The 72,089-nt window shown below is 30.4% G+C and overlaps 3 protein-coding genes and 1 long non-coding RNA gene across 5 annotated transcripts in view; 1 reads left to right on the forward strand and 3 right to left on the reverse strand.

The window, feature by feature from the left end:
- Window positions 1-2,253: 2,253 nt before the first annotated feature.
- On the reverse strand, window positions 2,254-7,632 carry LOC100804749 (LAG1 longevity assurance homolog 2). The gene is made up of 7 exons (XM_006583816.3): window positions 7,478-7,632; window positions 7,206-7,340; window positions 5,618-5,826; window positions 4,796-4,951; window positions 3,455-3,640; window positions 3,181-3,359; window positions 2,254-2,689 (listed from the first exon to the last, which is right to left on the reverse strand). Exons 2-7 carry the CDS (start codon window positions 7,323-7,325, stop codon window positions 2,673-2,675), a joined length of 867 nt encoding a protein of 288 aa, XP_006583879.1. The 5' UTR covers window positions 7,326-7,340; window positions 7,478-7,632; the 3' UTR covers window positions 2,254-2,672.
- A 5,105-nt stretch (window positions 7,633-12,737) lies between these two features.
- On the reverse strand, window positions 12,738-18,325 carry LOC100805285 (uncharacterized). 2 transcript variants are annotated; one of them, XR_003267738.2, is made up of 4 exons: window positions 18,004-18,325; window positions 17,558-17,774; window positions 16,830-17,180; window positions 12,738-16,101 (listed from the first exon to the last, which is right to left on the reverse strand). It is a non-coding gene; the product is annotated as an uncharacterized lncRNA (long non-coding RNA). The 2 variants fall into 2 exon arrangements; XR_001389254.3 differs by lacking the exon at window positions 12,738-16,101 and having other exon boundaries at window positions 16,501-17,180.
- Window positions 18,326-36,030: 17,705 nt separating this feature from the next.
- Window positions 36,031-39,926, reverse strand: LOC100806350 (abscisic acid 8'-hydroxylase 4). Its single transcript, XM_014778150.3, has 9 exons — window positions 39,480-39,926; window positions 38,682-39,009; window positions 38,280-38,429; window positions 37,622-37,870; window positions 37,428-37,517; window positions 37,230-37,308; window positions 37,001-37,107; window positions 36,751-36,869; window positions 36,031-36,430 (listed from the first exon to the last, which is right to left on the reverse strand). Exons 1-9 carry the CDS (start codon window positions 39,686-39,688, stop codon window positions 36,337-36,339), a joined length of 1,425 nt encoding a protein of 474 aa, XP_014633636.1. The 5' UTR covers window positions 39,689-39,926; the 3' UTR covers window positions 36,031-36,336.
- Window positions 39,927-71,717: 31,791 nt separating this feature from the next.
- LOC121175203 (uncharacterized) overlaps window positions 71,718-72,089 on the forward strand; it is a 902-nt gene continuing 530 nt past the window's right edge. Inside the window, exon 1 of the mRNA XM_041017541.1 lies at window positions 71,718-72,089. This exon is cut by the window's right edge and continues 143 nt beyond it. Coding sequence (XP_040873475.1) covers window positions 71,718-72,089 — 372 coding nt within the window.

Consider the following 72,089-nt stretch of genomic DNA (forward strand, 5'->3'; position numbering starts at 1 on the left):
AATTTTGTGATAATTAATTTTAATTTAATTAATTTGTTTACATATATAAATTGTAAACAAAAATCATATGTTTATTAACATAAATCTACTAATGTATTTTTTGATTTTATTACAATTTATTTTGATCTAATAATACATTTTTTTACATATATAAATTTTAAATAAAAATCATATGATTCATAAAAATTGAGAATTGTGTAAATTATGAAGCTTACAAATTACCTAATTCAGTTTTATGGATGAACAAAATGAGAATTATACAAATTACGTTGAATGTACCAGCATTGTTTGGTGCGAGTAGCAACACCCATGACATAAGGGTCACGGCTACTAAAAGAGGCCCAACAAAATTATAGTCATGTAATAATTTTTCATATTATTTGTTATTTTTATACCTAAATTAAAATTATTATTTTATTTCATATCTGTTTTTGTTTAAATTAAAATATGGCATGTGGTTAAAAAATATTACTATTATATTAATTGTTAGTTTCTTTTTGATGTATTTATCTTCATAAGTTTATAATGAGTAAATTTTTAGCTCATTGTAGTATATCAACACTAATATATGATAATAGAATTAAAAAATATATTTTTAACAAAATAAGAAACATAAACAAAAACTCAAATTATAAGTCAGTAAAACTAACTATTAATATATTAATAAAAAACAAAAATATATATAATATTTATATGAAGTTATATTTTGTTAGAAATAGACAATAACGATTAAACTAAAATATTTTATTCAAGAGATAAAATATAAAATTAAATTAAATTATAAATATAAAAATAAATTAAAGTTATAAAAATGTAACAGGTTTTTCAAAAGTTTATCCAAATTTTCAAGTCTCAACCGGCATGTAGATGAATTAATATATATATATATATATATATATATATATATATATATATATATATATATATATATATATATATATAAGTTTATCTTTTTAAATCTGAATCTATCCAGCACTTTGTAAGGATAAGGTTAACGAGAATTAAATCTATCACTTGTTTTATTATGATGCTTTTATTAGGTATAAATATTTATATTATGTAGTTGTTTTAAAAATAAATTAAATAATAAATAATAATATTAGAATAAATTTAATAAAATAATATTATTTAGTTAAGGTAATCAAACATGTTATATTACTTTCTTTCATATTTAGAAGTATATCAAAGAAAGTAGAGTGCAAACTAGAAAGGAAAAAGAGATGGAGATGGAGGAAGAAAGGAACTGAACCTGTTATGTTACTTTCTAGTTCTAGTGTATAGAATGCTTCCTCCATTTCAAAATGAGTGATGTTTTAACGCTAAAAAAATTATATATTTAGTCTCGTTGTAGGTTTTCACCAAAACATTAAATATTCTATTCCAATTTTCCTCCAAACGAAAACTTAGTGTGATGGAATAAGTTCTTGAATAGAGAATAAATAACAAAAATAATTCAATAAAATTGTTCCACTCATCAAACAATTAATAATGTCACTTATTTCCACACAAAAAATGTCACTTATTTTAAATAAAGGGGAGATATTAGATTGATTTAATGGCAAATGAAGTGCAACAAGGAAAGCTGGGAAAAGAACCATGCAAACTTTTTCCCTCGAGAAAATCGGTGGAGACGTTTCAGGGAGGAAACTCGGGTGGAATAATAATGGCAACAAGTGATTGGGAAAAATCTAAAGCATTCCCTTGAGGGAATAGGAATAGACGAGTGAATGCATCCTCAGGAGATCACTTTCATGAAGTAGTATAATACAGTGAAGCTGTTTTAATAGAATATTCTAAAATAAATGAAATAGCGATTATGAATATGAATACATGAGAACATAAAACATCAGAGAAATGAAAGCAATAGGAGCTTTCTTTCATGGTATTAAATTCCTAGTTGCTTTTAGAATTGCTTGTTTATTTGGTACATTCCACTCTAAAGTAAATAAACACAGATTCAATACAAAAGATTCTCTTGCTAGCAGAACACTTTGGGTGGGAAAATCTTATTTAGTACAAAAAAAAAATGATTTTAAGAAAAAATAATCTGAACATTCTGGATTAAGAGACATTTTTTCAGATCAAAATAATTAACCGTTGTTATTTCCAATAATGCCGCATCTTCACAATTTTACATAAATTGGCATCCACAAGCAAGGCATGTGAATTTATTCGACTTAAAAGAAAAAATAGTTTTTTTTCAAAAACTCTAAAAAAGACAGCAAAAAAAAAAAAAAGAAGTTAAACCAAAGATTCACAGTCAATAACAGTACAATGCACCAGTCTGCGGCTTATTCCTCAAAAGCGCAACTACAAAAGTAGAATGACTGTAAGTTTTTCTTTCTCCTTCATATTTGTTATAAGCCACTTGTCATTCAACCCCTAGTTAACCTAAACGGGTTCGTTTGGAAAAACAATTATACAGGAATGCCTATCATTTATACAGCAAAAATATAAGAATCAAAATATGCTTTGGACGGTTTCCTACTCCCTTTTTACTTGGTAATCAATGAAAATTTTGAAACTAACGAAAATTCAGATCTCCTCCACTGGTTGTATTAACCAACTGAACTCCTAGAAATCTATAGACAAGTCAAAAACAGTATCCATCAGAGCTACCACCACCAACTAGCGGGAGCAAAGAAAACTCAACAAAACCCTTCTTCGTCTATTCAGTCATCATCTGAATCTGCAAAAAGATACACTCCTTCAGCTAAAATAAATTACATATATACCCAAGACGATGACAAAAGTAATCATAGCTATTAACATATCATGATTTAACTAATCCAATATGTTGATTCAGACTAGAGTGATAAGCATAGCTTAAACTGGGAGGGATATAACATAGGAATATTCAACAACTAGCAATTCAACTCTGTACCCCTAGCATTATTGATCCATGAACACAAATTATAATATCTAAGACAAGCCAATAATATCTCTCGGTTATATTTTCTTCTGGGCAGAGAGCTATAAAGATACAGGAATTGCAAAACATTCTACAATGAAGTAACATTTTTAGATTGTGTTCTCCTGACAAAAGAATATGGAATACTATTCAGTGCAAGATAGTATGAATAAACTCAGTGGAACATATCCTAACAGCGGTGGTTCCTAAACAAAAGAATAATAGATTAATAATAATACACTCAATCTGTATTCATGAAATCTGCTTACCTGATCTTATATCCTCGCCAACTTTTCCCCTATTTTTCAGCTGCCTCAAGATCATCGCACAAATGAGCTTCCACCAATATATATGGAAGATGAGCAGCATTATGAGCATTGTATTAAAAACATAGTAAAGAAACATATGAAAACCCTCTGACAGGCTTAAGACTTGCTGAAGATCAATGCTGAAAAGTGGAAAACATAGTTATGATAAAATATGATTAATAAGTGCCTTTCAAAACAATGTCAAATGAATATGATACAATTAAAAAAGACAAACCTCGTTGCTTTAATAACCCAAAATGGAAAGAAAATTAGCCGCAGTATGAGCCACGAAACAGCAAAGAATCCAAAACACACACTTGCACCAAACTCCCTTCCAGAATACTTGAAAACCTTGGCAGCTTCCATGAATACGTCACTTGCATCATGAAGGGCGAGGATTATGGAGCCAACCCTAAAAAAACTGTAAATGCAGCATGTGTAAGTTATCTCTTCATAATTTCTATCTAAGATGTTACTGTCAGCTTTGCAATTTCAATTATCTAAATCAATCAACCTGATATAGCAAAACCTGAAAAAAGTTGTAGTCAAAAGAAGAAAGCAGACATGAAAGAACATTCTAATAGAAAGGGAAGATTTGTCAAGCATTTCTCAGTTCTATTAGAGATTCCAAGCATTTACAGAGACTCAGATCTAAGACGTAAATCTATTAAGTATTGACATCAGATAGTTTTATTGCATACACAGAGAGGTTACAAATGCAATTATGTAATACATGCCAGTATGCCATTGACATAAAAATATGGCAAACATTTCTGACTTCTGAGCAACTTGTATTAATGCTCTAAAAAGGTATCTAGGACTAGAAGTTTCAAGCTATATTCAGATTGATGGAAAGGAGTGGAATGGAGCCCAATGGAATGAATTCCATTCCATCCAATCCCTCTTTTCTCCCCCTTCAAGTTGGGGATTATGGGATAAAATCAATCTTTTTTTATCCATCCACTGCATTTTGTACCACCCCATTCCTCTCCAATCAACAGTAGATATCCAAACATTGCCTCAAGAAATAATACTGGCTCTTTAATAATATTTATAATAATGGGAGATTTATCATATGGCATAAATATAAGAAGGCCATGTGATACAATTACCTTTTTCCTTATACAACCAAAAGTAAGCATCATTAAAAATGACCTCCATCTCCATCCAGTTAAATTAAAAAAAAATAAAAAATAAGGAATTAAATTTAAGGAAACTACACAAGTTAAAGATAGAAAGTAGAAACATATGATAAATCCCCAAAAATATTTCCAAACTGAGACTAAAAATTTATTGGTTTTAAGAACACTACCTACAGTTATGAATATTATTTGGGTAACATAAAACATTAATGTCCAAATTCTGTAGTAGATCTAAAACTTTAAAAACACTCTAGGGCTGTTTGAGTTTTGTTATCAATAATGAGCATCAAATATGAGCCACCAAGTGAGAATTTTCATGCTTATGTAAAACAATAACAATAAATAACTAAGTTCCAAATTTATAGTTTATGTAGAATAGGCATAGTATATTCTTCAACTAAAATAAAGGATTGTTGAAACCACCAAGATATTACCTTGTTAGATATGAAATCCCAATCAGTAAAACAGTAATTACATGGTGAGTAAACATCACTGAAAAATCCTTCCTTCGAGTCTCCCATGTGAGAATAGCAGCAATGCTATATATGTAGAACCCACACTGGCACATGTAGTACAACACTAGGGGACTCCTGAGATAAGACATAAAACAGGGTGCAATATAAATTTTAATACGCCAACTTCTATTTACCATGAAACACATATGAGTACAATAGCCTTATAAACAACTTCCTAAGGACAATTACAAGTTCTCCCCATTTGAGTTAGACTTGACTGTCTAGAACCAAATGGCAAGTTGCAACCAATGGCATGAAGTCAGAAGAAGCAAGGAGCTAGATTAGTCATAGCCTATATAAATATAAAACATAAAAAGTAGTTATATGCATTGTCTGTTAACAAAGGGAGGAATATATCTGTATATTGCTTTGGAAACTCTTGAAATTTGTTGTCATATACCTAGTTGTCAATCAAAAATAAAAAACTAAATTTAGGTCTCTTGAAGTTTTCAAACCAAAAAAGCCCAAGGACCAATTGTTGGTTTCCAAAAACCTCTTACTCAAATTAAATGTGAACTCAGGTCTGTAAATTATGAATTGAGTTGAGATCATAAGCATATGACAAAATTTAAGATGTAAGTATAGAAAATCGATGATGAAAATAAGGGTCAATGTGGAGGTTTTCCTATGAAACACAAATAGATCAGGTCAACAAGATAAATGGAAGCCACTCAATATCTGGGAAAAACATTTATTACTGACTAGACTGATTTTGTTCATCATGCTACATAAAATACTTACTTCAACTCATGATTTGGCCAGTCATTGAAGTATAACTTCGTATTAGTGAACCAGGGTTCATGGTAGGTAATTTTAAGAACAAATGCTTCAACTGCAGCATAATATGTTAGCTTCCACATTGACTCTGAGCATTTTCCAATCTTTACTTGCATTTCCTTAGTAATACGTGAAGGAGCTCTGCCCTTTGTCAACATCCTAATGGCCAAACTCTGTAAACAACAACAATGCTTTAAAATATGAAGGAAGGAAAATGTAAATGAATTTAATATCTTGAAAACATAAAAAACACTAAATACTTTTTTAGTTTAGTAAATAGGAGAATTAGTAAGAATATGATACAAGAGGATTTAGAATTATTTTTAAATGAAACAAGATAAGATTGGTCATAGTTGCTTCCAAAAAATGCTTTTTCCCCAGGTCACTAAAATGATCCACACACACTTCATGGAACAAGTAAGAATTTAGAAAATTATCAAGCTTAGGCATTAAAAATCTTGGATCATTATTACTGATGTGCTTTGCTAGAAAACATTTTTAACCTATCATCGTGAAAAGCCAGTATGAGATTGCACTACACTATAGTACTTTCGTCACAAGACAACAGGTGAAAGAAACCAAAATTATATTTGACGAAGTGCTTTCTTTTCATATTTTCTAACATGCATCTCGTCTAGACACAGCAAAATATCAAGGTTTTACAGCACCTTTTTTCTAAATATTTTGAGAATTGGGATAAAAGAACAGCAACAATGACCAATCCATTTCCCACATATTTTGAGAATAGGGATATTCTTCTAAAATCCTTCACAAACAACAGTGCTTCTCTTTTTGCTACCCCTTGTTCCATTGGTAAGATTAGAAAGTAATGTCTACCAACAAACCAAATTGTATGGTGGCTACTAAAGGCAACAGAAAACGAAACCATAAATCATCTGTCTAATAATCATTCATCAGAAGAAATAAATAAATACAATGGACAAAAGGCACAATACATTCACAAATTGGCAATATAGGAAACCTCCCATGACCATCTGCATCCCAACACGATAGGAAGTATAAATCATATATTTTTGTCATATATAAGCTATGAACAACACTTAAATGTAAAAAATAATGGCCAATAACATAAATAAGAAGGATCAATGCATATCAATATACAGATTTAACAGAACATAAATGAGCAGCATTGCATTCAAATACTTCCCTAAATAGAGACATTTATGCCTTAACTTTCAATTGCGCAATTAACTCCAACTGAAATGTCCACTTATAAAGATCCTTTAACCAATTTGAACAATTTCCAGGAAACTAAACAAACACAGCGTAAACGCAGCCAAAAACAGAAGAAAAAAAAAATCCACCAAAGAATTTGTGCTGAATTACTAATAAAACCGACAGTTTCTGCAGTATCTTTCAACGAACCCTAAAATGGAGAATCAATAAAACAAGCACAATCCAGAACTAAGCTGTTCCTTTTCTTCTTTTCTTTAATTATTAAACTATTAAATCTCTAACATAACAGAAGCCAGCTATCCAATGCGACAGGGAAGAAGAATTTCCGCAACGCAAACAAACAAAGGGATCTTACGCGAAAGACGAATCTGTCAAGGAAGAACCTGGCCGCGAAACTGGCGAAGGCGAAGCAGATCGCGACGGAGAAATGCGAGGCGCGCGGCGTCGTCGCATTCTCGCTCCAGAGGAAATCCATGCCAGATTGCAACACCTGCAGCAGTTTCAGAAACAAAGCCTGAACAGAATCAGCAGTTGCGAGGACTGCACGGAGATCATTCAAGGCATTGAAGAAACTCCAAGAACTTTTCATGCAATATTATAGGTTTCACGATAAGATCAGGTTCGTACCTGATTTCGAGGATGCTGAGCTGGCGGCTTTGGAGTTGCTGCAGCGGAAAATGCGTGCAGAGGAAGAAGACGGAGGAGGGAAAGTGTGAAGAGGGAGGTTGCAATTGCAACGGAAAAATACACAGATGCTGAGAGGGTTTGTTTTTATTTTTATTTCTTATTTATAGCTCCTGTTCCTCGTGAGATCTTTTAATTTAATTTAATCTAAATTTTCATTTTTGGGTGGGCCCGTCTGTGGGACCTGTAAAAAGTCCATGTGGCAATGTGTTGTTCGTCACTGTACATTTTTTAGCGATTTTTTTGTTTGCTATAACTTTGTTCTTTTCGAGACTACCTTTATTTTATTTTATAATAAGAATAAGAATTTCAACCCGGATGAAATTACAAATATAATTCCTTTTGAAAAATGGACAGCTGTTTTATTTTTTGGTTAGAATGGAATTTAGAAACTTTTGTTATTTAGCACCATTAGATCTTAAAAATGATAATAGAAAAATAGATAGTCTTCTTAGACTCTCCCTTCACCAATCCATAAAAAAAATGAAAGAAAGAGGAATTGAGTGTAAATTTAGAATAACAAAATGTGTTTGAGTGACCCATTTTTGAAACTACATAAACTTCTTTTTCTCTTCTCTTTCTTTCTAAAAAAATATGGTTTCTCAGTTCGGGAAAAAGATTGAGGAGAGATATGAGACTGAAGGAACATGATCGGAAGTTATTTTTGGTGATTTTCTCTGACAATTTTTTTGTTGTGCTTCTCTTTTTTAGGGTTTAGGGGATTTAAGATGCAATTTTTTGTTTTTGGTTGGGGTTTTGGGTTAGGTATTTGATATTTTTTTTGTTTTCGTTCTTTTTCCTGTGAAACTAGAAAATTTGTTGCTTTTGGTTGAGGTTTTTGTTGTGATTTTGTTGGGGTTTCTATTGTTTTTTTTTTATTATTATTGTTGGTTTGGGTTATTTTATCTACTAATTGTGTTTCTTTAATTTGTTCTTAGGGTTCATTTGGTTTAAGGACCTAAAATAGGAGGACGTCAAGGTAACCCCATTATCTAATATCCTTTTCCTCTCATGGTTAATGTTTGTATTTATTATTGTGACTAGAGAGAAAATTTGTTTATTGAGCAATGTTTCTAAAAATTGTTGGTGTCTGCAACAGTTTGGTTTATGTTCTATTTTGTTTCTCTTTTTTTAATCTATTGTTAATGTTTTGGAGGTTGTAAAAAGGGTTGGGTTGCTCTGCGATTGGTATATTTTGTTTTTTTTTTTTTATCTTTTGTATTCTCTTTATTGTTTTTAAAATTTGTTGTGCATGTCTTTACCTAAGTGTGTGAGATTTATTGGTTCAAATTAGGTGTTTTTCCTTGGAAGTTATTGAAATAACTTTTATTTTCTTTCATCTACCTCTTCTTATTTTTGGATCTTTTGGACATTGGATTCAAGTTATAATGGATATCTTTGTTATCTTTTATTCTAAGGCTTAAAAAACTTCTTTTATTAGTTTTCAAAGCAATCATGTCTAAATTCTACCTTCTCCGTTGATTGTTAGTTCTATTTTTTTTTCCTCTTCTTTAGGGGAAAGGTCAAGAGTATTTCTCATATAAATGGGATTAGAGATGTATGTCTAAGTATAACAGATATATTATTATCTATCAATTTTATAAGCAATTGTTATTCTTTATCAATATTTGTCTTAAATATTGGGTGGAGACACAATTTGTGACTATGAGGACCACTACAAAGTTGATAGTGGGAAACGAAGGTTGGTATTATCTGGCTTGTAGCAAATGCAACAAAAAAGCTGAGAAAGTTGCAGCATTTACCTGTAATTGCATGGCAATTAGTGAGAATCCTATTCCTAGGTTGTTACAATATTTTTTTTCCTTTTTGCTGCTTTCATTTTGTTAACCTTGCAATTTTGGCGTATCTTGTATCACCTTTCTACCCAAGACACATACATTTATAATATTTTCTAAATACATTTGCAGTGGAATTTAATTAAAAGGACGTATCTACTTTAAAAAAAAACTTATTTCGTGGTAAGAGTATTACATGTCAAATATTTATAAACTTAAAGAAAAAATATCAATAAAAAAGTAATTCCATGTTAAACAAATCTTGGTGCTCCAAAGTCCATACAAAGCACATTAAATAAAATATGATGAAAATTATTCATTAATTTAATCCTTAGATAAATGAAAAAGAAAACCTGTGTCTCAATATTATATTGTTTCAGAGCATCTATAACCCTAAAATTAATAGTAAAATAAAGTGGAGACCTAAGTCTCTCATGTAGCATCATCATCATAACCTTATAGAGACTCATCTGCAAGGGTGACATTCAGTCCAAATACAAACAAGACAAATAGACGGAGAACAAGATACATCTCACAATAATTTAAAACATTAAGGAAGCCATAAAGATATAAGATACATTTATAAACAATTATGTTCCACAACACAAGCATGTATCATCCAAATCAAACATTCCATACACAAAGTCACACACGAAATGTGATGTACATTAGACCTATAGACTTGTATGCATGTGGTATCATTTTAGAAAACACTATGAATGTAATTTGAGAGTCCATGTAGTCGACGAATAGTCACATAATAGGCAACCCAATACTATCACTTTCATCGAGATGACACTATCAGCGGTGCATTAGGGTGTTTGGCTTTGCAAGGATACTCTAACACATGTGATCAATGTTTCGAGGCAGTCTGCACTACTGCGAAATTTATCAACAAGTGTACTGAGTCACAAGTAATATAAAACGGTAAGAATCGAGTATCGAATCACAGGGAGTTTGTTTCATTCAGAAAAGCGTTCATTCAATAAGTAGACATTTGTATAAAACCAGGAAATAGAAATAAGCAAAGATATTTTTTGTAATCCTAAAGTTAACTACAAAATTAACTACCTAAATGTGAGAGATAAACAGATGATTAAAACATTGGATCCTTCTACTGAGTAACTTAATGTAATTAGGTATTTTTCTCTATTTAAGGTTGTTTCTGTGTTCTATGTTGAGGACAACTACCCCAAACCACGATTCCTCGCATGAATGAGCTAATTCTATTTAAACCTCGTTCTCGGATCCCTTGTCGAACTTAGCCTAAACGAATTGCATTAAGATTACACCATATTGGAAACTAAATCACTACACTCCGTGTCCAGACATACAGTTCTCTAGCCTGCCCTATCAAGTTCTAAGGATTTAAAACACTTTCCAATGCTAAAAATCCTAACTTTACACACACATGGGTGATTAGTCCACAAGCATGTAAGAATTAAATGCATATAGAAGCAATGAACACATAAAAACAACTTTAAATAGATAGTAAAGAGTTTTACATTAAGGCTCAGTAGAAATTCCCAAAGAGCTTTAGCCTTCCATGACAAGTTATCACCTTTCAGCTACAATAGAGGGTTTCAGAAGCAAAATTCAGATTACACAATGGTGGGGATGTCTCCTCCACCTCTAGGAACCTAGAAATCACTCTAAAACCTAGAATCCTCTTGAAAGCTGAGGTTTTTGGTGCTCCCTTGTCCTGTTTTCCTCTGTTGCGTCTCTCACGTATATCTCTATTACTTTCTTCCCAAAAAGCTCTCTCCTTTTTTCGCCAACTTTAGCTTTTAAGGACTTTCTATCCTTGAAGGCTTGCTTAGCGCCATTTTCGCGCTAAGCGAGAGTTAGTAAATTTTGACTTAGCGAGCCAGGCGCGCTTAGCACCAGAAGAGACAAATGACTCGCTAGGCGAGCTAATGGCGCGCTGGGCGTGTGCATGCTTAGCAGATTCTCTTCCAGATTCTCCTAACTCGCTAAGCGAGCTGAGTGCCTCGCTTAGCGAATGTTGCTTGCTAAACACATATGCCTTGCTTAGCGAGACACCAGTTGCTGCAACCTTCTTCTTCTTCATCTTTTCACCTAAAACTGAAGTTGAACCACATTAATTCACAATGAAGGGAATATCTATTGAATAAAAACTAAACTAAACATAAAAATATGTACAAACCTACAAAAGAACCATAAATTGGGAAAAAGACATAATTTTATAAAGTTTTTCAATACAAAAGTTAGTCGTAAATGACGACTAACAATCAACATGATCTTAAAGGAAATTCCAAACTGTCGCACCCCCAAGATCAGAGTTATGCGTCAACTCATTCATAACCTTCCCAGTTAGGTTCATAAACATCCCTCAGTTCAAAACACATATGCACAACATGATGCATGATTTATAGACAACATGTACATGGTTTATTTGGAGATTCCTATCCCACAAGGATTAGGTCCTCTTAACATTTTTCACAACACATAACATACCATGGGACATTACTTTCACATATATTTGTGGACATCATGCATTCAATCACAATATCAGTCATGAGCACATCCACTCATTTACACAACAATATCATCACATCACTTCATTTGTCAAATCATAAGTATAAATGTCATGCATTGTACTACCACTCATTATGACATCAATGTTACACACTCATTTTTCCTCCTACGTTACTATTACCTTCATAGAATATAATAATCATGTATAGAGTTTCATTAATCCTATTAAGTTGGTTCTTATCTTGATAGAAAGATAAGACAAATATCTACAACTTATATGTTGACCTCAAAATCTCTTTCAATTGTTTAGAAACCTAAAATTAGAAAATATGCAAACTGACAACATAATTCTGACAGCTTAACCTTAACTCACTAAAATTACAATATCTGGAGTTACATGAATCTTTTTTCAATGAAATCAAATTCCTTAGCTAGATAACATCCAAGGATACAACTTTTTTGAAGAATACAAAGTATAATTCTATCATTTAAGTACATGTTTTGGTGTTCTAAGTTAATGTCTTCTATAAAAAACCAGCACGTGCATCCAACATCAATTATCAAATTCAATTTCAAGAATATCAAAATGAAAAAACATCAAAACATATAACAATCAAATCCACCCAAATCATAACGAAACAAAGTGCTTTAAGGTATTCACAACCCATCCAAGAAAATAAAATTGCTATAATCATAAACCTAAGATCGTACAATATACTTGTGGCTCATTACCACTCATACAACAAAAGAAAAAGAAAGAACTCACTCCCCCTAACCTCAAATGAAGCAATTGCTCAATAAGGAAAAGGAAGATGATCTCGTGACTACTCCCAAGAATGCATTGACCCAATGACTTTGTCCACCACGATTTTCACCGATTTTCACGACAACTCTTACTGTGACAAAAATTTAGTTGTGATTTAAAATACAATCTTAAGCTGTCTAAATTCCACGAGTTTGAAAACTCACAGGGAAATATAAAAATATTAACTATGAGGAACTGTGCCTAACACTAACCCCACTTAACTCTATGGTGCATAAGGCTTGTTGGTCTTCTCTATATATAGGAGAAGAAAGGGGTTAATGAGGTTATTTTGCCCAATGTGGGACTTAAAGTATTTTTCATGATCAAGTGACCTACTTTGGAGCTGATTTTCTCTAAGATAAAAACTGTTTTTGGTTTCTAAGATGTATGAATGAATTGTAGCTTTTTTAGCAAGTTTTCCAACAATGCAAACAATACCTTAAACGGATAACTATAACTCAAGATATGACATGGTCTTTCTAGGGTTGTCATCATAAAACTAACACTAGACTTAGACATCTTTTCAAGCATTTTAACTATAAGAAGTTAATCTAATACTCTTCTAACACCAAATATAATTTAATGTAATAAAGACGACGACGACACCAACCACAACAAAAGAGGTATAACATTAACAGATCAAAGACCAGCTTGGATCAAAAGAGGTATAACACTAACAACTCTACAATGTCACATTAGTTTTTATTTTATCCTAACATGTTTGTTTTACCAGTACATCGCTGAAGCTGATAAAGCAATGTGTGATATAAGTGAAGATATTCAATATGCCACTATAAGATTCAATACATAGCCTTCTTTTTTTAATGAAAATGATTCTTAGAAAAACACCTTACAATGATTCTTAAGTTTTGCATTGTTGCCATATCATTTTCAATTTGTACTTTCTTATTATGAACCTTATGCTTTTATGTCACTTGGGCTATTTGAGATTACTTAGTCAAATTAAGTTTTTATATTCAGTCATATTCGGTATATAAATGGATGCTAGATATATGATGCATTAGATTGCTTAGTCAAATTAGGTGCTTAAATTCAGTTCCTTTTATTGTCACATATTTAGAGAATTTTCTATGATGTTGATTCCATTTCTTAAGATCTGAAATGCTGGATATCATTTTCAATTTGCACTACTGCATATCATTTTCAATTTGTACTTTTTATTGTGAACCTGCTGCTTATATTTGTTCGGGTTATCTGAGATTACTTAATCAAATTAAGTATTAATATTCACTTTGGTTGTGACATATTTAAAGAGTTTTCTATCATGGTAATTCCATTTTTAAAGATGTGCTTTGCTGCATATCATATTTTAAGATCTGCCCTTTTACATATCATTTTCAATTTGTACTTTGTTATTGTGAACCTGCTGCTTTTATGTCACTTGGGCTATTTGAGATTACTTAGTCAAATTAAGTGCTTATATTCAGTATATAAATTGTTGCTAGATATATGGTGCATTAGATTACTTAGTCAAATTAGGTGCTTAAATTTAGTTACTTTGACTATGACATAAAAGCATTTTTCTATGAAGTTGATTCTATTTCTTAAGATCCTCAATGTTGTCGTATCATCTTCAATTTGTACTTTCTTATTCTGAACTTGTTGCTTTTATGTCACTTGGACAATCTGAGATTTACTTAATCAAATTAAGTGCTTCTATTCAATTATATTTGGTATATAAATGACTGCTAGATATATGATGCATTAGATAATTTAGTCAAATTAAGTGCTTAAATTCAATTCCTTTGACTATCACATATTTAGAGTTTTCTATGATGCATATTCCATTTCTTAAGATCTGCAATGTTGAATATCATTTTCAATTTGCACTACCGGATATCATTTTCAATTTGCTGCATATCATTTTTAATTTGTACTTATGGTGAATGTGCTGCTTATATTCACTTGGGCTATTTGAGATACTTAGTCAAATTAAGTGGTATATTCACTTTGACTGACAAATTTAGAGAGTTTTCTATCATGCTAATTTCATTGCTTAAGATGTGTACTACTGCATATTATTTTCAATTTGTTCATTTAGGTATTTTCTCTTTACAACAATCTCTTTTAACAACAGCTGACCATGATCCAATTCAACATTTAAAAATCTGAAGATAAAAAACATTTTAAAAAATTGAAAATAAAAATGGAAACTATTTAAGGCATGATTAATTGTTTGTAAGGTTTGAATTTGAAATCCATGGCAGGTCGATCATTGCACGACAACGAAATCTCATAGAAGATAGTGGCAACATTGTTCAAGGCTCAAATGACAAGGTCTGATGCCATTTCAACAAGTTTCTTATTGAGTTCTTCAGCGAGATCTATGCCTAATTGTTTTTTGTCTTTTCCTATAATGTTGGGTGATGCACAACACCTGCATTTGTATAAGTTGTTTTTGGTGGTGAAAGGAAAGGAGGATACGACGTCGTTTGTAGTGGGAAGTTGTGGGATTCAAAGTTCAGGTGGAATTTGAGTTGGGTATGAGTGTTGGTTCCTCTATTAAGCAATGTAGAGAAGCAAGTACTCGAGTGCTTTAGATGCATGGGTGAAAAAAGTTGTTGAGTGTAAGGTAGGGTATGATGGATGACAAGAGTATATAAGGAATTTACTCAAAATGAAAGGGGGAAAAAGGATTAATTTGTATTTTTAAAATCATTTTTTTTATCAAGTTATGAGTTTAAAATCTCAACCGTCATATTTGATGGTGAATTTTAATGCCCCACTAGTAAACCACATAGTTCACAGTAGCATCCACCACCAAAACAAGGAGCCTGTCCAAAAGTCAAGGATATAGATCCATGGCAGATACTACCGTGAACTAACTAACTAAACAAATGGTTTACTGGTGGACCATTAAAATCCACCATTGGATATGATGATAAATTAATTAACAATTGAGATTTTTAACTAGTAACTTAAAAAAAAGATTTTAAAAATACAAATTACTAATTAATCCCTTCTTTTTTCAATCTGAGTCCAATAAGTCTCTTTTTCAAACACCTTACATACTTATTCCTATCATCCACCATACCCCACATTACTCTCAACAATTTTCTTAATCCATGCATCTAAAGCACTCCAATACTACTCTAAACCAGCTTAACAGAGGAACCAACACTCACATCTAACCCATATTCCTCCCTAACTGAATCCCACAACTTCCTAGTGCATATTGCATCGTATCCACCTTTCCCATTCACCACCAAAAACTTATACAAATCCAAGTGTTGCCTATCACCCAGTAATGGAGAAAAAGGCAAAAAGCAATTAACCGCAGAATTCTCACCTCAACAAGGAACTTCTTAAAATGGGTACCAAACCTTGTCATTTGAGCCTCCAACAATGTCATTACTATCTTCTACAAGACTCCATCGTCAAGTAAGAACCGCCCTACCATGGATTTTGAATTCACACACAACAACCCATTGTTTTTGTTCCACCACCTACATTCACAAATAAAAACTTGACGCCAATAACCCATGCCAAATCGAGGGCCATACACATCAATATCCAGGCAGCAAGCATCATTTACTATATGGACTCACCCACAAACCAAATCGAGGGCCATAGTTCACAGATTACATACTTTGAAATCATTCTCTGACAGACAATGCTCAGAATAACATTTAGAGCTCAAGGCTCTGGCAAATTTATTTATCTTTCTTATTTTGATATTCAGATTCTTCAAACTATCAGTTTGTTCCAAGAAATTCTACTAATTGCTAGTCAATTTTCATGCGGTCTTTATTGGAAAACAAAGCTCACAGATGCATAGTAATAAACTATGGTGCAGCTTATCTGCGTTAGGTTTTGGAGAATCATAGACTATCAACTACATGATCTGGTATACACAAGGATTTCTTTTATAGTACTGCAAAATGGAGAAGTGTTTGGTGTTCAGGATCAGAAAAACGCTAAAAGTAAGTAAAATCATATGTGAAAAACACTCATATGCAAGGGTAAAGTTGTGCCTTGGTGACTTGTTGGTCATGGGTTCGAATCCGGAAACAGCCTCTTTGCATATGCAAGGGTAAGGCTGCGTACAACATCCCTCCCCCATACTTTCGCATAGCGAAGAGCCTCTGGGCAATGGGGTACGAAGTTTTTATATATATATATATATATATATATATATTGCTAGCAATGGGTTACAATTGAAACCGAACTTCACCTGTAATTCATTTGGGAGGAGGCGGAGTGGGGTATATCATAATCATTGGCATAATACTATATATTGAAGCTGCTTTTGAGTTCTTTTCCAGGTGCTACAATTCTGTCAAACTCAGTTTGAATTATATCACACTATTGACCCCACTTTATGATACCTTTCGAGAAAGGTTCTTCATACCATAACCAATACACTTTAGAAAAACTGACTGTGAGTTCGGATCTGGTTTGATAATAAACTTCAAATCAAGAAAATCCATTATGTTTGAGTTTCGACTCCATGCTGGGAAAGTTTTCCTACACGGACCTTGGAAACATCTTGAGGGCATAGAGCACAAAGAAGAAATAATAAACCCTATAAACCAGAACATTAAAAAAATATATTAGGTAAGCCAAAGTTCCACAAATGGAAGCAATTTTCATCCTACACATACAAGTCCTACAAACCTAGATGCAAGATAATAAAATTGAAGTAGCTACTTATTTTAGCACCAAAGAATAGCATTTGAGTCATAAAACATCCTGGGAGGGTAAATCTCTGCTGTATGTTCTCTTTTCTTTTGTTTTCTTTTTCTACCTGTTCCATAGCTTTACCTCTCTACTATCTATAAAGAATTTAAGTCTACATGCGCTCCCTGTTACCAGAAACAGTCCATATTTATGTGTTTAATACCAGTATCAATCATTTGGTAAAGAACCATTAAAAAGGGATGAAACTGCTAACAAACTAACCTGATGTGATGAATCTACCACTCCACTTTGAGCTATCTTCCCTAGTAAAGCATTAACAATCCCCACACCAACATCCTCTGGAGGCATCAAGTCTCTTTTCGCATCACCTGCAAGGCCAGAAGTATCTTCATCCCTCACTTGAGAAACAACAGTGTCTGCAGAGATGAAGCAACCAGACGTAATTTCCACAACCAGCGAAATCCCATATCCAGGAGAGCTGCAACAACAAATGAACAATAAAAGGAATTACATTTTAATGCAATATGACGACTTTCACTTTTAAACCAAATATATTTCCCAAATTCAAATTAAATATTCAACAATTTCCCACTGAACGAAAGGAATTATACTTTGAACAATGTTCAACAATGTTAGAAAGAACATATTAAGGCATCAAAAACTTAAATTAACCATCAAATCAAATAATAGAAAATTCAGAAACTTACCATTAGACTTTGAACAACAGGAACAGAAAAAAGAACTTCACCACAATGTAATTCCTTTAAGCCATAGTAAGCCGTTTTCCCCATTCTGTGTGCCAAGTTGAAGCTGCAACAGATTTTGAAATAGAAAACTGAACAAAAAGGAGACTAAGACTTCAAAGAATTAAAATGGCTTTATTCTTTGAAGTGCTGAGACTGAGGTGAGATTGAAGTGCAGAGCGGAGAAGGGAACGAAATAGACAGATAAGCCCTACATGAACAAGTGGCGACCCTTGGGATTTAACGAAGAGATTTGGCATCAAGCTGGACATCAACATAACCCATGTTGGGCATTGATAGGTACACCTGCGAAATTGCTCGTACATTCAGCTGTAACTGTTTTTTTTTTTTTAAAAAATAAATTAAAAATATGTTTTACGAATTAATCTAAAATTAATAACCCAATACCTATGACTTTAATAGGTCAATTATATTAAAAAATAAATAGTTAATATATATAACATTAAAATTTCTAATATATATTTAATGCACATATAAATTTAAATAATAAATTTTGTGACAATTAATTTTGATATAACTTATACAAATTATTTAATTCGTATATTTTTTATAATAAAAAATATTTGTTATTAAGAAAATTAATTTATTAATAAATTAAAAAAAACATATTATTGAATTTTTTTTTAAAAAAAAACACTTACGGATCATGTAATTCAACTCATACGGATTACGTGATCCATATGAGTCATACGCATGAACTCATACGAATTACGTAATTCGACTCATACAAACCCTCAGGAGCTTGCCTCCAATCTTTGTATTCCAGGGTGCGGATTTGTTCTTAATGCTGAAGGAGTGCCCTGGATGTTCCTGAGGAAGGACTTGACTACCTTGGCCTAAACATGGAGTGTGCTCTCATACTCCAACCTCGCCCCCACCTCTCACACGTCCGATCTTAATATGGACAGGGCGAGGTTAGTCTATGGGCTGGTTATGAAGATGGACATGGACGTGGGCTTCCTCATCTCGCATTAGATTTCTCAGATGGCCCAGTCCAACTCCTCGCGGCTTGGCTTCCCAGCCTTGATTTCTACACTTTGCGTGGGCCGAGGAGTAGTCTCAGATTCTCTGACCTTCGAGTCCCTCAGCCCTGCTATTAATTTGGCATACATAAAGAAGAACTGCTGGAACCTGGACGATCCCACGATCGTGTTTCTAGGGACCTGCAAGGCACGGGCTCGAGGATCTGAGGGTCTATCTTCCTCTGCTACCCCTGCTCCTGCTTCCTCTGCACCTACTCCTTCTCCAACTCCAGCTCCTTCTACTTCAGCACCACCACTTCCATCAGCTCCAGTTTAGACTGGCTCCTCTGCTCCATCATCATCAGATCCATCATAGTGTCGATGCTCTGAGGTCACAGTTCCTATGTTGCAGAGCTTCCACTGTGGCTTATGCTTGGTGATGCAGAGTATGCATGACTCGGCTCAACATCGGCCTATTATCAGTATAGAGGAGTTCACTTCTCAGGTGGCCTAGCCAGGATTCCAGCCTTCTCCTTTGGGGGGAGGTGAGGCTTTCGCAGCCTAGGAGCCTCAGTTACAACTGGAGGTACCTCATGAGGCCACTCCAGAGGCTACTCCACGGACCTCACTAGTCACTTCACCAGTTTTGGAGGTCTTTGAGGAGGAGGATGGCGTTGCTGATGCAGATTATGCAGCTGATATGACCGCAACATAGAGCACCTGGGATTCTTGGCCTGTTACAGATCAGGAGACACCCCAGCCAGCCTAGGATGCTCCCTCCTCACCTCATGGCGAGCTTGCACCAGCCCAAGATAAGCAGACACCGGCATAGGAGGAGCCATGACAGGATTTCCCATTTATTTTTCTACTTTAGATACATTTTATTTTTAGTTGACGTTTTTAGTTTTAGTTTTATATTTTAGTTTATGTAGTTAGCAAATTTTGAAAGCTTGTTGAACAGTGTTGATTGTTTATTGCAGTGGTTTGGTTTGATTTGAAAATATTATGTTTGTTGAATGAAATTGAATTGATCAATGGCATGAATTAAGTGAATTGTAATGCGTAGATCATATGCTTTGAATGAATATTCAGTAATTAGAAGAGAAAGAACATGGATTAGGTACATGGTTGAAAATGTTAGTTGGTTTGACAGATTGATTGTGAAGGTAATCACTAGCCACAACCCGGTGAGTGTGTGATCTTTAAATGTGAGAGAACGACTAACATTGGGTACTGATTTTTGCATGAATCTCTGATTACTGAATGAATGCATGAGTTTGAAGATGATGAAGGCCATGATTGACTAAAATAGCTACTTAGCCAAAAAGCTTACCTTGTGCATGAATGAATTATCCCTTGCACCCATGTTGAGCTAAAAATTTGATTGATTGACTTGAACCCTGAGCTTATAAATTGTAATCTCCATCTACCTTGTCTTAGGTTGTAGGAGATCATCATAGTTCAAGGCAAATTTGTCCCAAATTTGGGGGAGTTTATTAGGTAACAACAATTGTGGTAAGAAGATGACAACACACACAACAAAATCAACAAGCAGCAAGTAAAAGGTGCTAAAAGAGAATAAACAAATTTCAAAAATAAAAGCTAAGTGTGTGTTGTTGTCAAAGCTAAGTGCCTTAAATGAAAAAGGCAAGTAATTGAAGCTGGAATAAAAGAAAAAACGTTGATCTAAGGATGAATGCTCTCTTAGAACTTAAGATTTTTGCATCTTAGAAAAACCATATTTTGTTTGCAGCCCAACCTCATTACAAGCCAAGAAAAGTCCTTCGGATTCAATTTGTGTGTTTGTGACTGTATGGCATGAGATGAATTGCAAAGATTGAGACTTGTGTTGGTTGTTGATTGAGAAATAGCCTTAAACACTTGTGCTTTAGAGAAATAGTGACTGTGAGGATTTGGCTTGATGATCCTTCCTTGATATTTGTCTTGACTGCTAGCTTATTTCACTTGTATGCCTAATTATCATGTTCATATCTTTGAAAAGCTGCATATCTTGTGAAAAGCTATTGGTTGAAGCATTGTATGCCACTTGTGTCATGTGATTGAATGCTTGAAAACAAACATTTTGAATAACCACTATGAGCTTGTCACTTGAGGACAAGTGAACTGTTCTTTCTTTGCTTGAGGACAAACAAATCTGTAAATTTGGGGGAGTTTGTTAGTCGTCATTTATGACTAACTTTTGTATAGAAAAGTTTTATAAAATGTTTATCTTTTCCTCAATTTATGGTTCTATTTGTAGGTTTGTACATATTTTTAGGTTTAATTTAATTTTTTTCAGAAGAAATGTCCAACATTGTGAATTTAATGTGTTTCAACTTCAGTTTCAATTAAAAAAGGATGAAATTTGTGAAGACTTGCAGCTGGTGTCTCGCTAAGCGAGGCTTGTGCGCTTAGTGAGAATCATGTGCTAAGCGAGGCACTCAGCTCGCTTAGCGAGTTGAGAGAATTTGAGAAGCATCTGCGTGCTCAGCGCGTCATCAGCTAACTCAACGAGGCGTTTGTCTCTTCCTGCGTTAAGCGCGCCTAGCTCGCTTAGTGGATATTCACTAACTCAAGCTAAGCGTGAAAATGGCGCTAAGCTAGCCTTCGAGGACAGAAAGCCCTTTTTAAGGCTGAAGTTGGAAAAATCAAGAAAGAGGTTAGAATAGAGCGTCGATTGGAACAGAGAAAGTAGAACAGAGGCACAAAACAGAGCAAGGAAGCCAAAAATCTCATCTTTCAAGAGGATCTTAGGTTTAGAAGTAATTTCTAGGTTCCTAGAGGTGGAGGAGACATCCCCACCACTGTGTAATCTGTTATTTTCTTCTTAAACCCTCATCTTGTAGCTGAAAAGTGTTGCCTTGCAATGGAAGGCTAAGTATCTCTGTTGGGAAATTATGCTGAAACTTGATATAAATTCTTAACTATCTACTTAAAGTTGTTTTATATGTTCATTGCTTCTATTTGCACTTAATTATTGCATGCTTTTGGTCTGATCACCCAATAGTGTGTAAAGTTAGGATTTTTAGCATTGGAAAATGTATTAATCCTTAGAAATGGATAGAGCAAGGCTAGATAACTACATTGCTAGACATAGAGTGCATGGTTTTAGTTTTTGATATGTTGTGATTGTAATGTTGTTCGGTTAGGCTAAGTTTGACGAGACATCCGAGAACGAGGTTTAATTAGAATTAGTCCATTCACGTGAGGAATCAGTGTTTGGTATTTTAGTCCTTAGCATAGAACACAGAAATAACATTAAATAGAGAAAAATATTTCAATTACATCAAGCGTTCAGTAGAAGGACCCAATGTTTTAATAATCTATTTTCTCTCTCGTTTTGATAAGCGTATTTGTAGTTATTTTAGATTTACAGTATATACATCTTTGGTTTAAGTCTGTTTACATGACTTTATATCAATGTCTGCTTGCTGAATGAAACTTCACCAAATGAAACAAGTTCCCTGAGTTCGATACTCAGTTTCTTACCGTTTTATTATTACTTTAACGACTCGGTACACTTTCCGATAAAGTTCAAGACTGTCCTAGAGTTCGAACACCCCCCAACCAAATTTGTCTTCAATTCACAACCTTGTAGCTTAAGTAGGGCTAAACTTGTTGCACTGTCATTTTTGCATAATGGCTAGCGTGCTTAGCCTAACTTTTGCGCTAAGCACGCATACAAAAAATAACACTTTCCTAAGTCTCTGTGCTCTGAGCCTAAGTTGTGCACTAAGCCTACATGCAAAATAGAACTGCCATAAGTGACTATGCGTTGAGCTCAAATACTATGCAGGGGAGACAATTCGCTTAGTATGACACCCTCTATCTTGATATACATATTTATATAATAAAATACATGGAAATGTAGAATTACATAAAAGAGATTTATTTTCTAAGCATAAACAAGTTCATTTGGCTAAAAGGTTCACATTCACGTTTATCATCAAATTAAAAATATATCAAATAAGAGTATGAAAACATCTCCGGTCCAAAACAAGGCCATCCAATTATTTTTTTTACAAAAGGAAAACAAGTTAAGTAGCGGAACGAAATAAAGTAACATGTTCAGAATATTATGCAAATAACATAGAAACCCATGCTCCAATGCCATATCTTATAAAAGCATTGTGTCTCAGCGTCTTCTAGCACGAGGTTCTTTAAAGTCATCCACCTAACCATCTGCTCCCATGAACACAAGGTTTAAGATCATCATAGGATCTAAACACAAACAACACAAAGGAAGTGAGTTATCATATTCCTAAACAGGTAGAGATAAACGAAAGTGCGCACACACACACACACACAATATAAGTATAACAAGCTCAATTTAGCATAATTCTCATCATTTATCATTCATTGCGTAACATCACTTGTCCCAAAGATTTAATCACAAAATCACATTCCACACCTTCACATTAATCACATGTTTCAAATAACACATCTCAAGTACAATGTTGATGGATTGGCAAGTGCACCAATTCATCCCAAGTAGTAAAGTTAAAACGGAAGTCCGAGTGTCAAATTCACAGGGACTTTGTTTGTACTTAGGTAGATGAATATTTTATCAATAAAATAAGTTAAAGAAAATTGACTTGAAAAGGTTATTAGAAAATAATAATTTAAATTGGTAGAAAATTAAATCAAACAAGAGAATAAATTAAACAAGAATTTAAATTGATTAATTAAAGACAAAAAAAAAATTAGAGAACCCAATAATATTGTAGAAATAAATTCAGAAGATGAAAATGTTGGAAACTTAGCCTACCAGAGCTACTCTTTGATGTAATGTTAATGATTTTTCTCCATTTATAATTATTCCAATTTACATATGCATCTACTAATATACTTTAACTTTGGTCTCCCGCATGAAAGAGCCTAATTTATCTATTTTTTCTCCTAAGTCCCTTTGTAGAGCTAAAATAGTAAATTACATTAAGAATAGTGATGACATTATTTAGATACCCTTTTCCAGTTCTATTAAAAAATAACGTCTCCCAACGCTATCCCTAAAACTTACCATGCAAATGAGTAATCAAGTCACAAGCAATAATATTAAGCACAAGAAAAGATAATGCAAATATAATATTCATAAATATATAGGAAGAGAAATTACATCAAGAGTAGTTGGTTGTCAAGTTCCCAACAAAAAAGGGTTAACCTCTCATAGTTATAGGAGACTTTATAATTGCAAGAGGAAAATATTAGTGAAAGGAATAACATAAGAAAAGGGGATGGAAGAAAGGAATGACTCCTAATGATTGCTTCTCCTTCTTCTAGCCTTTACCTTCTATAAAGAATTGTATTCTCTTGAAATTTATGTGTGTTTTTTCCTTCTTTCTCTTCTTCTTTTATAGGTGCAGATTAACTTAGTGCTAAGTGAGCTTCTCACGCTAAGCTCGCCTTTACTTTCCTGAATTTGATGGCTTTCTTTAATTAGCCCCATTTTCCTTAATTAGCTCTGTTTTCATTAATTAGTCCTATTTTCCTTAATTAGCTGTACTTTCCTTAATTATCCTGCTTTTTCGGGTTTTATTTTACTCAATAAGCATCATAAATTCATTACTTTTAATATTTTCTGCACAAAAACTTAAATGATGTTAATTTAACAATTATTTGCTAAAAAGAAAAGAATTAGGAGAGAAAAATTATAAATTTCTATATAATTTAACTCCAAAATATACTCATATGGGATCAGCACAAGCTTAAAGGAGCACTCAAATCGGATGTATTTACCCCTAAGCCTAAACTCCGAAGAGTCCATTAGGGCCTCTTCTTCCTGATTTAGGTCTAACCCAAAAAATATTTTAACATACAAACTCTATCTATGAACTATACATGTCAAAGTGATTCAACTTGTTGGGGTTCGCACAGTGAATCTCATTACAATACTCGATGCACATTAACTCGTCGCCCTTAAAGAGTCTTATAGTCGTGTGATTGTATGGTTCATAACTCACAACTCAATGCATACAACATCTCAATATACGTGTGATCTCACAATTTAACACATACTCAATTTATCACATACACTCAATCTCAATCATAATGTTATAATCCCAAAGCAACATGTTATCACATCTCATGAATCATATAAACATCATACAATATTAATATTTACATGGCACAAAACATGTCTATATTAAATCAAACTATATTATTTTTAATTAAAAAGAGTTAATAAATAATTAAATTAAAAATGCATTGAAAGTATTTATTGTTGAATATTAATATATTAATTTCCTTTAATTTAATTTTATTATTTGAACTATTAATTCTTAATTTATTTTAACAATTCATGTGTGTGTGTGTTATAATCATCAATTATTCATGCTAATTAGAAAAAAAATCCAATTTGTAGAGTTCACACTTAACACAAGAACACATCAATTTCATAGCAATTTCACATCGAAACATCAATTGACCTGTCAAACATATATAATTCACAATTATAATTTCATAGCAAAGGGTTGGAGTCTTAATTTCACTACGTCTGTGCGAGAGACATTTCTCTTTCTACAAATATTATTTTGCAAACTCCAACTGTGAGAATGTGAGAAAATGAGCTTCAAAGGTGGTGTCCAAATTTCAGGACGATTCAAAAGTTAACGAGCTTGGAATCGTAGTTTTACTGAGATAGATTTGGATATATGCGGAAAAAAATAGGGTTTTAGGAGAGAAAGAAGGAAGAACGAATTCAAAAGGAAGAGAGTATAGAAACATATCATAAATATAAAAACTAACATAATATGTCTTTATTTATAGTTTGGTACTTTGAGCCTATTATTTACTCTATTTTTCTTTATTTTATTATTTTATAAAAAAGAACTTTATTTTACTCTTTCATTAAATAAATAACCAATTAAAACATCCCTTTATTTTGTAAAATATCATTTTACTCTATTTATTTTCTAATACTACAAAACCTTTATTTTAATTATCAAAAACTTTTTTCTCTCATGTATTTAATTTCTAAAAACTATTTATTTTTTAAAATAAAATTCTTTTTATTTTTTAAAATAAAATTCTTTTTAGTTTTTTATGAAAGATAGAGTTTTACACTTAGTCTAAAGTGCATGCTACGTGTCTGACCCCTCTAGCCTATAAAATTTCCTTTAAAAGGGTCTTGAATTGGGTCCCAACACAATCTATCTTCTTTTTTCATTTATTTCTACACAAAAATAAACTAAAATTAGATGAAAAATTAAACATTTGAACTATTTTAAAGTTATTCTAATTTATTCAAAACTTAATTATAAATAATGTCAAACAAGCTTAGATGTATTGAAATATTAAGATAATTTCCTACAAAATGATCAATAAAATAAAGTTCCTAAGACAATTATCTGTCGTTGGACTAGCTAGGTTGAGCCTGGATTGATCATGTTGATTAGTGTTGTGAATATCAATTGAAATTTCCAAATCAAATATAAAAGAAAGAGAAAAGATATCAAGGACTTTTCTAGGTTATTTTGGTGATATCAAAATCATCCCCTAGGTTTCTAAGTTTAAGTGTCTAATATCAATATTACACAATGATGGATAAATGAATGAAGATGTCACACATAGGATACAAGCTAAGAGGTTAAAATGGAAAGACATTGGAGATTATTTGTGGTCACAAAGTATCTATCAAGTTCAAAGGGAATTTTTACTGTATAGCTATACAACCAACTATTTTCTATGGTAGTGAATGTTAGACTTTAAAGGGACAATAAGAGAAAAAAAGTTAAGGGTAAAAAATGTGTATGTTAAGATAGATATTGGTATGACACTTATTAAGGAAAATGTGATAGAGAATTATTTAAGTTGACATGGACATGTGTAAAGAAGACCATTAGAAGCATCGATGAGGAGAGTAAATTGCATGACTTTTAGCTTGTAACCAACGGAGTAAGGACATTAGAGGGGATTATTAAAAAGGGTCTCAGTGAATAATATCCCTAAGAATTTGATTTTTAACCTATCACTAAGACATCTTGTGATCCATGTAGGTAACCTCACTTAATGGGATGAGACTATTGTTTTATTGTTTGGTGATATCAATTACCAAAGCATGGAAGACAAGGAATTTAATGAGTTTGAAATAAGATTTTTTCAATGATTTTGGGAAAGATTTTCATTTCATAATGGCTTTGGGGAGATAAGAAGGCTTACATTGAAAAAAGATCTCCATCTTTCCAGTCTTGGAATTTGAGTCAATTAATGGAGATTGTTAATAGATGTGAAAATGGTAGTGGTTTTGGACTCTATAAACAAGAACACTTGAGAAATCCTGACATCTAAGAGAGGAGTAAGGAATCTACAAGTGTGAGTGATCACTTGAGTAGTGAAAGGGTCTCTTTTGAAGAGATTGTTTATAATTTCTCATAACTTAAGTGGAGTACTTGGATATATAACTTGGGTGGATTTTCAATGTTACACAAAACTTATATTATTTTGAGATAGTAAATCATGTGTCTTCCATATATTGTTTTCTTTGTGTTGGAGCATTTGGGTGGACATAGGAAAATGGTTACTAATCCACGTAAATCATGTGTCTTCCATATATTGTTTTCTTTGTGGCATGTTTTGTGTGTGTTCCTATCCTAGCTTGGTGTATGATTTTCTCCAAGAGTTCTGTCATATGCTGGCTTGAATCACATGGTATTGGGCTTGGCCTAGTAGGCCCCATGGTCCAACTGCTGCTCATTTTATCTAGATATTAAATAGTTTAGATTGACTTGTTGAAATTCATCCAGGTAAAAATGTTGGTATGGTTTCATTATAATACCTTTTAAACGGCATACTTCTTGCAATGAAACTTTATCATTTTTTATTTATTTTTTGTCTTGATGCATATTCAATTACTTCCAAGTAAAAGTATTTCTAGATAACTCCCTGACCATCACATAGTAACTGTATTCTTTGGCCCCATGACTATTTGGTTTTTTGTTCCTAGTTTGAGTGATTTTATGAGTGGTTCAAATGTCTTCTCAACAACAGACATGAATATGAAATCAATTTGTAAGTGTAATTTTGGCCAATTTGAAAAAAAAAAAACTATATAATCCTTGAATTGTATAAGCGATGGTGTCATGGGGTTACCATTGAAAAGGAAAATATTGTCATATATTAAAAGTTCATAGCTTGCAATCATTCCTGTAATCTCAATATTTTGTCTAACATTAATTGGCAATTGTAGTTTTGTGCATGAGCATGCGATCCCTTTTTAGGTTCTAAGGCAATTATTCATTTCTCATAATTGTTATTTATTAAACTTAAAAGAGTTGAAACTGATTGTAATTGATAATATTTGTTGCTAAGATTATATTCTTTTATAAAATTTCGAATTTGAGTTTTCTATATAATGTTTGTGCAGATAATGCTAGTAGATCCATATAGACGGAAAGTTGTATTCTAAAATTAGCATTGATAACATATTTTGTTAAAGTTTTATTTATTTATTTATTTATTTGTTGTTCATGAATCTGTCGGTGTTATGGCGATAATTCTGGAGGATTGCTTGTCTGACCACAATCATCAAACTAACAATAGTTATCAGTAGCTTTCTTTTATGATATGTTGTATTCTTGATTGTTGATAGTCTGCAATTTATATCTTGTCTCTTCTTAAAAGGTGGGGTTGTGAAAACTATGTGTGGCTGTATCCTCTATAGGTGCGTGGCTAACTGGATCACTAATAATATTTCAGCATGGCATATTCTGATTATTGAATCGCATCTGCTGATATTTTTCTCATTTGAAATGTAATTATAATATTGTCTTTTGATGATTAAGTAGTAGAAGCATGATGATGTTTCTTATAATATTGTCATGGTGCCAAAGTTAGTTGGTAAACCAGTAAATTATACAGAAATTAGCATTGTTGGCAATACTCTAAACCTTAGGTTTAATTGTTTTGATCATTTCAAATTATGATTAAGTTCATCATTTGTTCAATTTTCAATTGGTTTGTTTCATCAATTGAATGATCTGGGAAAAATTGCTTCTATAAATTTATACTTCATAAAAGGCTAGCTCTCACACCAAATGGTTATGAACATGAATAGATTATGTTGAAGAAGCAGGAGCATCAACATTAAATGGTGGGGGCAACAATGATCCAATAGAAACACTAATGATGTTGACGGTGTCATGTGATTGCTTAGTTGTACAATTCTTTTTATTGTAAAGAAATTGAAAGAATACTGTGGCATATAACAATACAATGATGAGATAAGTATCAATTCATTTGCATTTTTTTTAAACTCGTTTGATCTTTAATATTGTTGACAAAACATGCTTCATGATATACTTTTGCTATGTAATAAAAGGAAGATGCCTCCTGTTGTGTCAAGATCAGATTTTACTTCACAAAAGAATGAGTTTCTTGTGTGAATAAGAATAAGCAAAATGCAGAAAAAGGGATGAACGAAAACTGCACTATGCTCATAGCAGTCACTTTATTCAATCTCTGTAGAATTTTTTGAAGTACAAAACTCTCTACAAATTTAGGTTATGCAACAAAAGAAATAGAAGTACTATTTCAAGCCTAACCAACTTAAAACTACCTAACTGTTACATGTTATAATAGAATAACAGAAAATAAAAAAATACTAAGTTGTAAAGTCTAAGAGAATTAACTAATGGTTGTTAATGAACCAACATACAACAATTCTCCACCTTGGTTCAATAACAAAACATTAACAAAACCAGTGGTTGCTGCAGAAACAGGATTTAATCACCATTCAGCTGAATTAAGTCCAAACAATGGAAAAACTTGCTACTTGGAAGAGCCTTTGTGATCATATCAGAAGGATTGTGATCAGTTGAAATCTTCTTGACTATAACTGATCCTTGACCAATAACTTCTCCGACAAAATGCAGCTTAATATCAATGTGTTTTGTCCTCTCATGATGCACAAAATTTCTGGATAAATCAATGGCACTTTGACTGTCACAGTGTACTATGATCACTTTATTTTGTATCTTCAGCTCCTTTGCAATGCCTTCAAGCCACAGAGATTCCTTCACAGCTTCTGTAAGAGCAATATACTCAGCTTCAGTGGTTGATAAAGCCACTACCTTTTAAAGGCTAGCTTTCCAACTAATTGCAGTGCCAAAAGCAGTGAACACAAATCCTGTGAGAGATTTCCTTGAATCTAAACAGCCAGCATAATCAGAATCTACAAAACCTTCAATAACAACTGTTCTTTTGCTATTCCTAGCTCCACCATAAACCAAAACTCTTCCAAGTGATCCTCTTATATATATGAGTATCCATTTCAGGGTTTGCCAATGTGCTTTGCCTGGATTTGCCATGAACCTACTTACTAAGCTCACTGCATGAGCTATGTCAGGGCGAGTACATACCATAGGATACATCAGTGACCCTACAACATTAGCATATGAAACACCTTCCATGTAAATTATATCATCATGTGTCTTAGGTGCTTGACTTGTACTGAGCTTAAACTGCTGTGACATAGGAGTAGTTACAGGTTTGGAATTTGACATTCCAAACCTTTCAAGAACTTTTCTAAGATATAACTCCTGGGACAGATACAACAATTTCCTTTTTCTGTCCTGTTTGATTTCTATTCCCAATATTCTCTTGGCTGCTCCCAAATCCTTCATTTCAAATTCCCTGCTCAGCTCATATTTCAATTTTTCAACCTCACTCTTGTTGTTACTTGCTATCAAAATATCATCAACATATAATAGCAATATCACAAACTCAGCTTTAGAAGGAAATTTGAAGTAAACATGGTTATCATAGTGACTTCTATGAAACTGTATGTCAGCCATAAATTCATCAAATCTCCTATTCCATTGTCTGGGGGACTGCTTTAGACCATACATGGATTTGTTTAATTTGCAAACATAATCCTCTTTACCTTTGACTTCAAACCCCTCGGGTTGTTTCATCAATATCACCTCATCAAGTTTTCCATACAAAAATGTTGTCTTCACATCCATTTGTTCCAACACAAGATCAAATTCTACCACCATAGCCATAAGAATTCTGATTGACCTGTGTTTCACTATAGGAGAGAAAACTTCATTGAAATCAATTCCCTCCTTTTGAGTGAATCCTCGAGCAACAAGTCTAGCTTTAAATCTGTCTGGTTCAACTCCTTGGATGCCTTCTTTTTTCTTGAAGATCCATTTGCAGCTGACCATTCTAGAACCAGGGTTTTTTTTAATCAATTCCCATGTATGGTTGTCATGGAGAGACTTAATCTCTTCATTCATGGCACTTAGCCATTTTTCTTTCTCCTTACTAGCTAAGACAACTTTAATAGTTTTTGGATCTTCCTCCAAAACTTCACTAGCAGCTACTAGAGCAAATGCTATTAGATCAACATATCCATACCTCTTAGGTTGTTTGATTTCCCTTCTGGTTCTATCTCGAGCCAACACATAGTCAACTTCTTCTTGTTCCTCTTCTTCATATTTCTCTTCATCAAGAGGCCAATTAACAACTTGTGTTTTAGCATGTTTATCCTTAGTCTCCACCTCAAAATTTAATTTTTTCAGAATCAGTTTCCTTACTCTGATCAATGCTAGACTGAACCATGCTGGGCTTGGTCTTGTAGGCCATTTCAGCTTCATTGAAGACAATATCACGACTCACTAAACACCTCTTAAAACCAGCCTCTAAACACCACAGCTTATACCCTTTCACTCCCTCAGGATATCTTAGAAAAATGCACTTGACAGCTCTAGGTTCCAATTTGTCTTGCTTGATGTGAGCATAGGCAATGCAGCCAAATACCTTTAGCTGTTTTAGACTTAGTGGATGGCCAGACCAAATCTCTTCAGGGGTTTTAAAGTTTAGAGCTGTTGAAGGACACTTGTTGATAAGATATACAACCATCATTGCTGCTTCAGCCCAAAAAAATTTGGGTAATCCTGCACTCAGCAACATACATCTCACTTTCTCCAAAATGGTCTTATTGAATATTTCAGCTAAACCATTTTGTTGAGGAGTGCCCGCAACTGTCTTGTGTCTTGCAATGTCATTTTCTTTGCAGAAATCATTGAAAGGTTCAGAGCAGAACTCAAGACCATTATCAGTACGAAGCCTCTTGATCTTTCTGCCTGTTTGGTTTTCCACAAGTGTTTTCCAGCTTTTGAAGTTATCAAAAGCCTCATCTTTTGTTTTCTAAATGTAGATCCACAACTTCCTTGAGTAATCATCCAAAATGCTCAAGAAATACCTTGCTCCAGAATGAGAGGGAGTCTTAGTTGGACCCCAAAGATCAACATGAACATAATCAAGGGTACCTTTTGTTCTCTGTTGTCCAACATTGAATTTGGCTCTGCAAGCTTTTCCATAGACACAATGTTCACAAAACTTTAATTTTTCCATTCTGTCCCCACATAGCAGCTCCTGTTTTGCCAATTCAATCAACCCCTTCTCACTTACATGTCCCAACCTCATGTGCCATAACTCAGTTTTTGATAAAACTCTTTCGGTTGCAGTGGCTGCAGAGCCAATTACAACTTCACCATCTACAGAATAAAGGCCATTCTCCATAATTCCCCTCATGACAACCATGGAGTCTTTAACTACATTCAGTATTCCTTTTTCACCCTTGAACACATACCTTCTTTTATCAAATTCACCAAGAGAGATTAAATTTCTCTTCAACTCAGGTACATATCTGACCTCTGTGAGAATTCTTTCAGCCCCATCATGAAACTTGAACCTTATAGACCTAATTCCTTCAATTTTGCAAGGCTTGTTATCTCCAAGGAGTACTAACCCATCTGCTTGATCAGAAAATTGTTCAAACTATGATCTGTTTAGTGTCATATGCCATGAACACCCTGAATCCATTATCCATTTAGTTTCTGGATTCTTTTTAAACACCATCAGTGCCTCTGCAGATTCATAGCCATCATCTTGAACAATTGCAGCATTTTCTGAGTCCTTCTTCCTATTGTTACTGCCACCATTTTTCTTCCTTTCAGGACAAACTTTCCTTGTATGACCCTCCTTTTTACAGTGATAACATATGATTTTGAAGATGTTTCCTTCACCATTCTTCTGATTTTTTGGCTTTTGCTTCTTATCAAATTTACTATCTTTCTTGAAGTTCTTGCCTCTTGCTGTCAGCCCTTCACCACTTGTAGAGGACTTCTTTTCCTTTCTTTCATTCAATTCTTTTGAATTCAGAGCAGCCTGCACTTCATCAAGTGAAACAGAGTCTCTTCCAAACAATAAAGTCTCTTTGAAATGAAAGTAACTCTTAGGCAAAGAGCACAACAATAACAAAGCTTGATCCTCATCATCAATAGTGACATCGAAATTTTCAAGATCTAGAATCAGTTTATTAAACAAACCCAATTGTTCTCCTATTGATCTATCTTCATGCATTTTAAATGAATACAAAGACTGCTTTAAGTAAAGACGATTAACTAAAGATTTGGTCATGTACAAACCTTAAAGTTTTGACCAAACCCCAGCAGCAGTTGTTTCCTTAGAGACTTGCCTCAACACCTTGTCTCCGAGACTGAGGATAATTGCACTGTGTGCCTTCTGCAGTAGTGCTTTCTTATCCCCATCAACCATCATCTTTTCAAGTTTGGCTTCTCCATCAAGTGCTTTCACCAGGCCCTGCTGAACAAGAAGAGCTCTCATCTTCAATCGCCATAGCCCAAAATCATTTTGTCCTGTGAATTTTTCAACTTCATACTTGGCCGAGCCCATTTCTTGAATCGAACTCAAAATCGCTCCACATTCACCGCACCAATTTGTTGTGCCAAGATCAGATTTTACTTCACAAAAGAATGAGTTTCTTGTATGAACAAGAATAAGCAAAATGCAGGAAAAAGGGATGAACGAAAACTGCACTGTGCTCACAGCAGCCACTTTATTCAATCTCTGCAGAATTTTTCTAAGTACAAAACTCTCTACAAATTTAGGCTATGCAAAAAAAGAAATAAAAACATTATTTCAAACCTAACCAACTTAAAACTATCTAATTGTTACATGTTATAACAGAATAACAGAAAACAGAAAAATACTAAGTTGTAAAGTCTAAGAGAATTAACTAATGGTTTTTAATGAACCAACATACAACACCTCCCTTCTATATAGCCAACCACGTTGCCTATAGTGTACTATTTCACGTAAGTGGTTTCCTTTGAATTTCACTAAGGAAACCTGCTTTTGAATGATCATGAATACCCTATTATATTTATTTTAGCTCTCTTTTTGGTTGGCAGGAACAACTAGTTTTGAGCTGCAATGTTGTGTTGAATTACATTTGATTCGATAATCACTTTCTCTCCCTCCCACTGTAAATTTCTGGTTGTTCTGTTGTTTGTCGACATTAATTGCACTGAGACATTAATCTGTGTTATCTTTATCATATCTATGGTCTGTGGATACCTTGTCTTCATGTAAATCATATTATGTTTCTCTTTTTTTAAAAAAAATAAAAAATTCTCCTACACAAATTGTGGGATGTTCAATCAAATAAAATTGAGGTTCATAAACAGTTTGAGCAGTGGTAGTTTTAGCTCCTTTAATGAGATTATTCCATTTTCGGGGACCACGATCAGGAGACTATTGTAAAAAGTTTAGGCACGACAGAAATTTGTGAACAGGGTATAAAGACTCGAATAAAAAGAAAGAGTAATCCTAGACTATATTTGGTTTGAAGTTAAAAAAGTACGTTCGTGAATTTCAATGTAAAATTACGCATTCCAGTGCATAAGATGAGAAGGAAAAATTTGTTGCTTTGAAAGTAAAAGTATGTTTGAGCTCTTCTAACTTTAATCAAAATGTGCACTAAAATGTGAGGAAGCTGGTGGGATCATCAACAGAGAGGTCCCCTTTACTGCTTTATGACATTTAAGGTTAATGTAACACTAAGAAAAAAAAAAGGTTAATGTAATGTATTTTTTTTATTTTGGGTCAGAAATTATAGGTGTTCCTCAATTTATTAAGTTAGAAATTAATTTTACTTGTGGTATGTATCTTCTGTTGTCGTCTCTATAAAATTTTACACGAAAATTGAATACATTAGTAACTCTTTATTATCAATAACTACCTTTTTGTTAGTAGATAATTTTCTGCAATTCAAAAGGAAGGGAAAAAAAGATCAGGTGGAAATCAAGCTGATAACATCAAATATGAACTGTGATAAAGACACTGGTTGATAGTGTATGAAACTATTTGTGTTGGTACCACAAAATAGAGGGTGCCCTTCAGAAAAATATGACTTTTGGTCCACGATAAATAGCAAAGGCACAGTAGCAGTAGCTTCAAAATCTCAAACCAATCCACACAAGGTCCAATAATGTGATGTACTATTTTGGTCCCCGCCTCTCCACCAAACCTGAACAGGCTTTATGCCCTAGAAAGATTTCGGATCCCTTTGGCTAAGGGCATCTCCTTTTTCAGCCGGCTAATTAATTAGCAACACGTGGCTTTCTCATAATCACACCTTATGACTACTACGTGAAGCAATATGAAAGATCAACCATGCGAAATGAAGCCACGTTGCGTTTTGAGTTTCTTTATGGTGATGTAAAATTTTACGCTGAGATTGGTGCTGGATTTGTTTTCTTCACTCTAGGCACTGTGCAAGTTGTAAATCCATTTTAGTATTACGTTTGAACGAATACTAACAAGTGTGAGTAGAACATTGGTTAATTAAGAGACTAAAAAGAAAATATATTTTATTATGAAAATCATAAAAAAACAAAAAAAAAGTTATGAACAGTATAATTTTATTCTTTAATTCTTTAATTAATGTTCTAAAAATATTTGTTAGCAAGACGATCTAATGTTTCATTCTTTACAAATTTAAATTGTCAACGGGTGTTTGAGAAGTAAGATAGAAGGACGTAATAATGAAGCTAACCTTCGTATTATAGATCCACCAGCAATCTTGAAACTATATATCATATGGGACCATACAAGGTCAATATATAGCCACCTTGAAAACTGGAATCCAAGACAAATCTTCGACTTACAAATGGTTATATTACATTATAGGACCATTCAATAGAGCTCAAAAACTAAAATCATTAGTTGATAACATTTATTATTATTAGTACAGCTTACACGCTCAGAATAATTAATGGTACTAAGCTATATATGCCACTGCCACCATTTACTTACAAATAGGATAATAGACATGATGTTACTTGGAAGAAGAGACCAATGTTTTTGGATCCTCACTTTAAAACAGGAGGGTTGGGTTGGGTTAAGGAGGAGCAATCAATATCAGTTGTGGTGGGTGGCAAGGAATATCTAAAAAATTTATATATGAATAAAGGTAGATTTTATCATATGATGATCATCTTTGATTCTATTCGTTTCTCCAAAATCTTGTAGGTAGACCATGCAGAGGGACTGGGAATGGGCTATATTGGATTCCGTTCTGATATCCCACTACTTCCCACCTGCCATCCAAATAATTGAACATGGTTAATAAGCACTCTGATGATGATAGTGCAAATGTATAAAGTATAATTTCTTTGTATTGTGAAGGTAAAGAATTTTACACAACCAATCGATCAAAAATTAAATATTATTTTAAAAATAATTATTATAATAAATTTGTCATACTTGATAATTTATGATTAATAAATATTATAATTTTTTTTACATTGTTAATCTATACACTATTTACTCAAAAAGGTTTTAAAAAATTCATACAAAATTTGACAAAATGATGGAATTTTCGTTTTTGGTCAATACAAAATGAAGTAGAAAATTTTACCTATATTTGGTTACAAGATGATGAATTAAAAGGAACATGTTCAATTTGGCAAGCTCATTTCCTGGACAAGAGTGCACTCCGTTGCCAAATGGCATAAAAGTATTGGGCTTTGGAGCAACCTGCAGCCATACAGAGTTGAAATATATGTTCAGAAGAGAATATATAGGGTTTCGCTTTTGTTATTATTTTTCTAATATTTGTTTGACTAATTGATGTGGTGGACAAATTCATGTTCAGCATTATAACGTACCTCAAACCTTGATGGGTCAAAATTTTGAGGAGAAGGGTGGAATTCTGGATTATGATGGATGTTCCTGAACAGTGGCATGACTTTCCAACCCTTGGGTATAAGATATCCTTTAGCAGGTGCACCAAAGAACATTTTAGAAATCACGTAGGAAATAGTAAAATGATTTGAAAATTAAAATTCCCATAAATGTACACAGGTAAAAAAAGAATATTCCGTCTCAAATTCTTACCTTTGTATACTACATCAACCACAGCTTCCCTAAAAGTAAATGATATGATACTTGACATTCTAAGGCTTTCCAAAATCACCTGCAATATACAAGATCCTAATGAGAAATATATATTCACCAAGTTGCCTTCAAATTAACCCTAGACATGGAATTGTGTTGCATCACATTATTTACAGCAGTATATAGTATATACCATACCCTATGAGTAATTGGCATATTTCTGGTCTGACCCCATGTCAATGGCATCTTCCCTCCTTCATTAGCTTCATATACTGCCATTTGCTCTGCCTGCAAAACAGTTTCGTTGACTCATTAATTAGCATAAACTTTTCAACACTTGTGGCCTACCTGGATTTACAAAATCTTTTTGGGAGACAAAAAACAAGTCTTACTTTTATTGCTTCAAGAAGTTTCTGGTCATCATGAAGATACTTGAGAATCCAGGTTAGAACACTTGCTGTAGTATCCTGAGCTGCAAATAGTACCCCAATTACATTATCAGCAATTTGGTCATCGCTTAGCATTTGTCCTTTTTCATCCTTGTAGTTCAGCAAGTGGCCTAATAGATCCCTCTCCATCAATCTCTGCTCTTTTCTCTTACAAATGATCTCACTTATAATCTCTCTGATTCTCCTCCTTGCCTTCAAATCAATTCACAAAACATTCATCAAACAAAGACATGACACAGAATCCCAAGTATCAAATGATTTTCTTAGACCAGCACTAAGAAACCATATAATATAAAATATAAAATAAATACAGAAAACATCACACTATTTTCTTTTTATCTATAATAAAAAAATATAAAAATTTTTACAACTTCCACATCATGTCAAATCAACTAAACTGGATCCATGGTAACTATTATACTATTTAACACACATTTTTTACTATTGACTAAAATTCATTAAGAATTACAAAACGATGAGTGAGACTCGTTAAGCAATGAGTTAGACCTACAAAATTTTGTGATTTTCAATATATTTCGGTATTAACAAGAAGTGTGTTCAAAAGAATATATGAGAGAGTGTTTTGAGATATGCAACTTACCAAGAGTGCTTTGGAGTATGCAGTTCCGGGTATCCTGTTAGGGAAAGAATTGTACCCTTTCTCCACTATGCAGTAGTTTTCCTTAAGCTGATCTCTATAATTGTCTTCCAAATGACCAAAGACAGAGAGGATGCCAATATTGAAAGAGAACTGCGAAGAAGAAGGGTTAAGGGGAGGGCCATGAGTCTGAGAAAATCAATCGTACATCACCATACAATAATGGAGGACCCAGTGAGAAGAAAATTAATGAGGAACCAACAAATGAAAACAAAATTCAACGCCATGCAATAAAAGCACATCCAATAAGACAAGAGAAAAAACCGAAAGTAGAGAGACCCACTACAACAACAGCAAAAATGAGGCTCACAAACTCGAACACATCATATCATATCAAACCTATACCTTTTTCATTTCTTGGAAAGCGTTAATGACTTGTCCAGCAGCGGAAACCCACAATTCCAAGGAGGAAACGACCTCGTTTTCGATGTCTGGGATCAGTTTTCGAATGGATTCAGGAGAGAGAGAGGTTTGCACCAGCTTCCTGATGCGAGTGTGGTATTCTCCTTGGTGGAAGAACAATGCTGAAGGGCCTATTAGCTTCTCTTTGCTTTTGGGGTATGTGGGTTTGAACAAGTGAGCATGAGTCACCAACACAAACCGTGCAGCCTCAGGGCTCGCCAACATCACGCATGGACAACCTAGTATGTGTGTCTTGAAAATTTCTCCATATCTGATCAATTAAGAATTTTGTAAAATTAAGTTAGATTAGCTCCACCACCACCATGTTTATGCTTCATGCAAAAGAAAGCTTAAAAAAAACAACAACTTAGATACAGTTCTTTAGATACACTGATTGTGTGATTCTCCTATCCGAATTAAACTTTCATTTCTGTAGTCTGCATGCAAACAACTGATTGTTCGATTCTCCGATCAAAATTAGACTTTTATTTCTGTAATTTGCATGCAAACATTTTTTATGGAGATTATTATCGAAATAAAAGTCTAATTCTGATCAGAATTAGACTTTTATTTGGATAATCTGCATGCAAACATTTATTATATATACACATTAATGAAATGAAAGTTTGACTCTCCCTGGAGAATAACATTATCAGCACCTAAGAAATCTTGTGGTAAAAAAATATTATATATATATATATATATATATATATAGGAAGAGGATCAAACTATAATAAGAACCTTTTTTGCTTTGAAGCAAAGAAGATGTTAGGGTCTTGAGAATAGAGTTGGAGGGTCTCTCCTATGTAAGGCCAACCCATTGAGCCAGGGGGAAGCTTAGGCTTAGCTACGTGTTGACGTTTCTTGTGTTTCTTTATTAGTGGATACGAAAGAATAAGGGATGAGAAGAAGAGGAGAATGCAAAAGAAAATGGCAACAATGATCTCCATACACACACACAAGCGTAGCAACTAACTTCTCTCTATGTGGGTTCCCGCGAGTGCTGGTTATGTGGAAATGTGATGGGTACGGAATGCGTTTTTGCTTCGATGGCTTTTCAAGTCAATGAATGATCCGTTTGAGTTAAGAGCGTGGCTTATATAGATGAAGAAACTATTAAAAGTGCAACAAAAACACCCGAAAGGTCCCCTTAAAGATCGGTTCACAAGGGGATGACTTACCCAGCTATATAAACACTTATCATATTCATTAACCATCCAATGTAAGACTCTCAATATGCCCCCTCGAATCAGGACTCGTCACCACAAATCGAGGATTAGCGGCACTATCCACCACATCATCGGACAAAATCTAGCTTTGATACCATATTAAAGTCCAGCAAAGACATTCGAAAGATCTCCTTAAAAATTAATTCATAAAGGAGTGGCCTACCCAACTATATAAACACTCATCATGTTCGTTAAGAGTCTCATATCGAATGATTAACGAACATGATGAACGCTTATATAACTGGCTAGATCATCCTACTCATTTTTAAGAGAATCTTTTGGATACTTTAATGTACTTTAACATGCGAATGGGGCACAAATTTTTATATATTTTACCCAAAATTTTCGAGCACTACTACTGTGTGGAATACTGCGGAAGAAAAAAGGCAATGAAAAAGATCATTTGTATATTACTTAGAAAAAGCACACAACACACAAGGAAAAAACACTTGTAATCTAACATGGAAGGAAATTATATGTTGATTGATAGATCAATCTTTTATCGCCTAAAAATATAATTATAGATATATAAATTTTTTATATGTACATATGAAAAAAAATATCGGAAGAAATCAATCTTTTAAGGGATCTTAATATCTTGAAAGATTATGGTCATTAACTTTCGATCGAAAAATATTATAGTTCAAAAAAAGTCTTATCTTTTAACTCATATTAGATTAAATTAATTTATTAAGTTTAATTTTTTATTTATGTAAAAGAATTAAACTTTCAATAACATCTTTAAAGTTTAATAGGCTATTTTATTTGAATATAATAACAATATGCTGAACTAAACTTTAATTTTATCGTAATTTTTTGTGATTTATGTATTTATTAATTTATTTAAAATTTTAAATTAATGACCTATGTATAAATTTTAACTTGTTCTCTGGACCAAGGTTTGACCCCAAAATAGCCTATAAGATTGAAAGAGCAGGCGAACCCGATATCCAATCAGTGTAATTTGTGCTTTATACTGCCTTGCACAAATCAAATAATAGCTTTGTTTTTTGAAGAAAATAGCTATACAATTAAATCTCGTAACTAACACAGTGAATATTTCTTGCAACAGTTCAATATCAAGATTTAACTATATATATTCATGGAAAATGATGGGTCAAAGGTAATATAAATACCATGTGTCAAACATGATAATGTTAGTTCTCATTCACCCCTCACCTTTAACTTTGTTTTTGTATTGATTGGAGTCTCTCGAAATTCTTGTAGGTGAGATCTCCACTTCACATCGAAGACACTTGAAGATTAGAGTTGACGATTTGAATCGGTTTTAATGGGTTGATTTTAACAATCGTAATTAAGGATGAATTCAGTTGTGAAGAAATAGGAGAGAAAGAAAAGAATTTTTTTAAGAATATGTGTGGGTTTCATTCATTTATCACGCTATTTTAATTCAAATATTTTTCATTTTCTTTTCCTTTGCCAAACCCCACCCTAAGATTATGTTGGGCTACTAAAATTTAGGCCAAAAAATGTTTGCTGTGTGCCTTTAGGTTAATAGGTGCAAAAGTTGAGCTTCTAATTTTAGGTTGGAAAAAAAAAATCAAGACTATTTGGCTCGAATTAGTTTTTTTTTTTTTACAATAGATAACTTAGTTAACTATTTCAATTATTTTATATAAATCTATATATATTTCTTAGGTTTAAAATATTAATCATGTTTATTTTTTTAATTAGGATTAAGTTGAACTATGGGCTTGAGATAGAGCTAGGTCGAACAATCAAATTTGCAACCTGAAAAACTTGGGTTAGGATGTGCAATCTGGTTTGAGAGCTCTAGTGAAGACCTTTGTTGAAACCTTTTCGAGCCATAAAAAACAAAACCCATTATTAATTATTTCAAATATGTTTGTATATTTAAAATATTTGTTGGGAGAACTTATCTTTTTAAATGAATTTTAATATTTTGAAGAAATGATTCTGACTTTTGATTAAAAAATATCTTTGATTAACAAAAAATATATATTACTAAAAAATAGACTTTTAAAAAGCTAGGACAAGCCATAAAAAGACTTCTTTTTTATTATAACCAAACCAATATTATTACTAAGAATACAAGAGATACTCAATTCTTTCACAAAATAAGTGATCTTGTTAGAGTCCCTATTGAACAATAAATAGTTCAGATACCTAATTAAAAATCGTAAAATATTTGAGAAACTTATAAATTAATTTAACTTTAAAAATATTTATATTAACTTTTTTTGTAACATGTATAAAATTTACTTATGTTTATAAAACTCTATTGCTGATATTTCTTTATTCTAGAAAATATGCTATGATAAATGACTGTGTGTATGATTTTGACGATATTTCACATTCTATGGCCCTGTATACTTAAAAAAAGATGAAACATTACTTTCAGTCTCACTTTTCTCCATAACAATTAAAGAAAATTTTCAGAACTTTTAAAATGGATTTTGACGTTTGGATTTGGACACTGCTTGTTTTATTTTTATTTCACTAAAAAAACAGGGTTGGCCTATCTTTACGAAGGAGCGCCTTTAGTTGCTGTGAGGGACCTATATGCAGGGGCCAATCATTTAATTATTAAGTTAAAAAGGTTATATAATATTGTAATATCTCCGTCATAATTATACGAAACATACCATACATACATCCAACCAATGGGAGTGGGTTGAGCCTAGTTAAAACATATATAGTGAATTAATGTTTAAATTTAATTTCTACGGAAAGAGAAACTTATATTTATTGTCCGAAGGATTACATTAAAAAGAAAAAAAGAGATACCTGTAATATATATATATATATATATATATATATATATATATATATATATATATATAACATCTACATTTGCTTGTATTTAAAAAAATATTATTCATTCGATTGAATTTATTTAATAAAATATCAACACTACTAGTTTTTATGAAAATTTATAGAATTAATGTTGCAATAGTTTGCATATTATACATAGGGTTATGGCTTTTCTTTTTTCAAGAGATAAACTCGTATTATTACATTCATAATGATAGACAAAATAACGAGGGATTGAAGGGATGTAATTAAAAACATGAGGACTAACAAAAGATCTAGACGTCCTAGTTAAAGTATGACGGACTTGATTTGTTTGTTGTCGGATAAATTTTACCTAAAAGTTATGAGATGAGGATTATAGTTTGTATATTACAAATTTCAATTTGGGTTTTAGGTTAGAAAATCTTACAAAAATTTGTTAACGTATTCATATACTTACTTTTTTAGTTGGAGTAAATTAACAAGTTATAATTAGAAATTAGTTTAAAATAGGTTTAATTACATATTTTATCACTTAACTATTATTATCTTACAAACTTTTATCACCTAAGTTTTTCTTTTACGCATTTTATTTACAATTATATTTTGCACATTTTATTGACACGTTAAATGTATAAATTAAATATTGGCATATTCCTACAAAAACACATCATTTAGTCACCAACTTTTGCATATTTTGTTATCGACTTGAGAAAAAAATATAATGATAAAATACAGAAGAATAAAAAATATAATGATAAAATATGTAAAAAAGAATAAATGATAAGATTTATAAAATAATGATAGTTGAATAATCAAATGTATAATTATCACATTTATTTACAATTGTCAAGTCTTTAATTATGTTTATTTTATTTTTCATTCTTAAAATGATTTAGATAACATTTTTTTTCAGTTTAAAATGATATCTAAATCACTTAAGGAAGAAAAACAAAAAAAAATTAAGGACTAAAAATTTGAAAAGCAAAAAAGTGCTAAATTGTAAGAATGAAAAAAATTATTTAAGTCTATTTTTTAAAGTATTATTTGACTTTGTAAATAAGAAAGGTGTTAATTATATTTTTAGTCTATCATTAATTTTTCATCACCATTTTTAGTCTCTCAATTTTTTTACCCATTTTTAGTCTCTCATCTATTTTTATTTTTTAAAATTAGTTTCAAATATAAAATAAAAGAGAGACTAAAAATGGATAAAATAATGACTAGTTTTGAGCCTAAAAAGAAACGAAGGAATAAAAATAGACAAAAAAATTAGAGAGACTAAATTTTGACAAAATAATTAATAAAAAACTAAAAATTATAAAAAAATAGAAAAACTAAAAATTAAAATTTACAAATTTAAGGAACTAAAAGCTTAATTAATCGATAAGAGAGGGATGCCTTGAGGTAGCACATCAAGTGTACGTACCCCCTCTAAACAGTATATATACATAAGAGACGCTTAAATATATTATATATTTGAATCTTTTATTTGAACCAACATATATTAATATTTTATATTAAAATTTTATAAATCACATTTTGATATATAAAAATAGTTTTTACACTTTTACTCAAACTATAATTAGTCTTAAAAATCATATTTAAACTCAACATAATCATATATAAGAGCGGAGCTAGCTTAATTTTTACGACGGGACCATATATAAAGAGTAAATAAATACATATTTTAAAAGTTAATATAAATTAAAATTAATCAATAATCATAAGATGTGCAATAACTTATACAAAACGAAAATTAAAGCAATAAGTTAAAAGGAAAGAAAAAACTTACAATAGTTATTTAGGAAAGTTGAGTTCTACCATGCTTATTTTTATTTTTTTCAAAATTAGAATAAAATCATGTTATTTTTATTTTTTTCAAAATTATTTTAAAAAAATTGATTAGATATCCGATGTCGAACCAACTTGTTCATTTTCACGTTAATTTGATTCATATTAAACAACAAAAAAAATAAAATTCAAATCAATTAAAATTAATTGCTTATGATTTTATTTTTCCCTAAATCCAAACTAAATCGACTCCTAATCACCCCTAACCAAAAATAAAAAAAACACCGAGTGCATGGAACTGAAAATCCTAGGAGAGAATCTTGAGAAGCTTTCTCTCGGTCAAACTTTTGCCCATCTAATTAAATTAATTTGTGTCCATCTGAGATCCCATCACATAACCTGAGCTTTTCTGAATCCACACACTAAAAAAAAATTGTCCTCTTTATATGTTTTCAACCTCCCCAAACCTTCTTGATTATTTTTTTTTTTTTACCGATTTTTCAATTTTACCCTTTTTCCAACTTATTTTTTTTTCAGAATTATAAAATTCTTTATATGAACAAATTGTATATCTCCACTCAATGTTGAAGGTAAACAAAATAGACTTTGTTTTTCTATTGTATAATTACCCTGGATTTAAAATAGTTTTAGTCCTTGATATTTGCACATAATAATATTTTAAATATTGTGAGAATGAAATTTTTTTTTTCAATTCCTATATAAGAATAAACAATGTTAGGTTGTGAATATCCGATTTTGGCCGGCTAAATAAAAAAATAGAAAATAGAAAAAGAAAATGATTTTTTTTCAAAAAGAAGTTAACAATTTCATTTTTTCAATGATGGGAAACATGAAAAAGATGATGACATATTTTGAGGTACACTTGTTTGATTGATGTGTTATTTGCATTATTTGAAAATTAAGAGAAAGATCTCCAACTTATATTACACACTAGCTATCTCCTTAGCCAAAAAAAATTTCCTTCTAAAGAATCAAGTTCCAAGCATTTTTAATAGGGGAATCTATATAATATGATTCCCTTTGGTAGGCTACATCTTTCAAGACTTTCACGTGATTGGGTCCCGTCTCCCATATATATTTAGTAATTTTTATTTTGTGAATGAAAAGTACAACTAATGCAATGAGGTATACCCTAATGCTTAGTTATATATACGAATTTAAACGAGTGGAGCCAATATATTCAGTACGTATACTCTATAAATGCATGGCATACGAATTTAAACGATCTGAGAGAGACGTAGAAATTATTTGAAGCTCAAGACTTGCCTAAAATATATGTTTCAAACTTAATATCTAAGTTTATTTAGTCGAGTTAAATTAAAATTTTAAATTTGACTCACTTCAAAATATAAAATTTAAGTTGCATCCATTTAATTTATCTTTATTTTTTTATTTTACGTATTTTCAATCCAAATTTATTTATTTTTATATGTATATCAGTTCTAGTAAATAACTATGCTAAAAGATTATAAAAATATGAATATGATTAATATATTCTTCTCTTAGATAAGTTATAAGTGATACGTAAAAATAAATTATTTTTCATCTACTAAGTAATCATAAAACAAAATCAATACTATATGTAAATTACTGTCATGATGTGTTATCTATATTCTTAATTATAAATTGCATACTTTTTGTCATTAAATATGTTAATTGTTAGCCCCATAACTGGATGACCCACACCGACTAGAAAGCTTTGGGTCGGTTTTGTTAGGATGCGTTTTTTTTTTTTTTTTTTTGCACTGGCCTAGTTAAGGCAGATATTGTGGTTCTTATTTTTTAAAATATATCCAACTTTTTATGTTTATTTAAACTTATTAAGAAGATTTTTTTTCTTTTCTTAAAAAAACTAATTAAGAAGATTTTTTTTCTTACTTTGTGCAACGTACGTGCCATATATCCTACAGATTAACTCAAACTTTTTTTATTCCCTTTAGGTAGAGAAAGATCGTTTTTAGTATGTTAGTTTGTAGATTAATTGCATAAAATAAATGTTTATATTTATATAATTAAATATATAATAAATAAACATTTATTATATATATTCCGTACCACTAATAAACATGATAATAAATTTTGTGTTTGGATAAAAAAAATTAAAATTGTGAGGGTGAAAGAAAATGAATACATAAAGAAGAGAAGATATGATTGGTGTGCTTTCAAAGAGAAGAATATACGACGGCGTATATCACCATATCTTACCACAACATTCAATCAATGGCATAATGCATGGTCTAGGTCCTCTGTGTCTGCGAGCACCTCCACCACGTGATAAGCAATGATGGTTGCTCCCCTGACTGACGCGTGCAGTTCTATTTGTCCCCCTACACCTGCACCCGATCAATGCTCTGTGAGCTCAGACGGTGTTTCTTGAAGAATATGATCATCTGCATGAGGAAAGAGTCGTGAGTTCGAAAACGGAATTTCGAAAACTTTTATGTGGAAGAGAAAATGAATGTTATAAAGGAAATACACAAAACATTTTGAAAGGTTCTTCTATTAAGAAGAGAATTTCAATTTCTCACCTTTTAGAAGCAAATTAAAATTTCACATTTTTAGTTATTTAAAATCCTGTTTTAAAATTCCAATAACTTAAATTTTTCATAAAAAAATATCCAACCAATGAATTTTAGATTAAAGAAATTTAAATTCTCTGATAAATTACTTTCCTCAATTAAAATTATTTATTCAAACAAACTCTTAGGTATTTTCAGCAATCTAATTAAATGGACTTTGAAGACCTACATTCTGTTACTACTCCTTTGAAGACCAAGGAGAAATTGGAAATGGAATTGGCTTGTTTGTTATATTGCTTCAACTGAACGACCAGTGAGAATAGCTAGAATTATCTAAGTCTAGATGATAAAAAAATATAATCAACTTTTTCTGCTCCTTCTTAGATAAAATAAATAAATAAATAAATTATCAACAACCCTGTTCAGTGTCCAAATAATAGGCAATGAATAAACCAGTAATAGATTCATTGTTGGATATGGTTTTCAAGGAAAAGTGAAACAAAAAAATCTAGAGCTTTCTCACTAGCTAGCATTAGCTTGTATTCCTTGTGTTTCAGGATTCATTGTGGTTCACAATTTTCTTCAATGCATTTTTGTGTACCTTTTCATTTGAATCACAAGTTAAGGTAGCATATATGCTACCAAACTGCAATGTACTTCTCATTTACTTCTAGAAAAGGACAACTAGATGACGATGCTTATATACATGATTATCATAGCAGGTACATTCCCCTGCCCCTCCCAAAACAAATTATGTATGTATCTGTGTGTGTGTTAAAACTGATGTTCTAGGTAACATCAACAATCATGTCATCCGAATCTTGATCAGAAAAGTTTTAATGGGTTTTCTTCGTGATATACCTAAGTTTTAGTGTTTATTTTTTATAAAGTAAATTAAGTTTCAGATTTAAATTAGTATGAATAAATTTCTTGCGGAGAGATATAATTTTACTATGGATTTTTTTTACTTTCTACATTTGTGAAATATGTATTAATTTTGTTAATAATTCTGTGTCAAAAATTTGATTGATTATCTAAAATTATTTGTCTTAATTATATTTTTTTATCTATAAAATTTAAACTTAAGACATTAATTATTTAAAATATATGAGTTTAATTTCACCGAATATTTCTTATTTATATTCTTATAAAATTGGATTAGTGTGAAAAACACACTTTAATCTTATAAATAGTCTTCTCTAGACTGTTCTAATTTAAATAAATATTTCTCATAAAAATGCACGTGATATAAAAAAGTAAAAAAAATAAAGAAAATAAAAAAGTCATTAATATAATTAAGGGAGACCGAAAAAAGTTACTTTAAAAGAACAAAAAATAAATATAGAGAAATGACTATATTTTACCTATTTACCTTTGTGGCCAATTGTAGGTAGATCCTATATATATATATATATATATATATATATATATATATATATATATATATATATATATATATATATATATATATAACTTTTTTTCTTTGCCACAATAGAGAGATTTTTTAGGGTGTTATTAATACAGAGTGTTTATTATTTTGGTTAATAATTATTTTTCATCAAATTTTCTCTTTTACAATCATATTTTTTCACAAAGTTTGAATGCAAAACTTTATTTAAAAAACAAAAATTTAGTATCAGTTGAACCAACGATTTATTGATAATAAAAAAATAATTTACATATATTTTTTGAATGAGAGATAATCTGCATTTAGATCATGCTTGTAACTCTCATACAACATGCACACTTCTTAAGAGGTTTACAATTTTTATAAAATTTGGATAGTGTCCCTGTTCACTAGCATGCATGGGAGGGATTCTCTGATACAAGAGGAATACCTAAACTTGATTATGAAGAAAAAAAAAATCCAATCCAGGTCAGTAATTTTAGACAAAAATCAAATGGTAACGGAATTGCAAATTAAGGAAATGAAAAAGCTAGAATTATTTATTTAATATTGTCCTTTATTTGGCAACGGTTTTGAAAGGCAAATGTAGTTTTGCCGGCGAATGATTCATGTGTCAGTAGGGCCCAGGGATACGATACGACGGTGCATTCCAGCTCAGAGATTGAGAGCCGTTGAAGTTGAAGATGGACCCAATCATGCCAACGTGGAAGGTTCGCGAATGGAGAAGACGAGGCGTTATGAACCGACACGTCGCAATCAGAGATGGGTTGTTTCATCAAGGTGGTCCAGGTCCCAGAGAGTTCGGAGATGACACCAGAAGCAACTCGTTTGCTGTGGGTGTGTCGGACTTACTCACTACTATACCCCATTTTTCTCTCTTTGCTCTATCCATCGGTGTCCTCGTTTTTAGGGTTAGGTACCCTAGTGATTTTGACTTTTTGAGCATGAGTTTATTTAGACTTAAAAGAAATAATTTTTAAATAAATATTTTAAAAATAGTTTTTAAGAAATAGATAAGAATTGTTTTTTTAAAATAAAGATTATTTATTTTATTTAAAAAACACTAGTTTTAAAAAAAATAAATTTAAACAAAATCAACCTAAGGGTTTCTTATTAAAATAAGTTGTTTTTAGCTTATTTCAGGCTTATGGTTTGTTAAAAAAAATTAAACAAACGGATAAAATACATAAGTGTTTTTCCTTTTTTTTTTCCTTCTAAAAATAAGTAGAAACAAAACGCTTGTGAGTTTGTTTAAACTTTTAAAAAAATTAACTAAGTATTTTTTTAAGAAGCAGATAAAATATTAAAATAAGTAGAAAGTTATTTTTTTAAGTAAAAGTAGTTTAGATAAATATGTTAAAAAACATAAAATTACTTATTTTATTATAATAAATGATTATTTTAAAAAATAAGTTTAAATAAATTGACCTTAAATGGAGACTTTATACTTTTGTTTTATTTTAGAAAAAAAAATTTAAACACCCAAAATTAATTGACACTTTAAGAGAAATAGAGAGAAGAAAGAGAAATATTGATATGATAAATGATGAGATATGATAGGAGTTTAGTTCAATTGATTAAGTAAGTGTGTATATTTTACCGTAAACCTATGGACATAGTCTTTGATTTCAATGAATAAAAACAAATAGAGAGAAATTAAGGTTGTTGATGGATATTTAAAGATGTTAAAATATAAGGACTTATTGTTTGAAATAAAATGAAAAGTTATGATTATTTTATTATAAAAATTAAAAGATTGAAATTAATGATGTTTTTGGTATATAAGAATAAATAATTATTTTTGTCCTTGAATGTGTAGAGTCCTAACAAATTTGTTCGCGAAAGATGAAAATTCAAATTTAATCCCCGAAAGTGAAAAAAGTGTGATAAATTTATTCATCCGTTAACTTTTGTCTGTTATCGTTAATAAAAGAATCTATGTGGCATATTCAGGGATGAATCTGTCAACATCTTACATATTCATGGACAAAAATACTATTTGTCCAAATTATAATTTAATCTTCATCTTTTTTCCTTTTTAAATCGTCACAAGCATAACATTACAATCAACACTTAAAGAAATAAGAAAACAAATATAGTTGGGTCTCATTTTATAAGGATTAACTTAATAGTTGTGTATTTTTGTTTGAGTCTCATATTTTGGATAAGATAATGTTACACTAGAATTTTCATGGCAAAAATATGAGACAATACCTTACCCAAAATATGAAATTCAAACAAAAATACACAATCATTAAGTTAATCCTTACAAAAAAAAATGAGACCCAACTTGACTTTATCACCATCTAATATTGTCACAATAGAAATTTCAAAGCAACAGATAGATTATACTTATTAATCAATATTATGTTTGTTCTAACTTATGCTTGTTTTCCTATTTCTTTAAGTGCTTATTGTAATTTATGCTTGCAACGATTAAAAAAAGAGGAAAATGAAGATTAAATTATATTTTTGGTAAATAGTTATTTTTGTCCTTGGATGTATAGAGCGCTAACAAATTCGTCCATAAATGTACCACGTAGGCTCTTTCATTAATGACAATGGACGAAAGTTAACAAATGAATGAATTTTTTGTCACACTTTTTCACTTTCAAGGATTAAAATTTTAATTTTCTTCTTTTGAACGAATATTTCAGCGCTTTACACACTCAGAAATGAAAATGATTATTTAACCGGATATTTAAAGATGTTAAAATATAAGGACTTATTTTTTGAAATAAAATGAAAAGTTATGATTATTTTATTATAAAAATTAAAATATTGAAATTAATGATGTCTTTGGTATATAAGAATAAATGATTATTTTTGTCCCTGAATGTGTAGAGTTCTGACAAATTTGTTCGCGAAAGATGAAAATTCAAACTTAATCCCCGAAAATGAAAAAAGTGTGATAAATTCCGTTAACTTTTGTCGGTTATCGTTAATAAAAGAATTTATGTGGCATATTCAGGGATGGATTTGTCAACGTCTTACACATTCAGGGACAAAAATACTATTTATCAAAACTATAATTTAATCTTAATCTTTTTTCCCTTTTAAATCGTCACAAACATAACATTACAATAAACACTTAAAAAACAAGAAAACAAACATAAGTTAAAACAAATATAATAATAAGTATAATATTGATTAATAAGCATAATTTACCGATTGCTTTGAAATTTCTATTGTGACAATATTAGATAGTGACAAAGTCAAGTTGAGTCTCATTTTATAAGGATTAACTTAATAGTTGTGTATTTTTGTTTGAGTCTCATATTTTGGATAAGATAATGTCACACTAGAATTTTCATGGCAAAAATATGAGACAATACTTTACCCAATATATGAAATTCAAACAAAAATACACAACCATTAAGTTAATCCTTACAAAAAAAAAATGAGACCCAACTTGACTTTATCACTATCTAATGTTATCACAATAGAAATTTCAGAGCAACAGATAGATTATGCTTATTAATCAATATTATGTTTATTATTATGTTTGTTCTAACTTATGCTTGTTTTCCTATTTCTTTAAGTACTTATTGTAATGTTATGCTTGCAACGATTAAAAAAATGGGAAAATGAAGATTAAATTATATTTTTGATAAATAGTTATTTTCATTCCTGGATGTATAGAGCGCTAACAAATTCGTCCCTAGATGTACCACGTATGCTCTTTCATTAATGACAATGGACGAAAGTTAACAGTTTTTTGTCACACTTTTTCACTTTCATGGATTAAAATTTTAATTTTCTGCTTTTGGACGAATATTTCAGTGCTCTACACACTCAGAAATGAAAATGATTATTTAACCGATAAATAATTAAAATTATATATATATATATATATATATATATATATACACACACACACACAATATAGTTGTTCAAGTTTTAGCTATTGATTTTTTAATTATTTATTACAACTCTTTATTTAGTTCTTTAAAGTGAATCTCTAATTATTAAAAAGTTGAATTTATTATTGTACCCTACATGTATATTTTTCAAATTTAAATAAAATTTAAAACTATAAATTACAAATTTTTAAAATTTTAAATGTATAGCGTAATTTAAAATATTTTAAATTAAAATCAGGAAAAAATGTAAATGACTTTAAAAAAAATAAAAATCTGTTAGGTCAAAATAATGCATTTTATAGAAAAAATATTTTGTATTTTCCAGTTATTTATAATATAGATCAAATATAAAATTAATATTGAATAGAAGATGGGTAAACTGAAAAGATTAAAATACAATTAAACCCTTCTTGTGATTTGTAAATATCTTTTCACAATTCAAAACAAAAGATGGGGAGATGAATTGGTTTTTGAAAAATATTTTCACAAATGATTTTTTAAAACTAAAAAAAAATTAAGGTAGAAAATGGAGTTTGAACTAATTAAGGGGTAGGATGATGTTTTGTCTTATGAATTACTCAACGATGAGCACAAATTTAAGTTAAGAACTTTTTTATAAGCATTGTTTCGAAACATTAAATCAAAATCCCTACTTATGTTAGAAACATCAAAATATATACGCAGGTAGAAATATGGATAAGAAACACAATTTTTTTTTTATACTAGTTCATTTCATTAATAAAGACTATAACTTCATCACTTATAAATTTCTTTAACAGTACCTTTGTGTATTTTTGTAGATGAATGAAGACACCCTTATCCTCTTGCTTAATTTGCAAACTTAGGACGAACTTAATTATCCCATTAAGCTCATCTCAACTACACTTTGCAACAACTTAAAGAAATCCTTGTAAAGACTTTAATTGGTATATAATTTGTAGAATATTAAAAAAAATTAAGCATTTTATGAAATTAGTTGTATTAACTTTTTTTTCTAAAAAAAATTTGAAACAAAAAAAACTTAGTCTAACATACCAAGATTAGCTGCTTCTTTCAGACAATATTGACCTTAATAATTTTTTAATCTAGTAACATGTGAATTAACTTTGATAAATTGATACCTTCTTGTTGATTATATCCTTAGGCTACTAACCTTAACTTGTTTCTTACAGTTTTGATCTCTTCGTATAGTTTAATTATGAATAACCATCTTGTTCTAACAATGCTTTTGTGATATGGCTAGCGGCACTAGAGACCAAACACCATTTCTTATAAATTGGTTAAGACTTTCTTTGTTCCCATGATCCACACATCATATAATAAAAGCTTTTTCTATCAACATTGGATCTATTTTAGAAACCAAAGACATAAATGCTTGCTTTTTGACTTTCTTTGTTTCCATGATCCACACATCATATAATAAAGCTTTTTCTATCAACATTGGATCTATTTTAGAAACCAAAGACATAAATGCTTGCTTTTTGAAGGAAGATCTTGTTCTAACTCTTTTAGTCCATTCTCCAATGACGTGGTCTTGTGAATTATCAACCTCGTACTTTTAATGATGCTTTCAAGGCTCTTCAGCAAGTACAAATGGTTGGATCGTTTAAGACGATTGATCAACCAATTAGTTCATTTTGTAGTTAATCATTTTTCGACAAACCAACAATATGCAAATTAGCAAAATAGTCCTCAAGATTTTGTAGAGTTATTAGTTCGTTATTGAATCCAAAATGGACGAATTCTTCTTAATTGAGGTTCTAGTCTTGTAAAGTTTATAATCTTTACATGTATCTAAGTATCCAAGAAAGATTCCTTTATCCATTTTATAATACTCACGATTCACTAAAATATAAGATTCAAGCAAGCTAATCAAGCCATCCTTCTTAAGCCATGCAAAATTGTGACCACCTTTATGCAAATCCACCACAAATATTAACTTTTTTAGAAAATAAGATAAACATGGATAGCCGCATAAACATTCATATTGGTTCATTTTATACATGCATCAACGCATAAAAATGGATTCAAGGCTTCAAAACCATAAGTTTATGGTTCACACCACAATAATCATAGATATAGTAATATTATTTATAGATATACTCAAATAATCAACCAATAGGGGTTAGGGGACCTACCTCTACTCATCCAACTTATGTTATGACTCAAATACATGTATTCAAACGTCCTTCCCGTTACCTTTGTTTAGCTGAAAATGAGAGAATAAGGTCCAAGATGCTTCCAAAAGCTTGGATTTGGAGAAGAGTTTGATATGGAATTACCGCAAGCGCACATTTGTTGTCAAGTAACAACTTTATCGGTTCTTCCATAGGAACTGTATTTTAGGCTTTGTAATTTTTGCAATTTAATGTAATTTTTTTTAAAAAAAGGAAGAGAATTAAAATTGGGTATTGGTTTAAAGGAATACAAAACAAATTAAAATAAGAAAGAGAACTAGGTAAAAATAAAAAAGCAAGTGAACAAATAAAAAGGGATGAACTCAATAATAGAAAAACTTCTAAGATTAGGTTTAACACCGCGGGCTAAACAATGCGGTTGAAGGCTTCCATAAGTAAAGCCCGTCTATAGGCATAAACTCATTTTATTAAGTGCAAGAAGACGAATAGAAAAAAGGAGTTATAACCTCTTAGGAAATAAGACAAGACAAGGAATAGGAATGTTCTCTCATAACTATTCACAATAAAATTAATATTACAATTCTTTATTTTATTTTTATTTAATTTTAGTTTAATTTCTATTTTTTTATTGTATTTTGCTTCTTTATTTCTTTTTACCAAGTTATTAGTTTTAATGATAGCGAAAAAATTTATAAAATTGCCACAATTAACAAAAAAATTCCATAATTTTTAGCACAATTGACAAAAAGGGGGTCAAATTAAAACTAATAAAAGAGGTAATAAATAAATAAAATTTAAAAATTAAACGAAAATAAAGTTAAAGAAACAAAATATTATTTTTTTCCAAAAATTTATTTGAGTTATTTGACTATACAATTAATAATTGTTTAGTCCTAAAATGAATGTTAAATATAAGAGGCTTAATTAACTTTTTATTTCTCATAATATTTAAATATTTTTTAGTTCTTCAAAAAGTTTTTATCCTAGTGTTTAAAATGTGTTTAGTGACTAATTTTTTTTTAAAAAGGGTCATTAGAATTGAAAGAAGTACGTGTATATCATGATGTGTAACATGTTAATCAATTTAATGTAAGAGAAACATTAATATTTTGAATAACTTCTAATAAGTAGTGTTTTGAAAATTGAAAAAAATATTGACTCGGATAAGATATTGGATTGATGGGTCACTAGCCATACTAATGAATCATTAGTTGAGCGGTATCAAGCAGTGTACGTAGCATAAAATATAAGTATACATATTATTTATATCAAACATTTATTAATTAATCACAGTGGTTTAATGGTAAGTTGATCTTGCAAATAATTTTCATATCTTGGGTTCAATTTTTGGGTGTGTTATTTTTGTTGCATTTTTATTAAGACTTGCATTTTAATAAAATAATAAATACTGGTTATAGAACTTGCCAGTTATCAGACTGGTTATATTTATCACTGATTTCCAGTCCAACTAGTTGAACCGACAGTTGCAATGAGCGGCTCATGTGTCTTTTTTAAGGATTAACATTTTTTTTGTAAAGGCCTAAGGATTAAGATTAAGAATATAACAGTGGAAATTTGCTTAGGGTAAAATTTAGGTGCAGTGCCTCATGTGCCTTTTTTGTGTTATTTTACAATTAAAATTAAAATTCCACTTGAATAATTTGCACAATAAAAATATACAGTAAAGTTTCACAAATTTAATTGGACAAATAAAAAAATAGTTAAAATATTGGTTAAATTAATTTGTAGTTCTCTGAAATTTTTGATAATTTTTATTAGATTTCTGAACTTTATTTATTCAACTAGGAGTTGAACTTGTATTTAATTGGATTCTTTCCTTTAACTATCATTACAAAAAAAACACAAGGACTTAATTAGTCCTTGAGTCTAATATTGTCACCTTTAAATGTCTGCACATAGGATTCTCATCTTAATATTTTTACCTGGACAATATTTTCATCTTTGTAAGTTCTACACTTAATATTCTTACCTCTACACATCCATTCAATTCAAGTATTTTTTTCACAAGTCTTTTCAAATTTTATCTTATAGCAACCTAACTTGCTATAAACTCACATAATTGATTAAGAACTCATTTAAAAACAAATACAAAATATCTAATTAAAAATTACTAAATGGTTCAAGAATCTGCAAAATAATTTAACTTGATATATTGCACATAAGTTTGGCCTAGTTTTTTATAATTTTTAAAAAAGCAAAAGTGTGAATTGTCTAATAATATATAGGAGGAATGAGTAAATGAAATAATGAATCCCTATTTTATTTTTAAAAAAAGTAATAAGAAAATTTAATAAATATTTTAAAGATAAAAAGTTAAAAGTTAGCACTTTAAAAAATGTTACTCGAAATACTATTTCAAAAAATACTAAAAGTTACTTGTTAAAAAAACTTATTTACCAAACTGTTAAATAGATTTTTTAGTTAATAAAAAAGGTTAAAAACTAACTAAAAATGCCATACCGAACATAATTCAAATCTTGTAGTGAGAATTAATTTCATAGTCGGTTCAAATTAAGGACTAAAACTTGTAAAGATATCTTGGAATCCCATTGAGAAACCTAAGACCCTAATTATGATGACTAAAAAAAATAAATTGATAATTTTTTTATCTACCTCTATTTCATTTTTGTATTAAAAATTGGCAAAAAAATTATTCTTACTCGAGAGACTTTAATTATACTAAATATGTATTTGAATTAATTTATCTTATGAAATGAGATTTTTTAGAAAATTATTTATTTTCTATTAATATTTTAAAACATATTGAAAATAATTACTTTTTATATTTTTTTATAGGCATTTTAGTGACTTAATCAAGGATCTTAAATTTGAGTTCTCTATAATGTATTTTCATTAAAATTCAAAGAGTAAAATTTGTCACTCATTATTTTGACTTGGTTGAATTTAGATTTGTTGATCTTTTTTTTTTTATTCATGGTTGAATATAGATTAGTCAAACATTGAATATAATATCTAAATACGGAACTCAAATAATAATAATAATAATAATAATAATAATAATAATAATAATAATAATAATAATAATAAATTATAATGTATAACTATAACAAATAAAATATTCTTTTTAGTCTCAGACTATTTTATTTTTTAACTACTCTCTAAATTATTCATCATTTTACATTTTAACTATTTTCTAAACTATCTGCTTCTTTATCCATTAACTACTATCTAAATTACCCACTACTTCCTTTCTCCCTCTTCTTTTTTTAATATATATATATATATATATATATATATATATATATATATATATATATATATATATATGAAGTGTCTCTCTTTCGCTCCTAGTAATAATAGTAAGAAGAGGAGAACTTCTTAGTGGATTATTACTGTGCATTTTTTAAAAAAAAAACCGACGTAGGAATAAGTTTAAATAAACTTTTGAATAAATACTTATAAGGAAAGAAATTAAAATAAATTAAGAAGAGACAGAATGAATCTAATTTAGTACGAGTGTTCTTAACTCGTGTTGGCTAGAGCTAGTGGACTTTTGACAGGTTAAGTTATATTTTGGGGTGTCTTAATCCATCCCAATGTTATATATTATTTTAAAAAGTACATTATTTTAAATAATTATATATTAATAATACAATTTTTTGACTTAATAAATAATAGTTTATTTAAAATGATGCTATACTTATAATTTGATAATATTTATCTTAAATATATATTATAAAATATATCTTAATCTAATTGTATTTTTTTAATTATATATTTTATCTATTTAATATGTTATGATTAATATATTATGCCAACAAGTTTAATTAAACTGGTCTTGTTTTAAATATTATGGAGTCTTGATCGAGTCAGGTTCAAATACATAAAATTGACCCTAACAAAATTTTGGATTGGGTAGGAACATCAAGGTCGCCCAAACGACAGGTAGGGTTTAAAATAAATTTTAAAAGAAGTATTTTGCTTTGATGAAAAAACTCTATATTAAACTTTTTTGTTAATATATGTGACATTTTTCTAATAAATATGTTTTTTTGCTTTATAAAAATCTAAAATAAAATATTTTTTTTCCAAGGACCTGAAACTTATGTTTTATTTATTTTATCCTTGACCGATACGAGGAACATAATTAATCCGTCCCAACTCACCCTACAATTTATCACAAAAGTTAAAAATAAATTTAATCACCTCGATTTATGCATTTCTCCCCTAATTCATTTAACCTGAATTAGTTATGTATACTTCATTTATAACTTTAGTTTTTCTCTTAAACATTAATATCTTTTTATTAGAAAATATTTGTTCTTTTGTTTCTCTTTATGTCTATTTTGCTACAGATTGTGTTTCTTTATCTCACGTGCATATAAAAGTAAATACCATATGAAGTAGCACAAGTGCTGTCATAAATTAATGTTATTTATGCCTAAGATGCATCTATTCTATACAATTATATATCAATTTAGAACACACGTTGACAAACCAATAAAACAAGTACAACGAAGATAATAATATTTGAGGAATAAATGAAAACATTTTTCTCCATATAAAAAAATAGTATATGCTAAACATAGAACTATTGCATATCATGCGCAGCCTAACAGGCACCATTGAGGCCAATCATGCTACATCTAAATGTATATGCACACAATAAACGTACAGAAATATCATTATTTTCTCCTCTTTCTCCATCTCTTTTTCTTCCAAGTTGTTATTTGCGTTTTAAAGAAATTAAGCACTCTCCTGAGGAGATGGCGGCAAAATCCAAATGGAAAATAATCCATGCATGAATTAATGTCAATCACTTATAATTCTTGCACTTCTTCATTCTAATGAAGGCATTTACACTCTACCACCACCTTTCCTATTGTAAAAACGTACATACGTAGCTGATGACATGACAATGTGTTTTTTTTTTCCTATTTAAGAATCAACTAAAATTGCGATTACAGATATATTGTATGTCGTCATGCAAGGACATAATGGATTAGCATTTTAAGCAAAAGTACAGAACACTGTGAGAGCATTAGCTTTTGATTGTGCTTCATTGGTTGATTCCTATCATTATTCTGTCACACATCAATTTGTCCATATGCTACAATTCCTATTAAGTTTTTGGTCGACTCTTAGCTTGTCAGAGACTCAGAGGTAAAGAGCAGCCTTATAACAGCCACCAACTCATCCCTTTCTTTCTCATGTGAATGTGATCTTTAATTCGATTTTTCTTTAAAAAAATATGTTTAGTTTTTATATTTTTTTGTTAAATGCGATAAAAAAAATTATACTTATATATATATATATATATATATATATATCAATGAATTGTGTCTTCAAACTTTTAAAATATGTGAAATCAGTTATTCTTTTTTAAGAATTCATTATTTTTTAAAATTCATGAGGATTAAATTTGCATACTTTTAAAATTTAAAGACTAGATTTATTTAATATGAAAATACAAGGTCATTAATTATATTTAAGGAAGGACTATATTAATAACTATATATATATATATATATATATATATATATATATTAATAACTAAAAATGTCTTTCTTTCCGTTTTTTCCTCCAACAATGTGTTTGGTATAATTCAAAAAAATGTTAGAAATAGCATGAATAAAAATAGAGAAGAGAGTAACGGAAACAATGAAAAATACTTCTTTTAACTCACATTTTATTATTAGTTAAAATTTATTAAAAATTATAAAATAAAGATAAAGACTCACTATATAATAAACAACACTCTAATAAACAAACATGTGAATTGATTGATGCAAGATTATTTTATTTTAATTAGTGTTTTTAAATTTGAATCTTAAAAATGTAACTGCAATAAATACTCAAAGTGAGAACCTTATTATTTGTAATAATTTTATTCCGCTCAATTATGATTGTAAAAAAAAAGTAAGACCTATAATTTTTATATATATATTTTTAATAAATTTTAATCAATAATAAATTATATATTTAAAAGAATGCATTGGAAATTATATAATTAACATATCTCATTCTAACTAGTAAATTCTTATTCTTATAATCATTAATTCTAACTAAATTCTTATTCTTATAATCATTATCATTAATCATTAATTAGTACAAAAGAAAGATTAGATAAGTAGTTTCTATAAGATGCTTTGTACGAGGGAGGAAAATGGAAGTGGTGTAACGAATATTTTGTGACTAAATGGCAACCTCTAGTTAGTGCAGTTATTAGGTTCCATTCGTTTATGTGGGTTGGAATGTTACTCAACTGATCATGATCCATTCTTTGTCTACTTTCTTGCATATCTCTATTATTATCCTCTAGCTAGGGGAAAAAAAAAGGAAAAATATTGAAACCAGAAAAATCCAATGACGCATATAATCCAACCGTGAGAAAAAGGGTAGACAAATAAATAGGAACCTAATCAATTATCATATATACTTTCAAAACAGATCTAGGTAAATCTTAAAAAGAGTCTTTAAGATATTATCCAACTACAGCATATTATTATTCTTCATAGCTCCACGCTTGCAATCATGGCCAAGTTTACGGCGAGCCACGTTAATTTTGGAACCTACAGGTTGCCTTAGCTAAGCCATGACCCGCATCCAAAGAGGCAAAAATGAATCTTCTTGTTAGATATGCAAAAAGATTGCATAAGATAAGTGCCAAAGCAGTACGGCTCTGCCCCATTCCTCTCCTTTGGAATTCAGAACACATAAAATGGTCGATTCCTTGTTGGGATGCCACTTTTACCTACACCAAGTGTGACCTACCACACCACCATGTTGCTTTTATTTTGGAATATAACACGTATTTTTTTTATGGAAGATTATTTTGTTCCAGTCAAATATCATTATTGTGGATCATAAAGTTTTTCTTTTGAATATTTATAACACAGTTACATGTTTAAAACTTAAACACAATCAATTAAATTGAAGAGGATTAAATTTAATTGATTTAGTACGATTCGTAAATTATTATAAATTTTTTATTATTTATTTTAATTTTTAGGGATAAAAAAATAATGTATCATTTGATCAAGAAACTCAACCTAAGTATTCTTAAACATTTGAAGTTAAATTTTCTTTTCACACTATTACTAATAAGAAAATTATGGAAATTTAATGCACACATATACATTGAGTGATTTGCTGATCTTATTTTCTCAACCCAACCCATCCCAAATTTACGTCATCCACAGAGCCCTTGATATGCTGAAAACAGTGCCAAATCTAAGGCCACTCCACTACAATTCAATTAGTACCACATGACTTCAGCTAACTGCTTGTATTATTATTAGCTCAACCAACACATTGGATTGAAATTAGCACTGAATGTTCCATACACTTGCAATTCTTATGAATTTGATAAGTATCAAACATAATCAATTCCCATTTCTTATTCACCTCAAAATGAATGTATCAAACGTGTTCTGCTGCAACTCGCACAATGTTGTGACTCTGTTGCAGCATCCCTTGTTTTTTTTCCTATTGGCTTATAACAAAGTAGCATATTTGTACTTCTTTTGACTAAATATATATGCCTTATCGGGATGTACAACCAATACTTTATCCAATGTCTCTAAACACATGTACGAAGTTCAAAGTTCAAACCTGAATGGAAGTTTTGAAGTTCCACATCCCCATCGGGATGTGAACCTGATGCGGGTGGAACCCAACAAAGAAATAAAGGAATGTGGATTTAACACGTCTCTTAATTCGTGCGAGGAATTGAACTTTTGGGTAGCATATAGCAGATGGTTGCTTGTGACTGGCTTCAGAAATGAACAAAGATTCAACACTTTCTTCGGTTGTTGAATACGTGGGTTATATTTATTTAGTAAAGAAAGATACAAAGTCAATTGCTTTTTGAATTTAAGGTGTAAAAGATTCTGCGCCCTCAATTCTTTTTTTTTCTTTTTCAGCTGCTATAAGCCATCGTTTTCACAAGTCATAAGGTGACTGAATTAGCTAGCTACAACTCTGACCAGTGACCACCATGCTCAATTTCTATCTAAATCCAAAGTGGCTTCTGTATTAAATGTTAACAAGAAAAACCTCACTTTCCCACCTCAAATCAAACTAGTCGGGTAAGTGGATAATTGTTAATGGCCTATGGCCAAAATCATGTATGTACATTTATTTAATAAACAAAATAAGGAGGGTTTGGTAAGTATAAAATTTAGGTAAGTTGGACCACTGATTCACTAGGGTCAAAACAGGTCTTAAGGTTCAAAGAAGATTTACTAAGCTATTTACAAATTATCTTCCAACAAGATTTTCATATGGACAGCGAAAATCAAACTTGTGTTATTTTAGAATGAGTCTACTCTTTACCAATTAAACAAACTTTTGTTGGTAAAGACAAGGTGGGTGGTTTGTTGATATCATATATTTTTTTCATAAAGGTGTTATTTATTTTATCAGCTTCTTCAAAGCGGGTTTTTTTTTTCACATGACATTAATGCAAACTTGTCAAGTATTCATTATTTTATTAATAGTTAATCTTTCTTAGAAACCTTTCTCGTGGGATGTCTTACTTAATCATTTTTTTTTATCTACAAGCTTCAAATTCTAAACCTTATTTAAAAAGACCAAATCCATTATAATTCAAACTTACTGATTCAAAATGGGTCAAATTAGCATAGAAGGAAGGAGAAGGATAATGGAACAAAATATATGGCGAATTGCTGGAAAAAGAAAGAGAACATAATAGGAAACAAAGTGCCTCCAAATGGCCGGTAGGATTGCACCAAAAGAAGACAAACAAAATCTATAAAGCTGAAGGGTGATGCCTTTTCTATCATCCATTTTTGGAATAACGTGCATCCTTGTCAAGCAATGCATCTACCACGGTGCCTTCATGAAATTCTGATAGTGATTATTGTGTGAGAAAGAGACAACCCATTGTTGCCATTGATGGGATTTAATTGTTTTTATGAGGTGGATTTTGCTCGTGCGTTAACGACCTTAGCTTAGAAAAAAAGTTTGGTTCATGCCCCAAAATCTCATCATATTGGAACAAGTGCTTCTAGGGTGTGTCGTGTGTGGCTATGATTTCAATGTGCCGATCCCACTTATATGGGGTTAACTGGCCAACTTTTAATTTCATATCTTCCTTCCATTCCAAATTATCTACCACTGGATCTTCATTTATTTTACGATAAAGAGGACTAGTTAAAAATTAAAAGTAACTTGTTTTATTTAAAAATAAGTTTAATTACTTTATAGTTGCGACAACTTTGTTTTTATAGGAATTTACTATTTTTTTCCCACTAGATAGTATAACTCAGCAAATGTATGAAAACTTGTTACTCAAATATTCATGAAAACTTGTCATTTCAAAGTACAAGATTTGTAACTTAAGAAGTGTTTGTTCTATTATTGTTTTTCTTGTTAAGCATAAATCAAATGCGACCTATCTAATACTAGGCTCCTTCTTTGATCGATGTAGATTCGATTCACTCAAAAGTGAAAGGAAGTGTGTATTTTAAAGAATAGTTTTTACAATTTTTTTTATTAATACAAAATTTTCTAACATTAACATTATAAAAAATACATATAATTTCACTTACATTATTCCATCAATCAATATTGTTGTTACCATCATTAATGATGATAATTGTGACAATAATGATGATTATTAAAATAATAATAGTGACAATGAAAAAAAGAAATCACATAATAGGAAATATGTTAAATTTAGAAAAGTGAAAATTAAGAGTAATTTTATAGACTTACACTTTGACTATATGGATCCCTCTTCTTTATTGTTTTTTGTTTTAACTTTATTTTTTTTTTATCTCTTCAGTATATTGCTTAAGTAAAAAAAAGGATGAAACATGTAAATTGATCACTGTATTAGTTTTTTTTTTAATTATCACTACTTTTATAGTCTAAATTTTCTGTCACAAAATTAATCTCGAATATTCCATCTGTTATCAAATTAATCCCTCAAAAACTATTCTTAATCGTCATAAGTTTAGTCTTTAATAAGGATTTATATGGTAATCTTTTAAATCTTTGAGAGATTAATTTAGTGATAGATTCAAAGTTTATATATATCAATTTAGTAACAAAATTTTTAAAAGACAAATATTATAAATTTTTAAGAAACTTATTTTTTAACCAAAAAATTCAAAATAAATTAATATAGTAATGCATTTAACTTGCGAGAGGACTATATTGAAGATTTTCTCCAAAATAATTATAGGATAATATATATAGAATGACTTTCTTAGTTTTTATGTATAAACTATAGAATTGTTGTGTATAAACTTTGGTATACTTGATTATATAACGATAATAAATTTCTTAGGACACTTTCACAAGGAAATTCTTATTCTCTTTTTTCTCAATAAGAACCGGTGCCTTGCAAGATCTTTCCTTGGAGCTTACTGTATTTAATTAAGAACTTTTCAAGCACCAGATATTTATATAAGCACTGATATTAAAGGTTTTTTTTTAACTTGATATGTATTTTTTATCAAATACTAATAATAACATTAAAGTTAGTAGTAACTAATGATGACGAAACGTACGAATGTATATTTTTTTACTTATTCAATAAATATTTTTTGAGTAAATTAAACAAACACTTACTTTTTGATATTTCAGTAAATTTCTTCTTTGATCTGTAGGAATAAAAAATAAGTAAAAAATAAGTATCAGAAAATTTATAATATTAATTTACGCATCTTATTTAATCAACTAAGTAAAATCTTTTGTTGATTTATTCAAATTTTTAAGTTGTAGGATTGAAAAAATTTAAACAATAAAAAAAAAGAAGAAAAAGAGAGATGTATAATGGTGTAGAACCGGTTTAAGAGGTGTAAAAAAGAATATAGAGATAATAGGATATAGATGGCCTTGCCCAGTCCCATCTAGCGAGAACATATCTTAGAAAATAAAAGTGACAATTATTTTAAAATAAAAGAATATATGGAATTATTTTTATATTTTCAACAAATAATGGCATCTTGATTCTTCAGGCCGTGCCTTTTGATATCTAATGCTCCTAAAAATGCAGCCACTGATTGTAGATTTTGCCTCAAATAAATGCAGCTACTGAAATTTGTGCTTGTAAAAAAAAATGTCATGAGGACAATAGTTTCCTTTCTCTTCTTCATGCTGTTAATAATGTAATGCTTGTTGTTGTCTACTTGTCTTCCATCTCTACTCAATTCAAAACTAATTTAGTGTGTAGGAAAAAATCTTGTGGGGCGGGGTGATCATTACTCCCCAAATTTGGGGTAAAAAGAAGATTTAATATATGAATAATATGTAATATTATTTTGTTTTTTTATAAAAATAATTAAATAACTAAAATAATAAGATTAGTTTAATTAATTAATTTTAATTAATAATATCATAAATTTAATTTTTATTAGAAGAGTATTTATCTAATTAAATAATTTAAATAGTGATTAAATTTAATGTCACTGCTCATAATTTAAAGAATAATTTTTTTCACCAAGACATCCATATTACAATAAATTAGGAATATAAAAAAATTAACGATTAATATATTTAAAGTTGAGTTTATGTTTCAAATAATTAGGACAAAAAATATATCTTTGTTTCTTATTAAAAAAATCGGAGGTATAGTAAAATATTATTTAAAATTTAAGTTATAACGTAAATTCAAAGTTGATCATAAATACTCATTTATTATATATTGAAATTAAACTTGTCGCAGTCTCTCTGAAAATTATCATTTTATCTGATAGAAATTTAGCTTTTGTCATATTTCCCAACCTATCTTGATAATTTTTATTGAAAAAAAAATCTTTCTGTTATAGATGTAGAAATAGAAAGAGTTGTGATAGGACAAATTAATCTATCAATCAAGTATAGTAAATTTTTCACTTTTTTTTTTATTACAAACATGTACATAATTCTTGGATAGTTGATAAATGTTTCAAATTTGATTATTGGTGAGCATCAATAATGAAGTGCTTAAGTTGAAATTGTAAATTGATCTCCCCGGCTCATTGAAATTGATGGGATAATGTTTTTATATAAGAGTGTAAATATTATCAAATATTAAAAGTGTTGTAAGTTTTCTTTGAAACTAAAGCAAAGCTTAGAATTTACAAACTTTATTGTTTGGTCATTAAACTCATTATTCAACTCTTATGATACTATTTGTCATCCAAATAGATTTATTCAAATTATGTTACTCCTAATCACCCAATTAATGCATAACCATTTTTTCAAGATGGGTCTCAAGAGCAAGCTCCACGTATATATTTCTCATGAGGATATTGTTAAAAACCTTTATTTATGATCACTCACAATAGTTTAAGCAGGAAACTAGGTTGAGTGTCCAAAATTTGAAGTTCTAAATGATTTAACACTTTTAAATCTCAAATATAGCTTCTTCTCAACCTGCTATAAATCATATCCAAAGCAAAATGTTATTACCTTGGGAGGCACAGAAGGATTGGAGGAGGCCACAAAGTGCACATACAAGCTCAAGAGGAAGAAATAAAAATAAAAAGTGGAACCCTTTCAACAGACATTAGATTAACATGAGGCAAATGAAAGAAATTAACCAATCAAAAGTGGACCAAGAGAGATTCTCAAACTTTTCTCAGGAAAAAATATATACATTGCATCAAAATCACAACAACGTCTAGCCAAAAACATTTAAGACAAAAATTATTTTAGTTGAATAAAGATTGTGGACACCATCTTACGTTTCAGAGCCAAGTTAATCAAATGGGACTTGAAAACGTTACCTCTGTTAAGGTCCAACAAAATGTTTCGTCTTGTTGTTGTCATGATGTTGCAACTGCCATGGACGATGCGAGCTGATTTTTCCTGGTCACATTCGAGGCTCTCTTGACGCATTTGGTGGTGACCTTTTTTTTTATTTAATTTTCAATAGGATTTATCGATGACTTTTTCTCCACACAAACATATTTATTATATAAAAAAATGAATCTAATTTTTATAGTAAAATTTATTTAATATCTAAAAATTATTATATATATATATATATATATATATATATATATATATATATATATATATTTGTCGGCTATTCATTATTACAATTTTTAATAGTGACTACTTGAAGACCAGTGGATGATTGATTGAAAATCTTAGGCAATATACAAATAACGGTATTTAATGCATTACCGGAGAATTTTTTTGTAAAAATGTAAATAAATAAATTAAAATAATAATTTTTTAATTAAATTGATGGAAATTATTTTAATAACAATAAAGATAAACTAAAATATAAAAAGTAAAAACATTCAAAAAAAAAGTTTAAAAATTGATATATTATATTTTAATTTAATTATTATTTACAAAGGTCTTTTTATTTTTGTGTTAAATGAAGAAATTTTAAGTATTGATTAAAGAAATCAGGAAATTTAAAATCTCTTTTAATTGAATAACCAATTGTGGAGAAAATCAAATACTAATTTGATTTGGTTTAATGTAAGATATCATTAATAAGAAAATCAACTATTAATATTTCAACACATTTAAGATTTGTTATGCCTATACATGTAACAATAATCATTATTTTTTTCGTTAACCATTAAAATAATTTACCTCATCATTTAAAGTGAATTACTCATTTTAAAGGAATCAAATCCCATCATTTCAACACACCCTGCGAGAAGACAACTTCTGTGTTGATTGGTTAGAAAACAAAAGCTCGTCAGAGGACATCCCTCTCACCAGGTTTTCAGACTGCCCTTTGGGCCGGGTTTAGTCCAATTGTTATTAGTGGATGCCATTGGTACCCTTTTTAGTCGTAGTTCTTAGTTGTTTTTGTTTCCATTTTCCCTTGATAAAAAAAATCCCAGCCATAATTTCATAAGACGAAGAAGAAGAAGAAGAATATGACGACTTTGCTTTTTTTAAAAAAATGAAAATGATATGACTTCCATGAGAATCAAGAATGCAAACTCAAATAAATAGAAATGGCATTAGCGACTTTTGAACTTTATAAATGAAATGACGTTAAACACTAATACCATCTACCTTAAAACTTCGCTTAAAATCATTATTTTATTTTCTTAGGTCTCAAAATCCATTTCTATAAGAATAAAAGGTCTCAAAATTCGTAGTAAAGATTAATAACTAGCTGTTGATAATACTGAGGATCATAAAAAGAGAAAAAAAAAAGTAACATTAAAAGATTGATTTATATTAAAATGAATTAAATTAAAATGATACATATTAATGTCTTTCAAAAGGGGTTAAAAGAAAAAAAATATGTAATTTTAAAATAAAAACAAAAATTAATGTAGTTTAAGAAGTTGGAAATAAATATATCACGTTAAATATAGTAAAAGAAATTCTCTTAAAACCCTTTTTTTTCTTGGAAGAAATATTAAGTTCATTTCAAATTTTAGTTCTTTGTTAAGAAAAAAAATACGGAATTTTTACAATAATGAAAAATATATTAAAAATATATATTACTAACCTATCTGTTTTATCTCCCTCCAAGAAAACTGTGTCACAATTTATCTATTTGAACAATCGAAAGGTTGTATTCTTTGTTTAGTTTATTGTAGTACACTCATTTGTTCATTTTCTCAGTTTTTTTTAGTTTTTTCATTGTTGTGAGAGGTGTATTATGCCACTTTGGTCGAGGTGAAAATTTTACAAAAATACGTCGATGGTGGTTGTGATAGTGGTTGATTTGGTTGTTAATGGAGGTACTCTGAAGGTACATCGACGATTTTTGTTTGTTTTTTTTTTTTTGCATAAAATACATATTAAAGAATCCATAAGTTTTAAAATTTACGCATTGATTAATCTGTAAGTTTTATGTAACTTATGGATTTTTAATTTTTTTAATTAAAAGAAATATTAAATTTTTGAATTTTTTTAAACTATAAATATGTTAATATGATTGTTAAAAAAAATTAAATTAATGTGTATAAAAAATTTATTTATTTATTTGAAATGTAATTCGTATTATTATTTTAAATATTTTTAAATAAGTGTAGATTGATAATTAATTTGTAATTATTTATTTTTATATTTTGAAAATGATATTAATTGTAAAATAAATTACACTTGTAATTTATGTATAATTTATTTGAGTTGTTGTGGTCTAAAATTGATTTTATTTTAGTCATTTCATGAATTAGAATTAAGTTGAATAATATAATTTATTTGACTACATATGGTTCGATTATAATTTTTTATGTATTATATTGTTATTAATTGTAAGTAAAAAAAAGTTAATGTTATTGGTTTTTAATATATAGGGTTATCAAATTTAATGTTTTATAATATTATATATAGTAAAAAATTACATAGGATTTTGTGTGATAGTATATGATGGTGCGATTAGGGGTTGTTTGTTTGTGATATTGAAATTTTTGAATATCTTGTTAAGATGGATGAAGATCAATGGTTGTATGATAGTATAATGTCTGAAGAAGTTGATATGAATGAACAAAATGAAGATGAAGTTCTGATGCATTCAATACTTCTTAGGTATTAATGTGATTTATTGTTATTAAATTAATAAAATGAATGTCCCTTGAAGACTATACTTGTGTGAATTTCATTGTAGGTGTTTGTTATCTGAGATGATGTTTTGCATTAGACTCGATTTGTTGCTTATGAAATTGAATTTGTGGTAATGATTATGAGGTCAGACACAAACACTGCTATGAGAGGAAAGGACTTTATTTGTCTTAATTGGTTGTGAAAGTAGTGATCAATATAAGTATAAGAAGAAAGATTTTTTAAGAAGAGATATTAGCAGTAGGAAATGTGGGTATCCCTTTAAGGTTTGTGGGAAACTAGTGGTTGGAGACCAAGGATGAATGCTGAATTTAACATGTGAGAGTCACAATCATGAAATGGAAAAGTCATTAGTTGAACATTCATACGCTGATTGATTGACTAAGGATGAAAAGACAATTATTATTGATATGACAAAGTCAATGACGAAACCAAGAAATATTCTGCTAACATTGAAGGAGCACAATGTCAATAGTTATACAACAATCAAACAAATATACAATGCAAGAAGTGCATACCGTTCTTTCATAAGAGACAATGATATTGAAATGCAACAACTAATGAAGCTTGTTGAATAGGATTAGTATATTCATTGGCATAAATTAAAGGATGAAGATGTTGTACGTGATATCTTCTGGTGTCATCCTGATACAGTGAAGTTATGCAATTCTTGTAGTTTGGTATTTTTGATAGATAGTACCTACAAAACAAACAGGTATATGCTCCCGTTACTTGACTTTGTTGGTGTGACACCAACGGATGACATTCTCTGCTGGTTTTTCCTATTTGGAGGGAGAACATGTAAATAATGTGGTTTGGGCTCTAGAACGGTTTCAAGGTCTTTTTCTTAGACGTGATGCCCTTTCTGGAGTTATTGTTACCGACAGAGACCTAACATTGATGAATGCAATGAAAATTGTATTCCCTGAGTGTATCAACTTGTTGTGTAGGTTTCACATCGACAAGAATGTCAAGGCAAAATGTAAATCCCTAATTGGTAAAAAAAATGCATGGGATTATGTGATGGATGCTTGGGGGAGTTTGGTTGATTGTCTTTTCGAGCATCAGTTCGATGATTGCCTTAAGAAGTTTGAAATTGCTTGTTCACCATGGTCAATGTTTGTTGACTATGTCAACCAAACATGGATAATTCCCCACAAAGAAAATTTTGTTAAAGCTTAGACTAATAAGGTGATGCACTTAGGAAACACAATAACAAACAAGTATGAAAATTGTCATTTTTTTATTAGGGTTTAGGAATTAATGGATAAAACTACTTCTATTTATTTATTGTTTTTTGTGTATTTCATATGCAGGGTTGAATCTGCTCATTGGGCTTTAAAAAGACTATTACATAATAGCCTTGGAGACCTATGTAGTGTTTGGAAAGCCATGAACAACATGATCACGTTGCAACACACTGAAATTAAGGCATCCTTTGAGACAAGTAAACATGTGGTTGGACATGTTTTTAAAGTTACCTTATACAAGAGGCTACTTGGCATGGTATCAAGGTATGCTTTAAATCAGATTGCTACTGAGTTTGAACGTATACATTATGCTGACGAAAACCCTTCTCGTTATGGATGTGTCATGAGAAATACTCACGGTCTTCCATGTGCATGTGAGTTATCTAAATATGTTGTTGGCACCATAACACTTAAGACAATCCATATGTTTTGGTGGAGGCTATGTTTTTCAAACCAAGGGTTATCTGAACCCCAAGTGAAAATAATCGAAGAGATGGAAACCATATCCAAGCGATTTAAAGATCTTGATGTTTGTGGCAAAGTTACTCTAAAGAGTAAACTTCGAGAAATTGCCTACCCAAATCTAAACTCTATGTGTCCTCCTTTAGAAAAGGTCAACACCAAAGGGGCTCAGAAGAAACCGATTACCAAACAACAAAGATCAACAAAGCGTGATTCGTCTTACTGGGAGTATGTTGATGCTTTACATTCTGTACAAAATAATAATTCTTCAGTCAAACGTAGTGTATCATCATCTGACCAGACAATTCCAAGAAGGACTATGCCGATGTTGGATCAATTTCATCCATGCATTCACGATTCCATTGAAAACATTGTTGATGTCATAGTTGACGGTAACTGTGAA

This window comes from Glycine max, chromosome 7 (assembly GCF_000004515.6).
Source record: "Glycine max cultivar Williams 82 chromosome 7, Glycine_max_v4.0, whole genome shotgun sequence".
NCBI lineage: Eukaryota > Viridiplantae > Streptophyta > Magnoliopsida > Fabales > Fabaceae > Glycine > Glycine max.

Coding starts and splice junctions, on each gene's coding strand:
- LOC100804749 (XM_006583816.3), bottom strand. CDS start 7,325: ATGGATTTCCTCTGGAGCGAGAATGCGACGACGCCGCGCGCCTCGCAT. Junction 4,952..5,617: donor TGGCCAAATCATGAGTTGAA/GTAAGTATTTTA, acceptor GTCTTATCTCAG/GAGTCCCCTAGTGTTGTACT. Junction 3,360..3,454: donor TGGGTTATTAAAGCAACGAG/GTTTGTCTTTTT, acceptor TCCACTTTTCAG/CATTGATCTTCAGCAAGTCT.
- LOC100806350 (XM_014778150.3), bottom strand. CDS start 39,688: ATGGAGATCATTGTTGCCATTTTCTTTTGCATTCTCCTCTTCTTCTCA. Junction 38,430..38,681: donor CTTTCCAAGAAATGAAAAAG/GTATAGGTTTGA, acceptor TCTTCTTCGCAG/TTCTCTTTCAATATTGGCAT. Junction 37,518..37,621: donor AACTTCTTGAAGCAATAAAA/GTAAGACTTGTT, acceptor ACTGTTTTGCAG/GCAGAGCAAATGGCAGTATA.